This window comes from Aquarana catesbeiana, linkage group LG03, assembly GCF_042186555.1.
Source record: "Aquarana catesbeiana isolate 2022-GZ linkage group LG03, ASM4218655v1, whole genome shotgun sequence".
Taxonomy (NCBI): domain Eukaryota; kingdom Metazoa; phylum Chordata; class Amphibia; order Anura; family Ranidae; genus Aquarana; species Aquarana catesbeiana.
Window position 1 is genome coordinate 324,206,262 of NC_133326.1, and position 72,089 is coordinate 324,278,350.

Genomic DNA, 72,089 nt, shown 5'->3' on the forward strand with positions numbered 1-72,089 from the left:
AGCTTGGCTTTTTTCACCACACCAGTGGCTAATGATCAAGGATGCATGCACTGTCCTGTCACCATTTGAAGAGGCCACGAGTGCATGCATCAGTGATACTGTCCCTCTTGTCTTCCTGTTGGAGCACACGCTTGGTGGAATAATGGACAGGGCACTTGAGGCAGAACAGAGGGAGGAAGAGGAGGACTTCCTTACCTCTCAAGGCCCCCTTTTTCCAGACAGTATTCCTGCAGGCCCATCGATCACACAGGAAGAGGAGGAGGATTGTGTCAGCATGGAGGTGGAGCCTGGCACTCAGCATAAGCAGCAGTCTTCAAGGGATCGTTTTCAGTCCCCAGAAACCCATGGAATTGTAGGTGGCTGCGAGGAGGTGGCTATGGATCATGTCATCCTTAGTGACCCAGAGGACTCTGGATCAAATGCCTCAGCAAACCTTTGCTGCATGGCCTCCGTGATCCTGCAAAGCCGGATTCGTGGTATCAAGAAGAGGGATCATTACTGGCTGGCAACCCTTCTTGATCCTCGTTACAAGGGTAAGGTTGTGGAATTTATCCAGCCTTCGCAGAGGGAGCAGAGGATGAAACATCTTCGGGAGGCCTTGCAGAAAGGTTTGTGCAATGCGTTTCCAGAGCCTGGGAGGTTACATTTTCCTGGTCCTCCTGGACAACATGTTGCTTCGGTCAGTCACAGAAGGAGTGGTGGAGAAGGTGGCCGTCTGACCGATGCATTCAGATAATTCTTTAGTCCGCAGCCCCGAGGTCTGATCGGTTCCAGCAACCATCACCAGCATCTGATTTACATGGTGCAGGAATACCTAGGGGCAAGATCAAACTTGGAGACCTTTCCAACCGAAAATCCACTGGGTTACTGGGTCTTGAGGATGGATCAGAGCTTGTACAATATGCAATTGAGCTACTGGCCTGTCCTGCATCCAGCGTTTTTCCTGAACGCACATTCAGTGCTGCTGGAGGCTTTGTAACCGATCACAGAGTGCACCTGTCCACAGACTCAGTTGATCAGCTCACCTTCATAAAAATGAATCAGTCTTGGATCACCAGCTACCAAGCACCTGATGCTGATGTAACCGATTAATTTTTCTATGAATGTGAGATCCCTTGAAGACTGCCTATGCTGAGTGATTATCCTGTTATGCTGAGTGACTATCCTATTCCTCCTCAATGTTCATGTTGATTGCTTCTAAGAACATTTTTGTTTCAGGGCACCAGCACCAGTGCCCTAAGGCCCAATTTTTCTGCCCCTGTTTAACAGGGGCATGTAATTACAATTTTTGCTGTAATATTTCACAGCAGGGCTCGTTCTTGCGCTCAACTAAAGTATCTGTGAGGGGTTGCAGTGTTGTGGCACCACCACCAGTGCCTAAGGCCCAATTTTTCTGCCCCTGTTTAACAGGGGTGTGTAATTACAATTTTTGCTGTAATATTTCACAGCAGGGCTCGTTCTTGCGCTCAACTAGACTATCTGTGAGGGGTTGCAGTGTTGTGGCACCACCACCAGTGCCTAAGGCCCAATTTTTCTGCCCCTGTTTAACAGGGGCATGTAATTACAATTTTTGCTGTAATATTTCACAGCAGGGCTCGTTCCTGCACTCAACTAGACTATCTGTGAGGGGTTGCAGTGTTGTGGCACCACCACCAGTGCCTAAGGCCCAATTTTTCTGCCCCTGTTTAACAGGGGCATGTAATTACGATATTTGCTCTAATATTTCACAGCAGGGCTCGTTCCTGCGCTCAACAGAATCTGTGAGGGGTTACAGTGTTGTGGCACCACCACCACTGCCTAAGACTCAATTTTTCTGCCCCTGTATAACAGGGGCATGTAATTACAATTTTTTATCTAATATTTCAAAGCAGGGCCCGTCCCTGCGCCCACCAAGAGTGACTGTGAGGGCTTACAGTGTTGTGGCACCACCACCACCAAAGACCCAATTTTTCTGCCCCTGTTCAACAGGGGCATGTATTTACAATTCTTGATATAATATCTCACAGCAGGGCCCGTTCCAGCGCCCACCAAGAGTAACTGTGAGGGCTTACAGTGTTCTGGTACCACCAACACCTAAAGCCCAATTTTCTGCAGAGTATATAGGGCAGGCTGTATAGTATATACAGGCGGTGACCTACTTTCAAACATCCGACTTACAAACGACTCCTACTTACAAACAGAGGGAGACAACAGGAAGTGAGAGGAAATCTACCCCTAGGAAGGTAAATTCTCTCCTGTAAGAGTTAATATGGGAAAAAGGTGTCTCAGCTGATGCTTTATCACCAATCCTTGTTTCCCTAATAACCCCAAATTTTCAAAATCCAGTTGTCATTGGGACAGAAAGTGAGGTGAAATCTTCTGAACAGGGGCACAGACAGCAAAACAAATGTTACAGGGGTGATAACCCTTCCCTATGTTATCCAAAAAGCTTAACATTTTTTTGGCTGGAGCTACACTTACAAAATGTACCTGTTCCAAATTGCAAACAGATTCAACTTAAGAGCAAACCTACAGTCCCTGTCTTGTTTGGACCGCCTGTATACTGCTGTTCAGAGTATATAGGGCCTGGGGGGCCCCACGCCTTTTCTTTTTTCAATTTGGGTGCGGGGTTCCCCTTAATATCCATACAAGACCCAAAGGGCATGGTAATGGGCTGGGGGGGTACCCATGCCGTTTTTCTCAATAATTTTCATCCATATTGCCGGGACCCGACATTACATTACAGCCACAAGCAGTTTTAAATGACTTTTATTCCCTTAGAAATGTCATTTTGTGCAGGGACTGTTCTAAACACGGGAAACACGCGCCACTTTACAGGCATACTATAGACACCCCCCAGGTACGATATTTAAAGGAATATTTCACTTCTATTTTTTCACTTTAAGCGTTATTAAAATCACTGCTTTCTGAAAAAAAGGCAGTTTTAAAAAAAATAAATTTGCATTGATACATGTCCCCTGGGGCAGGACCCGGGTCCCCAAACACTTTTTAGAATAATAACTTGCAAATTAGCCTTTAAAATTTACACTTTTGATTTTTCACGTTCGGGTTCCATAGACTTTAACAGTGTTCGAATGTTCGTGCAAACTTTAGGTCCTTTTGCATGTTCTGCCGCAAAGCGAACCGGGGGGTGTTCGGCTCATCCCTACTCACTATCTATCACAGTTTTGAAGGCCCTGAAATATCAAGATAGCACAAAACTCCCACAAATGACCCCATTTTGGAAAGAAGACTCTTTAAGCTTTTTGCTGAGAGGCATGTTGTGTCCATGGAATATTTGATATTTTGCCACAAGTTTCAGGAAAATTACAATTTTTTTTATTTTTATTTATTTATTTACAATTTGTCACTAAATGATATATTGTTCAAACATGGCATAGTTATATGTGGAATTTCACCCCAATGCGTTTCCAGAGCCTGGGAGGTTACATTTTCCTGGTCCTCCTGGACAACGTGTTGCTGAGGTTTCGGTCAGTCACAGAAGGAGTGGTGGAGAAGGTGGCCGTCTGACCGATGCATTCAGATAATTCTTTAGTCCGCAGCCCCGAGGTCTGATCGGTTCCAACAACTATCGCCAGCATCTGATTTACATGGTGCAGGAATACCTAGGGGCAAGATCAAACTTGGAGACCTTTCCAACCGAAAATCCACTGGGTTACTGGGTCTTGAGGATGGATCAGAGCTTGCACAATACGCAATTGAGCTACTGGCCTGTCCTGCATCCAGCTTTCTTCCTGAACGCACATTCAGTGCTGCTGGAGGCTTTGTAACCGATCACAGAGTGCGCCTGTCCACAGACTCAGTTGATCGGCTCACCTTCATAAAAATGAATCAGTCTTGGATCACCAGCTACCAAGCACCTGATGCTGATGTAACCGATTAATTTTTCTATGAATGTGAGATCCCTTGAAGACTGCCTATGCTGAGTGATTATCCTGTTATGCTGAGTGACTATCCTATTCCTCCTCAATGTTCATGTTGATTGCTTCTAAGAACATTTTTGTTTCAGGGCACCAGCACCAGTGCCCTAAGGCCCAATTTTTCTGCCACTGTTTAACAGGGGCGTGTAATTACAATTTTTGCTGTAATATTTCACAGCAGGGCTCGTTCTTGCGCTTAACTAAAGTATCTGTGAGGGGTTGCAGTGTTGTGGCACCACCACCAGTGCCTAAGGCCCAGTTTTTCTGCCCCTGTTTAACAGGGGCATGTAATTACAATATTTGCTCTAATATTTCACAGCAGGGCTCGTTCCTGCGCTCAACAGAATCTGTGAGGGGTTACAGTGTTGTGGCACCACCACCACTGCCTAAGACCCAATTTTTCTGCCCCTGTATAAAAGGGGCATGTAATTACAATTTTTTATCTAATATTTCAAAGCAGGGCCCCTCCCTGCGCCCACCAAGAGTGACTGTGAGGGCTTACAGTGTTGTGGCACCACCACCACCAAAGGCCCAATTTTTCTACCCCTGTTCAACAGGGGCATGTAATTACAATTCTTGATATAATATTTCACAGCAGGGCCAGTTCCAGCGCCCAGCAAGAGTAACTGTGAGAGCTTACAGTGTTGTGGCACCACCACCACACCACCAAAGACCCAATTTTTCTGCCCCTGTACAACAGGGGCATGTATTTACAATTCTTGATATAATATCTCACAGCAGGGCCCGTTCCAGCGCCCACCAAGAGTAACTGTGAGGGCTTACAGTGTTCTGGTACCACCAACACCTAAAGCCCAATTTTCTGCAGAGTATATAGGGCAGGCTGTATAGTATATACAGGCGGTGACCTACTTTCAAACATCTGACTTACAAACGACTCCTACTTACAAACAGAGGGAGACAACAGGAAGTGAGAGGAAATCTACCCCTAGGAAGGTAAATTCTCTCCTGTGAGAGTTAATATGGGAAAAAGGTGTCTCAACTGATGCTTTATCACCAATCCTTGTTTCCCTAATAACCCCAAATTTTCAAAATCCAGTTGTCATTGGGACAGAAAGTGAGGTGAAATCTTCTGAACAGGGGCACAGACAGCAAAACAAATGTTACAGGGGTGATAACCCTTCCCTATGTTATCCAAAAAGCTTAACATTTTTTTGGCTGGAGCTACACTTACAAAATGTACCTGTTCCAAATTGCAAACAGATTCAACTTAAGAGCAAACCTACAGTCCCTGTCTTGTTTGGACCGCCTGTATACTGCTGTTCAGAGTATATAGGGCCTGGGGGCCCCACACCTTTTCTTTTTTTAATTTGGGTGCGGGGTTCCCCTTAATATCCATACAAGACCCAAAGGGCCTGGTAATGGGCTGGGGGGGGTACCCATGCCGTTTTTCTCAATAGTTTTCATCCATATTGCCGGGACCCGACATTACATTACAGCCGCAAGCAGTTTTAAATGACTTTTATTCCCTTAGAAATGTCATTTTGTGCAGGGACTGTTCTAAACACGGGAAACACGCGCCACTTTACAGGCATACTATAGACACCCCCCACACTCCTCAATACCTATCACAGTTATGGAGGCCCTGAAATTTCCAGAAAGCACAACGTAGGAACGTAGACACCCCAAGGTATTTGCTAAGAGGCATGGTGAGTATTTTGCAGATCTCATTTATTTTTTTAAATGAAGAAAGAAAAGTAAAATGTATTATTCTTTCTTTTTTTACATTTTCAAAACTTTGTGACAAAAAATGAGATCTGCAAAATACTCAACATGCCTCTCAGCAAATAGCTTGGGGTATCTACTTTCCAAAATGGGGTCATTTGGGGGGGGGGGGGGGTTGTGCTCTCTGAACATTTCATGGCCTCCAAAACTGTGATAGGCAGTGAGGAGTGAAATCTAAAATGTACGCCCTTAGAAAGCCAGAAGGTGGTGATTGGTTTTCAGGGTCCTGTATGCGGTTAGACTGCCAAAAAGTCCCGCACGTGTGGTATCCCCATACTCAGGAGAAGTCGCAGAATGTATTTTGGGGTGTAATTCCACATTTAACCATGCTACGTTTGAACAATATATCATTTAGTGCCAACTTTGTGTAAAAAAATAAATAAATTGTAATTTTCCTGAAACTTGTGGCAAAACATAAAATATTCCATGGACACAACATGCCTCTCAGCAAATAGCTTGAGGTGTCTACTTTCCAAAATGGGGTTATTTTGGGGGAAGGGGGGTTGTGCTATCTTGTCATTTCATGGCCTCCGCAACTGTGATAGGTAGTGAGGAAGGGAAATCACCATTTTACGCCCTTAAAAAGCCTGAAGGCGGTGCTTGGTTTTCAGGGTCCTGTACACAGCTAGGCTCCCAAAAAGTCTCACACATGTGGTATCCCCGTACTCAGGAGAAGCAGCAGAATGTATTTTGGGGTGTAATTTTACATATGCCCATGGAAAATTGTACTGCCCTGCCATTTTAGCACCTCAAGAAATGAGATATTCATAAACTAAAATGAGGTAGTCATAAACTAAAAGCTGCGTAAATTCCAGAAAATGTACCCTAGTTTATAGACGCTATAACTTTTGCGCAAACCAATAAATATATGCTTATTGACTTTTTTTTACCAAAGACATGTGGCTGAATACATTTTGGCCTAAATGTAGGACTAAAATTGAGTTTATTGAATTTTTTTTTTTTTAAAAGTATAAAATATCTTTTTATTGTTCAAAATGGTGGGTCTTTTTCTATTTATATCGCAAAAAATAAAAATCGCAGAGGCAATCAAATACCATCAAAAGAAAGCTCTATTTGTGGGGGAAAAAAGGATGCAAATTTCGTTTGGGTACAACATTGCATGATCGCGCAATTACCAGTTAAAACAGCGCAGTGCCAAATTGTAAAAAGTGCTCTGGTCATTGAGCAGCCAAATCCTCCGTGGCTGAAGTGGTTAAAGGGTTTGTAAAGGTATTTTTTTTTTTTTAAATAACAAACATGTTATAATTACCTCCACTGTGCAGCTCGTTTTGCACAGAGTGGCCCCGAACCTGGTCTTCTGGGGTCCCTTGTCAGCTGTCTCAGCTCCTCCCCGCAAGAACTAACACCTGCATGCGAGCTCTCCCGCATGGTGTTTAGTTCTTGCGGGCACGCTCCCGTGATACAGCCAGCGGCTATAACCGCTGACTGTATCACTCGGCCCCGCCCCCCGGTGCGCCGCGTCATTAGAAGTGATTGACAGCAGCGTGAGCCAATGGCTGCGCTGCTTTTAATCCATCCATTCTAGCCAATCAACGGCCAGGCTGAGCGGCGAAGAGGATGTCGGGAGCGAGCGCGGGACTTTCAAGGGGTCAGGTAAGTAAAACGGGGGGCTGGGGAGGGGCGGCGTTGTCGGATGTTTTTTCACCTTAATGCATAGGATGCATTAAGGTGAAAAAACGTGTACCTTTACAACCCCTTTAAGGAATGTAAAAATATAATAGACAATTTGGAGTAGTCTCCAACTTTTTTAATCAGTTTCTCAACAGTAATGCATAGAAATTTAAATATGGAAAAACACAGACTCATTGGGACTGATTTACTCAAAATATAACTAAAGGCAATTTTTTTTTTTTTTTAGTTTTGGATGGAGTGGAGATGGATTAGACCCCCTGTCAGGTTTTTATTGCTGTCTGTGTCCCTGTTATCGTTATCATTAAAAGTGAAAGAAAATACCCAAATTTGGGTTGTCCCCAGAAAAGTAATAGAGGGGAAATCTTCCAATGGGGACACTGGTTCTGGTGACCTGGGGTTCCCCAAGGGATTTTTTTAATTTGTAGGGATTTCATCTACCTTCCTGTTTTGTCTATGGGACAGAAGTGAAGGGAAATCTCCCCAATGACAAAGTTGCCTTTTTCTATTGGTGGAAGAAGGATATTTATATATGTGTTTGATTTTTTATACTATTTTCATTTAGTATTTGACATTTTTAAAGATATTTAGTATTTACTTAATAAAACTTAGTTGTTTTTGATACACCACATGTGTCCTGTGAAAGCAGCTTCCCTTTCAGCAGTCACCTTTTTTCTTTTGTAATAATACATATGCCTTGTACGTGATCTGGCACTTCTGGGTAGGGGGCACATGCGGATGCCGCTTCGGTCATGATTAGTCACAGCAGATGTCAATCAGTGGGTGACAGCCAATGGATATCTGCTGGCACCCCCTGATCGGCGAGGAGAATGACAGCACAGAGCTCTGTCCTGTCAGCTGGGATATGCTGGATTTTATTTCCCTGCAAAGTAGGAAAGAAAATGCAGCACATCCCTTAGTTAAAGCACCACATAGTAAACACAAAAACACTGGTTAGGCACACATTTAAAGGAGAAGTCCAGCCAAAGCTCGTTTGGCTGTACTTCTATCGATCACAGGAGTGCAATTAGTTTTGCACTCCTGTAACCTGTTTTCAGTGAGCTGAAGTCCGCTCTCTGCTGATGTCACGGATCTCAGTCCAGGCACCACATCATAACGACAATAAAGTCTGGATCCGCCAGGTGCCTGGACTGACACCCAGCTCAGCCTCTCAGCAAGCCGCTGAGAGCCTGAGCCGGCCGCTCCACCCCTTCCACAGCTTAGCACTCCAATGAACAAGGAGGAGCAGAGCAGAGAGCTGTGACTGACTGTCTGCAGATCTCTGCTCACAGAGCTCTGAAAAACGAGCGATCGGTGGTGTTCAATTGCTCAGTTCTCAGTGTAGAGGCACCAGGGGACAGATGCAGCATCTGACCCATGCTGCATCCACCGAACTAATTATGATTCCTAAAAAAAGGCTCAAGGCCTTGAGAAAGTCACGTGTCAGTGATGCAACGCGTGGGAGGAGCCTAGGACACAGTCTGCTGAATACATTGTATCAAGCAGCAGCAGCTTGCGTAGCAAGCCTTGTCCTTACAAGCCAGCTGAGATCTGCCTATCTGCTTATCTGCATGCCTAAAACAAGTCAGGCACACGTGAGTGTATCACTGTGCTGTTTTGCCTGTGAACTTTTATTGTAACAATATTGCGCAATGTTTTCTCTCTTTGTTTATTTTACATAAAACCACTTGATACTGAGAAAATTACCATTCATTGTGGCTGTGGAAGAAATAGCTCAGAGGGTGAACAAATAAGTACTGCAGGAATCCAGATATCCCAGATTACTGAGGATTGAACTGTCGCCTGTTACTTATCCTATCTCATGAATTTAATCATCTATATTTAATCAGATTCTATTGGCACTATTTATCTATTTATACTCATCAATTGTATATATATTGCACCTTTATAAGCATATCATTTATTTATTTTTTACTACGGAGGATTCAACACTTATCACAGGGAATATATCTAATTTATTTATTTATTGCCACTAATTTGGATTGATTACTATTTGCAAACGCATTTTTAGTATATCTATACACAATTGTTGTTTAGTTTACTTTGGAGATATCGCACCACTTCCAGTGGATTTGTATAACTGGAGGAACACAGTTTTTAAATATTTGCGATTTTTTCATATATTTGCGATTTTATATATATGCGAATTTTTAGCGATTTGGTAGCAATTTTTTTCACATTGGTTTTTTAGCACAAAAAATTATTTTCTCACATTGATTGAACTTTGTATCAGAGCGCATCAATCTATGTTATATGTTTTAATTTTTAGGGGATTCTGACCACTATATAATTGATAGCAGCTTGATATCATTGTCAATCCAACAATTTTTTTTATTTAATTAATTGCACGTGCATTCACATACATTTGATTTACACTTATTTGATTGTATATGTCACGCTAGAACATTATTGCGCTTGGTGTTTTTGTTTATTTACTTTATTTATGGACTCTTAACAGCAATGTCTCTGTCGCTCAGTCGGGGTATAATGTGGCTGCATAGCATAATCTCTTTGAGATTAAAATAACACAGAAACTAACAAAGAATCACTTCTTACGTAAAACAGTTCAGAAGACAAAAAGCTACTTGAAATTATTTTCATAAACAGCATCCCTTCCAAGGGCCAATGTAACTTTAATAACAGGGACAAACAGCTGAAGGGATCCGAAGCCGAAGGACAGTTGGCTACCCCATTGGAACTGGCACAATGTTGTAGCAATTTGTCAGGGACTCCCCACAGCAGTTGGGTCTTCTGCAGAAGCTGTGGGCTACTTGGCTCCTAACTGGCTGGCTGTATGTCTGCTCTTACAGTAGTGCGTCATTCATCTGGCTGCATAGCCCGGTTACCTCTGGCTCATCATATGTTGCCTCCCTGAGGTGCTGGGGGAGGGAAGTTGAGGAACCTATCCTTCCTAGGCATGCACAGGAACCCAAGAAGTTGTGGTAAATAGAGCTAAAGAATCCTGAGCCTGCATCTGGTGAAAAATAGGAACTCAGCTACAACAGTCCCTACCACCTCTGCAGTCCTGCTGCATCTACCATTATCAATTCCCGCCACTCCAGGTGTGACACTGTTATCAGCTCCTGTCACTTCAGCTGACCTGCCATTAATAGCTGTTTCTGCCTCCTCTCCTGGGCTGTCACAATTGCCAGTTTTGCCATCTCTATTGGCCTGCCACCATTACCAGTCCCTGCTATCTTTCTTGACCCACGGCCACTGCCATTAGCAGCTCCTGCCACCTCTGATGGCCTGCCACCATTACCAGTTCCTGAAACCTCTGCAGGCCTGTCACCACTGCTAGTTTCTGCCACCTCTGTTGGCCTGCCACCAATACCAGCCCTTGTCACCAATGCTGGTCTGTCGCCATTCCAGGACTATCACACTTACCAGTTTCTGCTACCTCCAATGGCCTCCTATCAGTACCAGCTCCAGCCACCTTTACTGGCCTCATGTCACCTCGGCTGGTCTGCCGACATTACCATCCTCTGCAACCTCTGCTGGTGGGCCACCAATAACAGCTCCTGTAGCCTCTGCTGTCCTGCCTCCAATACCAGCTTGTGCCACCTCTCCTGACCTGCAGATACCACCATTGCCAACTCCTGCTACCTCTCCTGGCCTGCTGCCATTCCCATTACAGCTCCTTCCACATCTGCTGGCCTGCCACAATATCCAGCTTCTGCCACTAATCCTGGCCTGTTACTGCCACCATTTCCAGTCCCTTTCACCTCTCCTGGCCAGCTGCTGCCACAATTATCAGCTTCTACTGCCTCTGCTAGACTGCCACCATTAACAGCTCCTACCACCTCTCTTGGCCTGCCCCCATTATAAGCTCCTGTCACCTCTCCTGGCCTGCCACCATTATCAGCTCTTTCTACTTCACCTGGCCTGCCACTGCCACCATTACCAGCTTCTGCTACGTCTCCTTGTCTACTGCCATTACCCGCTTCTCCTACCCCACCTAGCTTACCAATATTACCAGCTCTTTGCAATTCTGCTGGCACTGTCATCATTATCGGCTCCTTTCATCTCTTCTGGCCAGCTACTGCCACAATTATCAGCTTCTACCACCTCTGCTAGACTGCCACCATTACCAGCTCCTACCACCTCTCCTGGCCTGCCACCATTATCAGCTCTTGCTACTTCACCTGGCCTGCCACTGCCACCATTAGCAGCTTCTGCTACGTCTCCTTGTCTACTGCCATTACCCACTTCTCCTACCTCACCTGGCCTACCAGTATTACCAGCTTTTTGCAATTCTGCTGGCACTCCAGAGATCAACAAACAGCAGCTACAGGCCTGATATTCCTCCATTCCTCCTCCCCTTCCCGCCATCTGTCTTTCTCGAGACCCCAAATTTTCCCTACCTCACCAAAAATCTCACACACCACCACTGGAACAGGAAGGACTGTCTGCCGAAGGGATACCTGACACAGTGCACTCCAGGTGTAATATCGGACTACTAAGCTGACTAGAAAAAGAGTGTCCAAATCAAATCCGTTGCGATTCTGCAATGCTCTATACACCCACTCAGCATAAAACATGCTAGGTAAGAAAGGAATATGCAGAGCCCTCCCCACCATTTTATAGACTTCTACATTGAAAGGGCACTGAAGCAAGAAGTAGTCCATGGTTTCCACTTCACCCTGACACTCCGCGCTTGGTGTTCTGTCCACCAGATGTCTTGCTGATTATTTGTACCTTATTTGTACCCGTGTTGTTAAATTTACATGCAAATGTGTAATTTACTTAAGACAATGATATGTTGTGTGCAGGCTTCATCTAGCGTTCCTTTTTGGTATGCTGCAGTTCTGTTCTTAATTGTTTATTGTATGTGTAAATAAGGAAGTTGTCAGCAAGTAGGGAATTCTGGGTAGAATCTTAGCAGGAAGTGAAACAGCCACTATTTTGTGAGAAGACATTTAGGAAACAACACATGTATTTCTCTATCTATTGCCATCACCCCTTAGAGAACTTAAAAAGTAAGTTTTTATTATCTCATCTTGTACTGTATATCGTTGTTTATGCAATGTATGCTGTATTGTATGCAATATTATACTTATTGAAGTCTATTTCTTTTGTAGTTTCACCTGGCTTGTTCTAATAAAACTGAGATCAAAGAAATATGGTATCTACAGTTAAGGTTTAGCTATCTGCTCCTTGAGACAGAACAGTGAAATTTTTAAGCTGACCTCTGAAGGAAGATAAGCTGACTTCGGAAGTCTGTACATTCCTGGGCTACGCAGTACCCATACAGTCAGAAGCCTTAAAGATACAGGCCTGCGGCAGGCGAAGCAAGCAGCCACGCTACATAGAGACGCGCTCTGTCAAGCAGCAACGACACTAGAACGGTCTCTATACAGCAAGACAGCTTCTTCCCCGCAGCCATGTCTCACAGTGGGACATCTTCTTACAAAACACGTTCTAAGTCATCTGTCCCAAATGCAGCAGCTATCGCCCTTTCAAAAGCTGAAGCAGCAAAAGTCAGGGCCGCATTCGCAGACCAAGAGTTGCAAATGAGAAAAGAAAAGGCCCGCCTTGATGCAGAAAAGATGAGACAGGAACAAGAGAGAGAGAAGGAAAGAGTACGCTTGGAGCAAGAGAGAGAGAAGGAAAAAATACGCCTGGAAGAAGAGCTAGCCCAGCAGGAAGCATCACTGAAATTGCAGCAAGCCATCTTAGAAGCTAACATGGAGAAGCTAGCAGTGGAGCGAGATGCTGCCGCCGCCATTGCAGAAGCAGAAGCTTTAGAAGCAGCCGTCTATGATGAGCCAAGAGTAGGCAGCAGCATCCCACAACAAGAAATTAAATATGACGTCAGTGAGTCACATCAAATAAAGCAGCAACAAGATGACCTGGGACCCCAGTGCTACAAGCAAGAAAAATCTGACAGAGTTCCAGACTTTCCAGTTCCAACCAAACCTTCTACTCCACAAGGTACCCAGCCTTCATACAAGCATCAAACACCAGTCTTCACTCCAAAGGTGTATGCAACGAACAGGTACGAACTGCCAACCTTATGTAAGTTTGAACCCAGCGACGCCTAAAGAAGAGACTTTTACCAGGTATGCCTTTACACCACACCGCAATACACCAGCAGCCTACCCCAATGCCAATCAGGCTACTGTAGACTTTGCCAAGTTCCTGGCCAAAAGAGAGTTAGTTACCCAAGGACTTGTCAAATTCAGTGATCGCCCTTAACACTACAGAGTGTGGCGATCCGCTTTCCAGAGTGTCATTCAAGGTCTAGATCTATCCTGCAGGGAACAGATAGAACTCCTCGTAAAGTGGTTTGGCAATGATTCTGCTGAACATGCCAAAAGGATCAGAGACATTAATATAAACCACCCTGAGATAGGCCTTACAAACATCTGGAACAGACTGGATAGATGTTATGGCTCACCAGAGGCTATAGAGAGTACACTGTTTAAAAGGATAGAAGACTTCCCAAAAATACCTAGCAGAGGTTACCAAAGACTCAGAGAATTCAGTGACCTGTGTATGGAGTTACAAGTTGCTAAAGCAGAAGGAGACTTACCCGGCCTTTCTTATCTTGACTCTGCTAGAGGTATTAACTCCTTAGCACAAAATCTTCCTTATGAGTTACACGAAAGATGGATCACTCATGGCTGTAACTACAAACGAAAACACAATGTGCCTTTTCCACCCTTTAGTGAGTTTGTGGACTTTGTAGACAGACAAACAGGAATGAAAGATGACCCCAGCTTCATTTTTCCAGTGTCTTATACCACTTCTTCTGGCCCTAAACAACTCAGAGCTCCAGTAGCAGTGTACAAAACTAACATTTTTTCCCACAGATTTGCAGAGTCTCAGCCAGAGGATCAAGACAGCGACCCTACTAAGTTCTGCCCTCTACATAAGATGCCACATCCTCTTCTGAAATGCAGAGCCTTCAGGACAAAGACCATCCAGGATCGCAAAGCTTTCCTCAAAGAGAACAACATCTGTTACAAGTGCTGCTCTTCGTCGACATATTTTGTCAAGGACTGTAAGGTCAGTGTCAAATGTACAGAATGTGACAGCACAGAGCACAACACAGCTCTACACCCAAGGCCTACTCCAAGAACTTTTTCTCCTGTTCATAGGCACAAGGAGCAAGGCGGGGAGACCAAAGACTCTAGTGCAGACGTCATAGTAATCACTTCACAGTGTACTGAAGTCTGCAAAGGAAGTACAGGTGGCAGATCCTGCTCTAAAATCTGTCTTGTGAGAGTTTATCCAAGAGGAATCAGAGACAAAGCAGTCAAGCTCTACGTCATCTTGGATGATCAGAGTAACAGAGTAACAAGTCACTAGCTAGATCTATGTTTTTTGACATTCTAAGCCTTAAAGGCCCCAGCAGTCCTTACTCCCTTAAGACTTGTGCAGGTACAGTGGAAACGGCGGGAGAAGAGCTGACAGCCTACAAATTGAATCTATGGATGGTAAGACATGCCTACCCTTACCGACCATAATAGAGTGCAACCAGATGCCAGACAACAGATCAGAGATTCCCACACCAGACGCAGCAGCTCACCAGACTCACTTGAAGCACATCTCATACCAGAACTAGATGATCAGGCTCAGATAATCTTACTCCTAGGGAGGGATATCTTGCAAGTCCACAAAGTAAGAAAACCGATCAATGGTCCTAAAAATGCCCCATATGCCCAAAAACTGGATCTCGGGTGGGTCATTATAGGTGATGTTTGCCTGGGAGGTACACACAAACCTGCATCTGTTAATAACCTGCTTACTAGTACCCTAAAGAATGGTCATCCTACTCTTTTCCAACCCTGTCAAAATCACTTACTCATAAAGGAACTACCACACAACAACCCTGTACCTCTTCCCTTCCTAAGTCCCCTCTGTGACAGTAATACCTATGACGACGACCAAAGCGACTTAGGAAGCACAGTGTTCAAGAGAACAAAGGAAGATAACCAGGTAGCAATGTCCATTGAGGATAGGCTCTTTCTAGAGGTTATGGAAAGGAGTATAGAGAAAGACAGGACTAATAGCTGGGTTGCACCTCTTCCCTTTAGACCACAAAGACGACGTTTGCCTAACAACAGAGAACTAGCATATAAACGTCTCACTTCCCTAAGACACAATCTTCAAAGGAAACCAGAGATGAAAGAACATTTATTTTCCTTCATGGAGAAAATATTCCAGAATGGTCATGCTGAGATAGTGCCAAACCTCAAAGACTCAGAGGAATCTGGTACTTACCCATGTTTGGGGTCTATCACCCTAAGAAGCCAGGGCAGATTAGCGTGGTGTTCGATTCCAGCGCCAAACATGAAGGTGTCTCTCTAAATGATGTCCTTCTCTCTGGCTCTGATCTTAACAACAGACTATTAGGAGTACTTCTTTGCTTTCGCAAGGATTCAGTCCCATTTATGGCAGACATACAACAAATGTTCTATTGCTTTCTTGTTAAAGAAGAACACCAAAACTTTCTGAGGTTTCTCTGGTTCAGGGACAACAACCCCTCTGGAGACATCACAGAATACCACATGAGGGTGCACATATTTGGCAACAGTCCTTCCCTGCAGTTGCTATATATGGCCTCAGACATTCTGCTAGAGTGGGAGAGTCAGAGTATGGGTCAGATGTCAGACAGTTTGTGGACAAGGGTTTCTATGTAGACGATTGCTTGAAATCACTACTCACAAATGAAGCCGCAATCAGTCTCCTCAAAAGAACTCAGGCAATGCTTGTGTGTTCCAATTTAAGACTCCACAAGATTGCTTCCAACAGTAGAGAAGTTTTAGAAGCCTTTCCTGTCCAAGATCGTTCTAACGAGTTAAAGGACTTAGATCTAGGCACAGACTCACTTCCCATGCAACGCAGTCTTGGTTTGCTTTGGGACTTAAGATCTGACACATTTACTTTTCAAGTAAACACAGAAGAAAATCCTTTTACCCGTAGAGGTGTCCTGTCTACCATAAACAGCCTGTATGATCCCTTAGGCTTTGCAGCACCTGTCACCATCCAGGGTAAGGCACTACTTAGAGACTTAACCTGTGAGTCGTTAGATTGGGACCACCCTCTCCCCACCAACAAGAAGAACCTATGGCTAGAGTGGAAGGACTCACTAACAGCTCTATCCAACCTTAAAATTCCATGACCATATGCTCCTCTGTCATCTGCTGACGTTCAGATGCAAAGACTTTGTGTGTTTTGGGATGCTTCTGTTAAAGCAATTGCTGCTGTAGCTTACCAGAAAACCATAGACACTAAAGGACAATGCCACACAGGGTTTGTAATGGGGAAAGCAAAACTTGCACCACTTCCTGAACACACCATACCCAGGCTGGAACTTTGTGTCGCAGTATTAGCCACAGAACTAGCTGAACTCATTGCAATCAGAGGCCCAGTGAAACTCCGACAGAGGGTCTAACTTTGTAGGAGCAGTAAAAGAACTTAAAATTCCTTCTAACTTGGACGTTCTCAGAGTAGAAAGATACTTGAGTGAACAAGACTGCACGTGGATCTTCAACCCACCTCACTCTTCTCACATGGGAGGTGTTTGGGAGAGAATGATAGGCATAGCCCGCAGAATTCTTGATTCTATCTTCCTACAAGTAGGAACTGCAAGGCTTACTCACAAATGTTTAGTGACATTTATGGCAGAGGTTACAGCTATCATTAACACCAGACCTTTGACATCCAGTTCAAGTGACTCTGAGGATCCAGTGGTCCTCACACCTGCCATGTTACTCACGCAAAAGGCTAGTATTGTAGGTGCTCCAGCTGGAGAGTTTTGTGAGAAGGCCCTTTACAAATGTCAATGGAGACAAGTACAAACCCTCGCCAATACCTTCTGGAACCGGTGTAAAGAACAATATATATCTACTCTACAAGTAAGGAGAAAGTGGCACACTGAAAAGCCTAATCTTAAACCTGGTGGTGTTGTGCTCATGAAAGATTGCCAGACACTAAGGAATATGTGGCCTTTAGGTTTGATCACCAAAGTACTGCCAAGCAAGGATAATCGTGTCTGTAAGGTCGAGGTCAAGATCTTTCAACAGAATGAGGTTAAAGTATTCTTGAGACCAGTGACCAAACTTATTCTATTGCTTTCTACGAAGGACTCTGTTAGTGACATCACTTGATGTCAGGCGGGGAGTGTTCTGTCCCCCCAATGGCTTGCTGATTATTTGTACCTTATTTGTACCTGTGTTGTTAAATTTACATGCAAATGTGTAATTTACTTAAGACAATGATATGTGGTGTGCAGGCTCCATCTAGCGTTCCTTTTTGGTATTGCTGCAGTTCTGTTCTTAATTGTTTATTGTATGTGTAAATAAGGTAGTTGTCAGCAAGTAGGAAATTCTGGGTAGAATCTTAGGAGGAAGTGAAACAGCCACCATTTTGTGAGAAGACATTCAGGAAACAACACATGTATTTCTCTATCTATCGCCGTCACCCCTTAGAGAACTTAAAAAGTAAGTTTTTATTATCTCATCTTGTACTGTATATCGTTGTTTATGCAATGTATGCTGTATTGTATGCAATATTATACGTATTGAGGTCTATTTCTGTTATTTTGTAGTTTCACCTGGCTTGTTCTAATAAAACTGAGATCAAAGAAATATGGTATCTACAGTTATTGGGATAAGGAGGTTTAGCTATCTGCTCCTTGAGACAGAACACTTGGACAACCACGATTGTGCAAAGAGCTGCACTTCATGTTCCCCCTCACATAGAGCCTACCGTGGAAAGTGAGCCAGGCCTGGTCCCTAAATTTCAAGGGAATCCCCTCAGAATTTATCAAACATAAACCCTCCCTCTTAATATGAGCTGGGTAATACCTTAAGGTCAGTGGCGCATGAAAGACAGTACCCTAGGAAGGAACCTGATAACCTCCGCTGTCACATGCCAACGTCTAAGAATTTTCAGGCACAGGGCAACATAAGCCAGGAGCTTACCATGGTTAACCCGTAGGCTTTTCACTGGCCCGCCACTCTCCCAACAGCCCAGAAAAGGTCTAAACCAGATCTAGAAAATACCTACCCATCCAGGCGGTCTCTCTGCTTGCATATTACCAAAATTATGTTTCAAAAACATCAGAGACACAACCGGGTTGACCATCTCTAGGCCACCCTTCCACCTAGGTAGGTAAGTCACATTCCGCTTCACAAGATTCAGCCTGTTCCTTCATAATAATTGGAAGAAACAACGATAAATCCTGGTATAACAGGACTCTGGCAAGATGCAAACAAAGCTGACATATAGAAAGGTATGAATCAAGTAGGTCTTAATCAAGTCCACCCTTTCCCTCAAGGAGAGCCGCCTCCCTTTCCAGCATTTCACCTTGACATCAGCATCATTCAGCCTGGCTTCCCAATTTGCCTTACTGTAATCATCAGGGCCAAACTCGATGTCTAATACTTTGACTTTCTGCTGAGGCCTCGGGAAGGTGTCCGGAAGTGCAAAGCTCTCACCTCCCTCATTCATCCAAAAAAGTCACTTTTATCACGGTTGACCTTGGAGCCTGATGCCTCGAAATACTGCTCTATCACTGAGACCACCACCTGCGCCTCCTCTGTCCCAGAGATAAAAACAGAAACGTCATCAGCATAGGCTACAACCCTCAAGGGCGGCTCACCAGTAATGCCCACCTCCACCACGCACAATGGTCTGCTCTCTAGCCTTCTGATGAAGGGGTCGATTACGAACATGTATAGCAAAGGACTCAGCAGACACCCCTGGTGCACCCTCGATCCAACCCTGAAGAGCCGTCCAACCCACTTGTTAACAAGCATGAAGCTCTCTGCCTCTCTGTATAAAGTCTTAAGCTATCCAATAAACCAACCCTCCGGGCCATACTTGTCAAGGAGAAGCCAGAGATACTCATGACTGACACGATCAAAAGCCTTCGCCTGATCCAATGCCAGCAAATACTTTCCTCAGCCTTCAGCCCTGCAACGTTCCAGAGCCTCCCGGACAACCAGGGGCGTAACTAGAAATAGCAGGGCCCCATAGCAAAATGTTGTATGGGACCCCCCTGCAAACAGCCTCCCTCCCACAGCTGCCCTAGTTTCAATGCAGCGTGAGCTGTGCCACATACAGCGTGACCTGTGCACAATGCAGTGTGACCTGTGCACAATGCAGTGTGACCTGTGCCCAATACAGCGTGACCTGTGCCCCATACAGCATGGCCTGTGCCCCATGCAGCAAGACCTGTGCCCCATACAGTGGTACCTGTGCCCAATACAGCTTGACCTGTGCCCCATACAGCGGTACCTGTGCCCCATGCAATGTGACCTGTGCCCCATACAGCATGACCTGTGCCCCATACAGTGTGACCTGTGCCCCATACAGCGTGACCTGTGCCCCATACAGCCTACTCTGCCTGTGCCCCATACAGCATGACCTGTGCCCCATACAGCGTGACCTGTGCCCCATACAGCGTGACCTGTGCCCCATACAGCGTGACCTGTGCCCCATACAGCGTGACCTGTGCCCCATACAGCCTGGTCTGCCTGTGCCCCATACAGCCTCACCTATGCAGAGGAAGAGGCAAGCCACCTGGATCAGCAGAGAGCGGGATTGCCCGCTGTAATAGCTTTCATTTGAATTTCCTGTCTTCCCGGGGCTCATCGTCACATAGCCCCACCTCTTGGCCCGACGCCTTTGATGACATCAAATGTCCTGCATTGGATCGGCATTCTGTCTATCAAAGGCGCCGGGCCAAGAGGTGGAGCTATGTGACGTGAGCCCCAGGAACAGTGGAAGTTCTAATGAAAGCTATTACATCGGGCAATTCAGCTCTCTGCTGATACGGACAGCTCGCCTCTTTCTCTCTTACCCTGGCTGGGAGACTGTGCCGGCGGTGCTCTCATCCTCACTGGGCCCCACTCGGCTGCGGGCCCCATAGCGCCCGCATGGGCCGCTATGATGGTAGTTACGCCCCTGCGGACAAACAACACTGCTGAAAAAGTGCTCCTGTCCTGGACCGAACAGTGCTGCTGACAAGAAAGCAATCTGTCTGCTACTGACATCAAGCGCTAGAAAATTATCTTTGCCAGAATCTTTCTATCGACATTGAGAAGACTAATGGGGCGCCAATTCCCATTCATCAAGGGATCCTTGCCTTTTGACAACAGAATCACAGCAAATTGTCTCTTGGAGGGAGCGAACCCTCTTGCAGACAGCCGTTAAATACCTCCACAAGTTTAGTTACCGAGCTGGATTTAAAGTCTTATAAAATTCAACCATCAATCCGTCTGGCTCAGGTGTTTTCAGACTGTCTATAGCTTTGACTACCTCTTCTGCTGTGATTTCCCTTGTCAAACTTGCCAGCAGAATGTTATTTCCCAGACCTGGTGTAGAGTCCAGAAAATGCACCATCCTTGCCCGATCGAGGTACTTCTCCCCCAGAAGATCAACATAAAAAGACCTCGAGACCTCCAGGATCCCTGACCTTGATTTCGTTAAAGAGCCCGTACTATACCTTAGCCCAACAACCGTCTTAACTGCTGTGCTTTGTTTGCAGGTTTGATAAGGGTCAGACGAGTGATATTTCCCATAGTCCCTTTCTCCTAAGGAGACGTTTCACCTCAGAGATTGCCCCTGAATCTCCACCACTCAAGACAAGGCGATCAAGCTTTCTCTGCAGCTGCTGGTAGGCAATGTACTTACCAAGCTGTTTCCTTTTTCCTATGGCTTTCAAAAATCCACTAATCCAGCTTTTGGCAAGCTCCCATCACTCCGACTTGCTGTTGCAGAAATCCAGGATGGTTACCTGAGCCTGAAAAAAATCCTCAAAAGATTGTCTTACCTCCTCGTCATGCAACAGAGCTGAATTCATCCTCTAAATACCCTTTCCTTTAGGTGGCATACCTGAAACATTGAGAATAACAGACAGCATAAGGTGATCAGAGGACTCCACCATACGACACTTAGGAGACGAAAAGATGGAGTCCACCTTAAAAAAAAGCTCTGAAAAAAAAAAAAATCTATCATGCTCTCACAACTGCCTTGCTTAAATGTGTAACCCATGCTTCCTGGGCAACGCTTAATGTGCGCATCTTCCAGACCTGCTTCCCTGGCTATTGTATTAAGAAAGATGCTATCATACTGTATCTCAGGCTGTCAATGGAGCCTTTCCTGTCTTTGGGCCTAGTGATGGTGTTAAAATCGCCTCCAAAGACAACTTGTCGAGATGTAAAGAGGAAAGACTTAATCTTTGTAAAGAGGCATTTCCTGTCCCACCTAGTTTGTGGTCTGTAAATATTTATTAAACGTAGATCATGCCCCTTCGCTAAGATGTCCAGGACCACACACGTTCCAATCTCTACCTCGATAAACCGGAATTCAGATTGGGAAACTGACACCTGGGGAGGCCCCTCAGGACTAGCTGGAGCAGCTCCATCAACCCCTTGCTGCCCCCTATGTTCCGCCTCCTCCATCCTCAACAGTTCTTCCACCACCTCTGGCTGATTATGGAGGGCTTCAGGGCATAGGCTATAGGGGTGACCTAACTTGTTACAGAAATAACAACGAGTACTATTGCAGTCCTTTGCAACATGCCCTGAGCCCTGACAGAGGGAACATTTCTGCACAGAACATGAACTTGAAAAAAAATGCCCCTTTTCACCACACGATGACACAGCTTTGGTTGTCCTGCATAAAAAGTATTAATCCTGTCACGACCTATAAAGGCAGATGAAGGGATGTGCTTAACAACATTATCCATAACATGCAGTTTTACTAACACTGTCCATCCTCCTGTCCATATCCCCCTATCATCTACAACTTTCCTCAAGGGATCTTGGACATCCGCATATCTCCCCAACCACACCACCAGATCCGCAGCAGGAATGGACTCGTTACATACTAAAATGGTGACGTTTTTGTATAATGGCTGGTGAGAGACTACTTTGGGTGACAAACCTGCCCATCTTGGGGACTCCTTCCACCTCTGCTAATACCTCTCCCAAAAGACATCCAATCCTTCCGCCTTGACAAAGAAGAGATCATACTCATATGACCCAAATAGGCTGATAAGGACAAAAATCTCCTCCGCTTTAAAACCCATGCCCAGAATACGGTCCACCACATCTCTCCTATTGGGGGGGGGCCTTCTCCAGTCCACCTCGATTGGACCTTGACTCACACCACTCCTAGTGACCGCAGAATAACTAACCCTACTTACCCTTGGGACAGGTGCAGCCACCACTGCAGCATAGAAAATAAGCGCACTCCTTGCAACATCCTGCAAATCACTTTTAGCTACAGACCCCTCTTTAGAGAAGGTAGAAACAGCATTGTCAGAAACTGATGAAGCAGACACTTCTGACACAGAAATATCATTTACATTACCCTTGGTAATTCTTATTTCATTAACAGTAACTAAAGGGTTACCAACAATGGAGATGTCCTTATCAGCATTCTTCACAGCATAGTTTGCACACCCTTCACTGGCTTTCTGTACACAGGTGGGAGTCTCAGCCAGGAGAGGAGCTTGCTCTCCGCCGCCCTCTACTGCACCATCCATAGGAACTATACCTCCATTATGTTGTATAGGCAAGTTGTGAACGAAAACAGCTTTTTCTGTCACCCGTTTGTTTTAAAGGTTTTGGGGGGACATCAATATCCTCTTCTTCATCCTCAGACAATCCAGACATGGCAAACTTGCAACCATGCAAAGACGATTCCATTTCTGTAATGAACTTTATCATACCTGCTCCTTCACAGGCTCAGATGGATCATCTTGCTCCATAGCCTCCTGCTGCAGTGACAAAGGCACAGAACTTCCTTGGCTTGATGACATACTGCCAGTCAAAACATCTGACTGCTGATCACCCAGATCATCAACCTGTCTGCCAGAGCTTTCTCCACTTTCTGCAGGCATACTGATACTTGGCACGAGATGTGAAGATTTTCCAGAGTGCTGGTCAGAAACACAGTCCAAGTTCACAGAAGCTTTTTTGCATTGCACTGACCTTCACTTTTCGCACTCTGGTGATACCTGTATTCCATTGGCCTCTAAGGCCCCTCTATGCATTGCATGGAAGCAATCATCATTGCCATACTTTTCCTTTTTCTTTCAATGAGGCCATCAGCAGACTCTGCTTTTACACTTTGGCCTCCAAAGCCATTAACTCAGGCCTCATCTGTCTTCTCTTGGAACTGTGAAGCCGATCACTTGCAATTTTTTTATGCTTGAAGTCAAACTTTAACTTCGCCAGTACTTCTTCCTTCTTGGCGACTGTGGCAATCATCACACAAACCTTCTTTCTGTAGGTTGTCAGGCTTTTGCCTTTAGCTGGGCCATTTCCCAGGTCCTCAAACACTGGTATAGGAGGACCAGTACTCTGGCCATCCGAGGGATCCTCCCCTGGGTCCACCCCAGATTCCTGCATCCACTTTGGGTATAGGTAGTAATCAAGTTCCTTGGATCAGTAGGCTTTACCAGAGCTCAAGAGAGCAGCAGTAGTGCAGCCACACCCTTTGCAGCTGTAACAGCTTCAACTCTTCTGGAAGGCTGTCCACAAGGTTTAGGAGTGTGTCTATGGGAATGTTTGACCATTCTTCCAGATGCGCATTTGTGAGGTCAGGCACTGATTTTGGATGAGAAGGCCCGATTCACAGTCTCCCCTCAAATTCATCCCAAAGATATTCTATCGGGTTAAGGTCAGGACTATGTGCAGGCCAGTCAAGTTCCTCCTCCTCAAACTCGCTAATCCATGTCTTTATGGACCTTGCTTTGTGCACTGGTGCACAGTCATTTTGGAACAGGAAGGGGCCAACCCCAAACTATTCCCACAAAGTTGGGAACATGAAATTGTCCAAAATGTCTTGGTGTGCTGACACCTTAAGAGTTCCCTTCACTGGAACTAAGGGGCCAAGCCCAATCCCTGAAAAACAACCCCACACCATAACCCCCCCTCCACCAAATAATTTGGACCAGGGCACAAAGCAAGGTCCATAAAGACATGGATGAGCAAGTCCTGACCTCAACCCAATAGTACACCTTTGGGATGAATTAGAACGGAGACTGCGAGCCAGGCCTTCTCGTCTAACATCAGTCCATGATTTATCCATCATAAAATCAGTGCCTGATTTTAAAAAATGCACATCTGAAGAATTGTCAAACATTCCCATAGACACACTCCTAAACCTTGTGGACAGCTTTCCCAGAAGAGTTGAAGCTGTTATAGCTGCAAAGGGTGGGCCAACTCAATATTGGACCCTACGGACTAAGACTGGGATTTCATTAAAGTTCATGTGCCTGTAAAGGCCTGTCCCAATACTTTTGGTAATATAGTGTATCTCTCCTGGGTTATGCAGAGCCTTGCATATGTGTGTGTGGATCCATATGACACTAGTAGCTTCAGTCCTTTTGAAGAAAAGATAAGGTTTGGTGTCTTCAGCTAGTCACTTTCATTGGTGCACCTAAACTCCTGGATAGCAGGCCCAAACAACACAACTGGCCCAGCTTAATCAATTGAAACAGGCAGGATCCTCCTCAGCAAAGTGAGAGGACAATGATGTCTGTATACAGTGTCCCAGAAATGGATAGCCTTATCCCTTATCCCTCCTTCTATGGTGCAGTGTCTCTGTTCCCTGCAGATGGGCAAAATTCCCTCTCACCAAAACCTGTGGTAAAGGTCCAAGCGAATGTCCTGGAACAGCAGGCTTTCCCAGTGACCCGACTAGTCACCTCACACTGAAAGGCTCATCGTTAGGGTTGCCACCTTTTCTTCAAGCCAAACCCGAACAATTTCACGTTGCACGGCAATTTTTTTGTAGTACACTCTATAGAATTGTAAAATACCTGGAACACCTCTTGGGTTACCCAATGAGAGTAGTAATGAGGTGTACTACGGTGAACAGTGGCTGTGGCCAAATTGCATTAAGAGTTGGGGAGGGGGACTTAAAGGGGCATGGTTAAATAAAACAAAAGCATTTGTGTACTCATAAAATGTGATTTGATTAATAAAAGAATTGTCAGTTAAAATATGAAACCAGCCTACCTTAAAAGTGGACACTGTCAGCCAGTAGAGCAGTGGACGGTGTCAGTAGAGCAGTGGACGGTGTCAGTAGAGCAGTGGACGGTGTCAGTAGAGCAGTGGACGGTGTCAGTAGAGCAGTGGACGGTGTCAGTAGAGCAGTGGACGGTGTCAGTAGGGCAGAGGACGGTGTCAGTAGAGCAGTGGACGGTGTCAGTAGAGCAGTGGACGGTGTCAGTAGGGCAGTGGATGGTGTCAGTAGGGCAGAGGACGGTGTCAGTAGAGCAGTGGACGGTGTCAGTAGAGTAGTGGACGGTGTCAGTAGGGCAGTGGATGGTGTCAATAGGGCAGAGGACGGTGTCAGTAGGGCAGTGGATGGTGTCAGTAGGGCAGAGGACGGTGTCAGTAGGGCAGAGGACGGTGTCAGTAGGGCAGTGGACGGTGTCAGTAGAGCAGTGGACGGTGTCAGTAGAGCAGTGGACGGTGTCAGTAGAGCAGTGGACGGTGTCAGTAGGGCAGTGGATGGTGTCAGTAGAGCAGTGGATGCTGTCAGTAGAGCAGAGGACAGTGTCAGTAGGGCAGTGGAAAGTAACAGATTAAATATCAGACAGTGTCTGTGCCCCCCCAATAGAGAACTCCATTACAGCAAGACAAAAAAACCCCCTTACCTTCCAGGAGCCGTTGCAAAGATATGTGTGTGTGAACCTGTTAGGGGCGGAGTCTGTAATACCATGCTTTCTCCTGCAAAAGTGTCCCTGTTTGCTAGGATACCAGTCCAGTGGCCCTCCATTCACTGTCTCTGGCGGCATCGGCGCCGGCGGCTGGGTGGGAGAGAGAGAGCGCACAGACAGTGCAGTGTGACCCGGCTGCAGGACATTAGCCCCGCTGAAGCTGGGGGAAGTGCGTGCTGTTTGGGGGTAGCTGACAGAGGAGGGGGTGGCTGACAGAGAGGAGGGGGGCAGACAGAGAGGGGGGGCTGACAGAGGAGGGGGCAGACAGAGAGGAGGGGGGCTGACAGAGGAGGGGGGCTGACAGCTGACAGAGAGGAGTGGGGCTGACAGAGGAGGGGGGCTGACAGCTGACAGAGAGGAGGGGGCTGACAGAGGAGGGGGGTGGCTGACAGAGGAGGGGGGCAGACAGAGAGGAGGAGGGGGCTGACAGAGAGGAGGAGGGGGCTGACAGAGAGGAGGAGGGGGCTGACAGAGAGGAGGAGGGGGGGGCTGACAGAAGAGGAGGGGGGCTGACAGAAGAGGAGGGGGGGCTGACAGAGGAGGGGGGGGCTGATAGAGGAGGGGGGGCTGACAGAGAGGAGGGGGGGCTGACAGAGAGGAGGGGGGCAGACAGAGAGGAGGGGGCTGACAGAGGAAGGGGGCTGACAGCTGACAGAGGAGGGGGGGTGGCTGACAGAGGAGGGGGCTGACAGAGGAGGAGGGGGGGCTGACAGAAGAGGAGGGGGGGCTGACAGAAGAGGAGGGGGGGCTGACAGAGGAGGGGGGCTGACAGAGGAGGGGGGGCTCACAGAGAGGAGGGGGGCAGACAAAGAGGAAGGGGGCTGACAGAGGAAGGGGGCTGACAGCTGACAGAGGAGGGGGGTGGCTGACAGAGGAGGGGGGCAGACAGAGAGGAGGAGGGGGCTGACAGAGGAGGAGGGGGGCTGACAGAGAGGAGGAGGGGGCTAAAGAGGAGGAGGGGGGCTGACAGAGGAGGAGAGGGGGCTGACAGAGGAGAGAGGGCTGACAGAGGAGGGGGGCTGACAAAGGAGGGGGCTGACAGAGAGGAGGGGGGCTGACAGAGGAGAGGGGGCTGACAGAGGAGGTGGGGCTGACAGAGAGGAGGGGGGTGCTGACAGAGAGGAGGGGGGTGCTGACAGAGAGGAGGGGGGGCTGACAGAGAGGGGGGCTGACAGAGGATGGGGCTGACAGAGAGGAGGGGGGCTGACAGAGGAGGGGGGGCTGACAGAGAGGAGGGGGGGGGCTGACAGAGAGGAGGGGGTGGCTGACAGAGGAGAGGGGGGCTGACAGAATGGAGGGGGGGCTGACAGAGAGGAGGGGGGGCTGACAGAGAGGAGGGGGGCTGACAGAGAGGAGGGGGCTGACAGAGAGGAGGGGGTGGCTGACAGAGAGGAGGAGGGCTGACAGAGAGGAGGGGGTGGCTGACAGAGAGGAGGAGGGCTGACAGAGAGGAGGGGGGGCTGACAGAGAGGAGGGGGGGCTGACAGAGAGGAGGAGGGCTGACAGAGAGGAGGGGGGGCTGACAGAGAGGAGGGGGGCTGACAGAGAGGAGGAGGGGCTGACAGAGAGGAGGGGGGCTAACAGAGAGGAGGGGGGCTGACAGAGAGGAGGGGGGGCTGACAGAGAGGAGGGGGGCTGACAGAGAGGAGGGGGGGCTGACAGAGAGGGGGGGGTGGCTTGGTGTTGGGGAAGAGAGCACACAATGAGCTGCAGCATTCAGGATTCATTAGCCTAGCACTGCATTGACAGGGGTGAGGGGGACCGGACTGGGACCAACTCACCACTCTCACCATTCACCAGTGAAACTGCCAAAAATCATTAGCCCTGCTGGAGCAGGGGAAGGAGGGGGGCCCGGGGGGAGCGTTGCTGCTGGCGGGAGAGAGCACATTCAGGGCAGGCTGCATTTGCCGATCGGCATTGGCACACTGATGGGGGAGAGGTGGAGGTAGGGGAACTGTCACCACTGAAGCCACACAGGACAGGAGCCATCCGGGGAGCAAGTGCTATTTGAGAGTGTGCATCCAGCGACAGGAGGGGGTCGCGCTGCTGACGGGACACAGCAGGACGGAGCGCAGTCTCAGCTACAGGAGCAGGGGGGTGCTAAACTGCTGGTGGGCTGGAGGTATGAACACTCACTTCCCACACTGGCTGGAGCCTATGCTGCTGTGTCCGGGTTTCAGGAGGAGAGAAACCCGGGCACAGCTGTCAAAACCCGAACTGTCCGGGTCATTCCCGTACAGGTGGCAACCCTACCCCATCGTCGGTGAAGGAGATGCACCTGAAATTTCCCTCTCTCAGGCTGGATGTCCCGACTGGCAGTGAAGGCTTTAATCACACGGGGAGATCATGTGAGAGATAAAGTTCTCTCCTTCAGGTCAGATTTCTTTCACTGACTCTTTCACTGCCTCATGGTCACTGAGAATCTCCTCAGATAAGCAAGATGGAGTCTTTTGTTTCCTGCCTCCAAGAGCATGCTGGCTCTTGTATTTCTGTCCCCATAGAAAGCTATGGGGCCGTTTTAGATAGGGACTACACATTCTAGAATCCTTTGCATTAGCTGCTTGTTAAAGCCCCATTGATTGGTTCCTGTAACTGCTCCTTTAATTTGCTTTCTTCCTCCTGTCAATAGGAACACAGGGAGGAACAGAATAGCCTGTGTGAGTCAGCTCACATTACATTAACAACTCCTGGACTGCCGCACGCTGATATACGTCCTAATATTGACGGGGATATCGTTGTTATGGTGGCAGCTAGCTGCCATAACCCCAGTATCCTCGTGTTTGGCCGGCGGTCCAATTTCTGATAAGAGTGGTCTCTCCGGCAGATTCGCTGTAAGATCATTTTTATCGGCGGCAGGAGAGGGGCCCCCCTCCCGTCACGCTACGGTGCCCTCTACCGCTTACCAGTTCCATCGGCAGCGGCGGAGGCAATCGGATCTTCACCCTGGCTGGGCATGGAAACGAGTGAGGGGAAGATGGCCCCCACCCATCTCCATAACAATGCAGGGCGGACGTCAAAACGTCACTTCCACCTAGGGTTGCCACCTCATCCCTTTAAACCCGAACACATATTAATTACACAGGTTCTGTGGCTGATTAAGGTGGTAATTAAACTCACTTAGTGCCTTATCTTCATTTAATTAGCCTCAGAACCTGTGTAATTCATATGTGTTCGGGTTTAAAGGGATAAGGTGGCAACTCTACTTCCACCCACAGCTCTTAAAAGGCTATTTTTTGTAAAATATTTTTTTTAATCACAATTTTTTTTTTAATTGCATTTAAGTGTAAATATGAGGTCTGAGGTTTTTTTGACCCCAGATCTCATATTTAAGAAGTCCTTTTATGCTTTTTTTTCTATTACAAGGGATGTTTACATTCCTTGTAATAGGAATAAAAGTAACACTTTTTGTTTTTTTTTAAAAACAGTGTAAAAATAAAAAATAAAAGGTAAAATAAATAAGAAAAAAAAATTTTTTTTTAAACGCGCCCTGTCCTGCCAAGCTCACGTGCAGAAGCGAACGCCTATGTGAGTAGCGCCCGCATATGAAAATGGTGTTCAAACCACACACGTGAGGTATTGCTGCGATCGGTAGAGTGAGAACAATAATTCTAGCCCTAGACCTCCTCTATAACTTAAAACATGCAATCTGTATAATTTTTAAAACATCGCCTATGGAGATTTTTACGGATAGAAGTTTGTTGCCATTTCACGAGCGGGCGCAATTTTGAAGCATGACATGTTGGGTATCAATTTACTCGGCATAACATTATCTTTCACAATATAAAAAAAAAAAATTGGCTAACTTTACTGTTGTCTTATTTTTTTAATTCAAAAAAGTGTATTTTTTCCAAAAAAAGTGTGCTTGTAAGACAGCTGCGCAAATACGGTGTGACAGAAAGTATTGCAACAACCACCATTTTATTCTCTAGGGTGTTAGAAAAAAAAACTATAATGTTTGGGGGTTCTAAGTAATTTTCTAGCAAAAACTGTTTTTAACTTGTAACAACACATCTCAAAAAGAGTCTCGGTCCTTAAGTGGTTAAACTTGTGAGTCAGTGAAACGGAGAAGGATGGGGGTGAAAAAGCCCATGCAGACATGACAGGCAGCTCTCTCCCTCTTTCAGTCTGGAAAGCCTATATACATTGCGGTGGCTAGCTTGGCGGGGTTGCAGGAGAACCAAGACACCTGCTACACAGTCTTTGCATGAAAACCTTCCACTAGCTGTCCCCCCCGAACACTTACCTGAGTCCTCTCTCGACCCACTTCTGTGCCCGTCTACAGCCCCACTCTCCTTTCTTTCCCTTCTCACAGGACACACAAGAAACCGTGGGAGCCATTGGCTCCTGCTGCTGTCAGTTAAATCCTGTGAGGAGCAGGGGCATGGCTGAGTCACACTATGGGGCCAATTTACTAAGACGAATGCACTGCGCCGGTTTATACTTTAATTGGTGCGCCGGATAAATCATTAATTGAGCGTGTGAAACGGCGCACGCAGACGCGCAACACGATAATAAATATGCAAACGGCAACTGGTGGCAGTGTAACTGCTGTTTTCTCATTGATAATAGCGCACGCCCATCTCATTGGATGTGTCTTGTTAGGCAATTAATAGTTGTTCTCACTTAATTAACCCTCGTGATGCTAATCTCATTCCTATTACTTCTAATATATCTTTGAAATGTTTTTTTTTTTTTTCGATTTTCACACAAATATTTCAGTACATTACAAAAAACAGAAAAGTGTTTCTAAACCCAATAAATTAATATTTTCAGATCTTGATCTTTAAAGGTGACCATACACTGCAATCAGTTAGATCCTTAAAAAAATTAGATTTTAGGCAAGAGCCTAATAGAGTCCTAATAAGCACGGTCTTTGTGGAAATGTATGTGCACAAGGTTATTGACATGGAAAGTTTTTTTTTTTTTCTCCCGTTAATTGCGACCCTCACCTGTGCACACATAGATACACAAATATATAAACATTGGTTTGTGCATGCAAGTGCCTAGTTTATAGGTTTTTTATGCACACACTGAAAAATATGGAGCTGTTTCTGTTACAAGCATGATTTTCATGCTCATTATAATAATTTTTATCATGATAGTATTTATAATATGTTATTTACGGTACTAATATATGTCTTCACATGTCAATTAATGAAGGTTTCTTCCTCCTTTTCGTTTCTTTAGGAAAGGTGCTTCATTTTCACAATTTACAGAAAATTGATATTACGCACTAGAATTATTCACATGTGGACACAAATGTATTCAATTTGGATATATTAGTATTGTTTTTATTGGGAACAAAGGAAGTGTGCATGTATGTGTTTTCCCCCTCCCTTTTTCCTATATGACCATGTATTTTATAAACAGAATTAAAACATACGTTTATTATATTTACACACATTCTGGTCATAGAGCTCATCCATACACATGAAACACATACACATTTATCGTCTTTTGACACATTAAGCACACATTCCTTATGGGACTGCCACGTTCCACAATACAAGATCACCCTTTTACTATTACTATTAGATAATCACTGATATACATATATACATATAATAATTCCTTCCTCTTGGTTTCACAATACCCATATACAGTATAAATACCACATTATCGTGATATTGTTTGCACACACAGAAACCCTATTTATTATTTTTCTTTTTCCTTCACTCCCCAAACGCACTTTACACGCACTGATCCTTTTTCCTTTCTGGTGTAATTTATATATATTTATTTTTATTTTTATTTTTACACTAGTATTCACCACCCATTAAGATTTTTCAATCTTTTTACTCACTTTACATTATCTATTTCTCACGTTATTCCAAAAATAGCCCCTTTCTTCACTTTTTTATCATTCTTTATATTTAGTTTACGTGTCTTACATGCTTATATAGCATTTTTTATAATTGGTCCCCTTTTTGCTACATTTTGCCATTGCTTACACATATACACCCTGCACTCACAGGGATTTTTTACCCCTGTGCTCATCAATCACAGACCAATGTTCACACCCTTCACAATCGGATCTCAGCTGTTCTGCATTTTAGATTTACCACTTGGTCACATGATTCATGATAAATGGTATATATGTGGTTTTATTTTTATTACTGTTAGCTATGAGTAAGTGCTCCGTAAGAGCGTGAAACGCGTTAGCTGATTGCCTGTACATTCTATCTATGGTACTTTGTACATGATTTGTTCCTGATTTTACAATAAAGAAATCTCGTTGGATTATATTCTCCTGGTGTGCGGCTGTCTGGACTTTTTTCTCTACTTACAACATGGATTAGCATTAGCCAGCACCTGGGGCTTTTTCAAATCCGGAGAGCAACATTCAGTTTATACCTGGTTTGGATACAACCTGGTGCTGGGAAAACGCTTGTGCTGTTGTTAGGCAAGAGCCTGTTTGATTTCCTATAATTTGAATTAATTGTTCAAGTGCGTCTTCCTATTTTGCCGAAATATCCAGTTGTACAGAGATTGGCCAATCGGATTGCATAGTGCATGACCATCTTAAGTGCCAAATTTGGAATGTAGAGACATGACCCACTTGTATTTTCACAAGTGGACACAAGAACCTACATCTATAGTTACATATTTGTGTAGCACAGTGGTGTAGTGGTTAGCACTTTCACCTAGCAGCAAAAAGGGTAATTGGTTCAAATCCCGCCTGTGACACCATCTGCCTGGAGTTTGCATGTTCTCCCTGTGCCTGCGTGAGTTTCCTTCCACAATCTAAAAACATGCTGTAAATCGGATCCTGTCTAAATTGGCAATAATATGTATGAATGTGTGTTAGGGACCCACACAAACATCACTCCGTATTAAAAAAAAATTTTTTTTTTCTTAATTTGCCAATAAGGATCACCTCTTCCTCATAGAACTTAGCAGCAGTACAAGCAACTTCCTGTAGGGGTGTGATGTCATTCCTGTGTGCTGGCCACCGCTTTCCGAGAACCACATATGCGCATACCTGTGCGCACACAGCAGTTACACACAGGGGCAGCTCTAGGCTTTGTGAGGCCTTAGGCAAAAATTAGACATGAGGCCCTCGTATGCCCATAATGGAAAGAGTAATTAAAGCAATAAAAATGTAATACTACATTGCAATGTACAGTGTAAAATGAACTGATGGCAATCCATCTGTCAGGTCTCTCACTTACTAGACCGGAGAGTCCACTTGGGCAGAGGGTAGGCTCCCTTACGTATCCGACTGGTAGAGCAGACAGGAGGCACACGAGTGCGGAGTGGTATGAGAGCCTGTGCAGGAGTCCGTATTCCGGAAGCTAGATGTCTTCAAACAGCAGATATTAGTCAGAGGCACAGGCAACGGATGCTGAGCAGGAGCTAAAGACAGGTCAAGCACAGGCTGGGTTCGGCAACAGGCGGGCAGCGGAGGTACAGGAGGAGCAGGCAGAAGCGAGGTCAAACAAGCCGGGGTCAGATGCAGGCGGAGGTCAGAAGGGTCCAAGAGGCAAGCCGGGTCGTCAACAAATCAGGAACACAGGAACTAGGAACAGGAAACAGGAACTAGGCATGGAGCTGTTGATCAGGCTGCACTGATCAGAGGGAGAGGAAAGCCTAAATAGGCTGATTGGCGCTAAACGCCACGGCTGTGCGTGCGCCGTTATGCACAGGCACCCGTGCACCCGCCCGAGCATGCCCCCGGACAGCGGCGCGCACACCCGCACCACCAGACCAACGCATAGTAGCGCCCACAGGTGAATGCGCGCTAACGCGAACGCGCGTACGCGCCCGGGCACCACCGTGTCTGCCACGGCCAGCCGGAATGCCAACACCAGTGCCCATAGAGGCAGGCGCTCATGCACCCACAGGAGCGCACGCACCAACGTGCCCCGACGCGCGACGACGCCCAATCAGGTAACCTCTCTGACAGTGCCCCCTCCTCAAGGGCAGACACCGGATGCCCAATTGGGCTAACTTGGAAGCATGTGAGTCCTTGAAGGCCTTCAAGAGTTCTCCAACATGCAAATTGTCTTCTGGTTCCCATGAGTTGTCCTCAGGGCCATATCCCTTCCACTTAATGAGGTATTGGGTTTGATTACGTCTCCTTCTGCAGTCTAATATTGCTTCCACTTCAAACTCCTCCTCATTGTGTACAAGAATGGGTTTGGGTGGACCGACACTATGGTCAACAAAAGAATTGGGGATAACTGGTTTCAAGAGAGATACATGGAAGACCGGGTGCACCTTCAGAGAATTTGGCAGATCAAGCTCATAGGCGACATTGTTAATCTTCCTCCTTACCAGGAAGGGCCCCAGGAACTTAGGGCCTAGTTTTTTAGATGGACATGCCAGCTTCAGATTGGCGGTTGATAACCATACTGGGTTGCCAGGTTCCAACACAAGTTCTCCACGCCTCTTTTTATCAATCATCTTCTTATATCCTTCTTGGGCCTTGGCCATGGTATATTGTAATAGTTTGTTGTTCACTGAGAAGAAATTCAGGGTCTCAGATACTGCAGGAACAGAACACTGAGGTATTGATCCAGGCAAAAAGGTCGGATGAAAGCCATAGTTGGCATAGAATGGAGTCTGGTTGGTGGCTGAATGCAAGGAATTATTGTAAGAGAACTCCGCAATAGGGAGTAGGGGAGCCCAAGCATCCTGGGAGAAGGCGGAAAAGCAGCGGAGATACAGCTCCAGAGTCTGATTCGTCCTCTCAGTTTGCCCATTAGACTGCGGATGGTAGGCTGAGGAGAACGCCAACTCAATTTCCAAGGAACCACAAAGGGCTTTCCAGAATCTGGAGGTGAACTGGACACCACGGTCAGAAACTATACTCTTCGAAACTCCATGTAGCCTGACAATTTCCTTAATAAAAATATCAGCTGTCTCCGTGGCTGATGGAGTACCCTTCATTGGGAGGAAATGAGCCATTTTAGACAATCTGTCTACCACGACAAAGATGGAGGAAAAGCCTTCTGATGGGGGGAGTTCGACGACAAAGTTCATTGAGATCATACTCCATGGTCTCTCTGGGACTGGGAGAGGTTTCAATAGTCCCCAAGCTCTAGCCCGGCTGGTTTTGCTTCTAGCGTATTGCGGGAATCAACGAACCTTCTACAATCCCTAATGAGATGAGGCCACCAGAAGGCACGTAGTACCAGATCGCTCGTTTTTCGTGAGCCGAAATGTCCAGCTAATTTGTGATCATGACACAGTTCTAGTACCTGTACCCTTAATTCTTCGGGGAGCACAATCTTGTTTTCATGCCAAAACAGGCCATCCTTGGTACAGGCTCCAGCGGGTGGCGTCGCCCCCATAGAAGCCCGTCTGATCTGAGAAATTATATTTTCTTGTAGAAGCAAGAAATTCCCATGGGGAAGGATGGTATCTGGAGGTAAGGTTTATTCCGAATCATGGAACATACGTGAGAGTGCGTCAGATTTAATATTTTTGGATCCAGGTCTGAAGGTGACGTGGAACTCAAATCGAGAAAAAAAAAGTGCCCATCTGGCCTGCCGGGGTTTTAGCCTCTTAGCCATTCGCAGGTATTCTAGGTTTTTATGGTCTGTGTAGACCAAGATGGGATAAGCAGCACCCTCCAGAAGATAACGCCATTCCTCTAAGGCCGCCTTAATAGCCAGGAGTTCACGATCTCCCACATCGTAATTTCTCTCGGAAGATGAGAGTTTTTGTGAGAAAAACCCCACAGGGTACAGAAGAGCTTTGGTGCCTTGTCGTTGTGAGAGTACAGCTCCTACCGCAATTTCGGAAGCGTCAACTTCTAACACGAATGGTAGAGCTGGGTTGGGGTGTTTTAAAATGGTGGCTGAGGTAAATAGGGCTTGAGTTCCTCAAAGGCTGACTGTGCCTTAAGAGTCCAGCAAAACCGACTTCCTTGTCTGGTGAGTTCCGTAATGGGAGCGATTATCGAGGAGAATCCTTTTATGAATTTTCTATAGACGTTGGCAAAGCCAATAAAGCGTTGTGCCCCTTTCTTATCAATAGGTGCAGGCCAGTCCAGGATAGCAGATACTTTTTGGGGATCCATCTTGATGCCCTCAGGGGAGATGATCAGGCCCAGGAACTGAATGCATTGAAGCTTGAATTCACATTTTTCAAGTTTTGCATAGAGCCCATGTTGCCTAAGTCAGGTGAGAACATTTCGCACATGCCTGCGGTGGTCGGCCAGAGAGGCGGAGAAAATCAGGATATCATCCAGATAGATTATGACATAGAGGTCTAGGAAGTCACAGAATACGTCATTGACAAAGTGTTGGAAGGCGTGTTACACAGGCCAAAGGGCATGACAAGGTACTCGAAGTGCCCAAATCGAGTACAGAAAGCCGTTTTCCACTCATCCCCTTCTCTTATGCGGATTAAGTTGTACGCCCCGCGGAGATCCAGCTTGGTGAAAACTTTTGCGGTTCCCAGTCTTTGGAATAACTCTGGTACTAAAGGTAACGGGTATCTGTTCTTTACAGTGATTTTGTTTAATTCCCGGTAGTCGATACAGGGGCGTAGGGTGTGATCCTTCTTCTCCACGAAGAAGATGTATGCACCAGCTGGAGACATAGAAGGGCGGATAAACCCTTTCTTTAGGTTCTCGTCAATATAATTTTTTAAGGTGCCTAGCTCCTGCTCAGTTAGTGGCAAAATCCTCCCAAAGGGAACTTCGATTCCAGGTAAGAGTTCTATTGGGCAGTCATAAGGCCTGTGAACTGGAAGGGTCTCTGCCCCTTTCTTACTAAAGACATCCTGGAAATCCCGGTAGGCCTCGGAAGGGATTGGCAAAGCTTGGTATCAGAATCCAAACAAAGACACTGAGTCGGTGTCACGGGTGTCCCATGTAAGCAATGTTGCCTGCAGTAGTCAGATAGGAATTGGATTTTTCCCGTGGACCAGTCAATGCTGGGGTTATGTGCCTGTAGCCAGGGCATTCCGAGGATGATTGGGAAGAGAGGAGAGGAGATGACATCCAAGCGTAAAAGTACCTGGTGTTCCGGGCCTATGGTAGCCAGTAGTGGGACAGTCTCGCAGGTGACTGGGCCGGAACTAAGGGTAGAGCCATCAGCTAGGAATACTGCAAGACCCTGGGTCTTAGGTTGAAGAGGAATGCCATGGTTATTAACAAAGGTCTGATCGATGAAGCCACTGCATGTTCCAGAGTGAATAATGACCAACACCGGGATGTTCTTTCCGGGAAGCTGTAATACAACAGAGATTGTCAGATGGTTACCAGATTTGGGCAAAACAGATGCACAAGAGGAAGAGGACGTCAGATACTTACGTATCTTATTGGGGCAGGTCCTCACAAAATGTCCTTGTTCCCCACAGTACAGGCATAAGTTGTGAGTACGTCTGCGCATCTTCTCTTCCGGGGTAAGGGATGGTCGGAGCAGACCAAGTTGCATGGGTTCGGGTGCTTCCGTGGCTGGAGTAGAGGAGAGAGGGAATTGGTTGGGAGAACTGGGAACCCTAGGGAGCATCCAAATAGGACGAGGATGACTAGAGGATCTCTCAGAGCGTCTTTCTCTCAGATGACGGTCAATTTGAATAGACAGGTTTATAAGTTCATCCAGAGTCTGGGGTATCTCAACACGTGCCAGCTCATCCTTAAGGGGATCAGTTAACCCCATCCAAAATTGATGATGCAAGGCAGCGTCGTTCCACTCCGTATCAGAGCTCCAACGTTGGAACTCAACTGCGTAGTCTTCGGCCGCTCTGCGGCCTTGCTGCAGGGAATGCAAGGCTGCCTCAACAGTAGTGGTACGTTGAGGATCCTCGTATAACTGCGACATTGCCAGGAAAAAAGCATCCAGGGTATCCAAGGATCTAGACTTCTGCTCCAGTAGATGATGGGCCCAGGTCTGGGGCTCGCTGGACAGCAGTGCAATGACAAATCCCACCTTAGTGGCGTCCAGAGAGAATGTGCGAGGCTGTAACGCAAAATAGAGCTCGCAGGCGTTACGGAAGGCCCGGTATTTGCGACGATCTCCAGTAAATTTTTCGGGTGCGGGTACCCTGGGTTCCGGAGGAAGCATTACTACGGAGGGTGCTGGGGATAGTCCGGCAGATGATGCCCCTTGAGGGTGAGGAGCTGCTGAGAGGGCTTGGACCTGACCCTCTAATCTGGTGTAGCCTTCTTGTAGGCTCTTGACTGCTTGGGTAAGGCCCGCGAGGTGCCTACAAAGTTCATCTATGGGGGAGGCCCCCTGCCCAGACTCGGTGGCTGCCTGATACTGTCAGGTCTCTCACTTACCAGACCGGAGAGTCCACTTGGGCAGAGGGTCCCTTACGTATCCGGCTCACGGCCCCTGGTAGAGCAGACAGGAGGCACACGAGTGCGGAGTGGTATGAGAGCCTGTGCAGGAGTCTGTATTCCGGAAGCTAGCAGTCTTCAAACAGCAGATATTAGTCAGAGGCACAGGCAACGGATGCTGAGCAGGAGCTAAAGACAGGTCAAGCACAGGCTGGGTTTGGCAACAGGCGGGCAGCGGAGGTACAGGAGGAGCAGGCAGAAGCGAGGTCAAACAAGCCGGGGTCAGATGCAGGCGGAGGTCAGAAGGGTCCAAGAGGCAAGCCGGGTCATCAACAGATCAGGAACACAGGAACTAGGAACAGGAAACAGGAACTAGGCACGGAGCTGTTGATCAGGCTGCACTGATCAGGGGGAGAGGAAAGCCTAAATAGGCTGATTGGCACTAAACGCAGTGCCCGTGCGCGCGCCGTAATGCACAGGCGCCTACGCACGCGCCCAAGCGCGCCGCTGTCTGACAGCGGCGCGCACACCGGCACCTCCAGACCAACGCATAGTAGCGCCCGCAGGCAAACGTGCGCTAATGCGAACACGCGTACGCGCCCGGGCACCACCGCGTCCGCCACGGCCAGCCGGAATGCCAACACCAGTGCCCATAGAGGCAGGCGCCCATGCACCCGCAGGAACACGCGCACCAACGCGCCCCGACGCGTGACGACGCCCAATCAGGTAACCTCTCTGACACCATCCATGGCCAGTCCTCAAGGATTCCAGTATGGTATTGGATCATATCACACCAGCGAGCTCATCCAGACCGTCCCTCCCTTTCCCAGGCTGTGCTCTGCTCTCCGCTGGGTGTGTCTTGTCAGCAGATCGCCATTTGTGAGCGGCACAAAGAGATAACATTGACAGCGCCATCCTTCTTCCCAATGCTGGGCTCTCCCCACCAGTGGCATAGCAAGGGTTGTCAGCGCCTGGGGCAAGGCAAGTAATTTGCGCCCCCTAACCTGTGGACTTTTAGCTCTGGTCTGGTCACATGATCCCCTGTGTCAGTCATTGGTGGCTGCAGGGGAGGGGAGAGGAGAGAGCGTTTGGCAATGGATGGTAAAGCCTGGAGCGGTGACATCACCCACAGGTTCCCATGTCCCATCTGTTGTTGGCAGTTTTAAGGTCACATACCTCTGAACCCCTAAACCTTGGGCGCTCCATTATGCAAATCTTTATCAGCCACTGTTGTAGAATGCTTGGGCCTGTCCTCTCCAACCTACTGGTAAAGGAGGCCATCCATCAAAGTTATAAGCCAATAACAACCATTGGAGCCTTGCCACTTTCTCTGGCTGGCCTAGATCTGTATATGATAGACTCAGGTCTCCTGAATGTTCCTATCAGGTAGGTAAGAGGAATGCAGCACCTATAGGGTCTCTTTTATGCCCTGAGATAGTTTGGAAGGCTTAAAGGGTAAGTTCAGGTTTTCACAAAAAACTAACTCCAAGTATCCTGGCCACCCCTCTGGACTTCGCTGTTCATAGTGCTCATGAGACCCCATGCTTCCGGTGTAGAGATCTGTGGTCTTTACACAATTCATGACCCTGGAGGCGGAGGAGGAGGGAGGGGGAGAGGACAGTGGAAGGGGAGTAGAGAGGATATGGTAAGGGACAAGAAGACAGAAGGAGGGAGAGAGAGAACATAGAGAGGGAATGGGGAGAAAGGACGGGGGAGAGAGCAGGGGGGGCAGAGAAGGGAGGGAGAGAGGACAGAGAGGGAGGGGGAGAGAATGGGGGGGCAGAGATAGAAAAAGAGAGGACAGAGAGAGGGAGGGGGAGAGAAGAGAGGGAGGGGGAGAGGAGAGAGTGGATAGAGGGAGGGGGGGGAGAGGGAGGGGGAGAGAAAGGAGGGGGAGGGAGGAGAGAAGAGAAAGGGAGGGGTGATGGAAATAATGGGGGGGGAGGAGGGTTAGAGGTCAGAGGGAGGGGGGATAAAGGGTAGGTAGAAGGAGAAGAGGGGCTGATGTGATAATTAGGATAGGTGGGCAGTGTTGTACCACTGTAGGATCGTAGACAGTGGCAGTCCGTTCATTAGGGGCTCACGGGCGCCGCCCCCTCATCTATGTGCCCGGCCCCCTGATCTACATACAGGGCGCTGAATGCATGGATTCCAATGGGGGTGTTCTTTTTTGAAGCACATGATTAGAGCTGGAGGCTCTAATAGGCTTCAAGAAAAGGTGGTCTTGGGGCGCAGAGCATTGCGCTCCAAGCCCACCCATTTGTGTGAGAATAGTGAATGAATATTCGCTATTCTCATACTGATCCTCCTCCTGGCCAATCAGGAAGCGGGTCATGAGACCCGTCACTCGATTGGCCAAACGGAGATGAGATCCGATTGGCTGCCAGGAAGAGGAGGGAGGAGACACTGGGGAACAGAGGGATGAGATGCTTGCTAGATGGGGTAAGTGCGGGCCCTGACTGACTAACATGACCGATGGGGGGGTGCCGCCATGACCTGGGGGGGCCTCTGTGCCGTCCGCGACCTGACAGGGGGTTGGCGGGGGGTGGGTTGTTTGCCGTGCCCCCCCAAAGAAAACACCAGTCACCAGTGATTGCAGATAAATATCAGGGTGTTCTGAGCTCCTCCTCCTGCCATCCAGACACATGTGATCTCACCTACACTGCAAGTGGGACTGATATACCATGCTTTCACCTCCAGCCTCACAATAAGTGCTCCTCCTCAATAGACATGCTGAAGATTGTAGTCCTATAGTCCCTCCCATAGTCCCGCCCAGCCTCCGCCTCTATCATACACAGCCCTCTACTCACCGTGGTACGTGTACTTCTTCCAGGGGTCCTGAGTCCCGCTACCTCCACCCACAGGTCCTGTTCACTGTATCAGCACAAGCACTTGATGTGATGTGTCGGGCAATGAAGAAAACTCCGCCTGACACGAGGCTTTGACCAAGACGAGGCTGTCGGGGAGCAATTCAGGAACCATGGTGCCTTGTCTTGTATCTGTGTCCAACCAGCGTTCAGCGGTGAAGGGGGGTGGGTCCTAGAGCTTTCAGCTGCTGGACGGACACAGATACGGGGCATGGTTCCTGTAATTGTTCCCCGCTGCAGCAATCCCCCTCACTGTTCAGTGCAGACAGGCAGCGCTGCCAGTAGTGTCCAAACACCCGCAGCTGGCTATTGCATCGGACCCAGGGACAGCGCGGGTCCACCGGCATCCCACGTTATGCCAGTGCTCTCCTTCCCTCAGTAGGTAAATTGGGCGGTCGCGAGGCCCCTGTAAGCGCGAGGCCTTAAGCAATCGCCTAATTTGCCTAATTAAAGAGCCGCCTCTGGTTACGCATCTAGATGCATTTGGCGCATCTAGCTGCAGAAACTCAATTTTTATGAAAATTAATAGTAAAGCAAATGCAGATTTCCAGGACTGGACTAACTAAAAATTTCTAGCAAAAGGCAACTGGTGTTTTCTATTAAACAATGTCTAAATGGACCATTTACATGCATCACAGTTGTACTTAGGAACTAGGGATGAGCCGAACACCCCCCCAGTTCGGTTCGCACCAGAACCTGCGAACGGACCGAAAATTTGCACGAACTTTAGAATCCCATTGAAGTCTATGGGACTCGAACGTTCAAAATCAAAAGTGCTAATTTTAAAGGCTAATTTTCATGGTATTGTCCTAAAAAGGGTGTGGGGACCCGGGTCCTGCCCCAGGGGACATGTATCAATGCAAAAAAAGTTTTAAAATTTTTTTTCGGGAGCAGTGATTTTAGTGATGCTTAAAGTGAAAAAAAAGTGAAATATTCCTTTAAATATCGTACCTGGGGGGTGTCTATAGTATGCCTGTAAAGTGGTGGATGTTTCCCGTGCTTAGAACAGTCCCTGCACAAAATTACATTTTTAAAGGAATAAAAGTAATTTAAAACTGCTTACATGTAATGTCCGGTCCCGGTAATATGGATGAAAATCAGTGAGACAAATGGCATGGGTACCCCCCCAGTCCATTACTAGGCCCTTTGGGTCTTGTATGGATATTAAGGGGAACCCCGCACCCAAATTAAAAAAGGAAAGGCGTGGGGCCCCAGGCCCTCTGAACAGCAGTATACAGGCAGTGCAAACAAGACAGGGACTGTAGGTTTGTTGTTAAGTAGAATCTGTTTGTAATTTTGAACTGGTACATTTTGAAAGTGTAGCTCCAGCCAAAAAATCTATTTTTAAGCTTTTTGGAAAACATAGGGAAGGGTCATCACCCCTGTGACATTTGTTTTGCTGTCTGTGTACCTCTTTAGAAGATTTTACCTCACTTTCTGTCCCAATGACAAATGTTTTTTGACAATATGGGGTTTTTAGTGAAACAAGGATTGGTGATAAAGCATCAGTGGAAAGAAGAAACGTTTTTCCCATATTAACTCTTACAGGAGAGAATTTCCCTTCCTTGGGGTAGATTTCAACTCACTTCCTGTTGTCTCCTTCCGTTTGCAAGCAGGAGTCGTTTGCCCTATATACTCTGCAGAAATTGGGGCCTTAGGTGTTGGTGTTGCCACAACACTGTAAGCCCTCACAGTTACTCACAGTTGGTGGGCGCAGGAACGGGCTCTGCTGTGAAATATTAGATCAAGAATTGTAATTACATGCCCCTGTTGAACAGGGTCAGAAAAATTGGGCCTTTGGTGGTGGTGGTGCTGGTGCCACAACACTGTAAGTCCTCACAGTTACTCTTGGTGGGTGCAGAAACGGGCCCTGCTGTGAAATATTAGATCAAGAATTGTAATTACATGTCCCTGTTGAACAGGGGCAGAAAAATTGGGTCTTAGGCACTGGTGCCACAACACTGCAACCCCTCACAGATACTCTAGTTGGAGCACAGAAATGAGCCCTCCTGTAGAATATTGCATCAAAAATTGTAATTACACGCTCCTGCTAAACAGGGGCTGAAAAATTGGGCCTTAGGCACTGGTGCTGGTGCCACAACACTGTAACCCCTCACAGATACTCTAGTTGGAGTGCAGGAACGAGCCCTGCTGCAAAGTATTGCATCAAAAATTGTAATTACATGCCCCTGTTAAACAGGGCCTGAAAAATTGGGCCTTAAGGCGCATGCACGGTGGCTCCATGAGCGGTCGCTCGTTCTGAGAGCTCCGCTCCACTCCAGCCTGCATCCACCGCCACAGCTACCATAAGCGGCAGAATCAGCCAATTGGATCCTCTCCTCACCTCCTGGAGTTCTGAGGGACCCCCTCGCATGACTGGGGGCTCAGCCAGACGGGACTTATCCCGATTTCTCGATCCCGGCCCTTGGATTGTGGTCTCCTCGAAAATGGTGGCTGCCGGCGCAACACGAGGCCTCACACAAAATCCAGTGGAATCCCTGGAAGATTTCCCTCCTCTGCCCTCACACAAAGACAAGCTGCAGCTCCAAACAGTGAGTAACCCTCCGGATGGGATTTTAACTACATCTTCCTCAGACTCTATAGGCTGCAGTCCCATGGATGTCCCCCCCCCCTCAGATGGGTGAGAGCTGTTATACATCAGGTCCTCAGAACGTCTCCCCTGCTCCCATTCCCACAGATTTCTCAGCCCTAATGGAAACTTTCTCCAATATGCTTTCAAGGGGTTTAGCCCACACTGCCTCACAAATCACCACCACTATACAGGCCGACCTGCAGCAGCTGGGTGCAAGAATCGAAGCAATCGAATCTAAGACTGATCAAATTGCTGCAGTTGCCAATCAGAACACTGACAGGATCCATGATTTACATGAACAACTGGATTTGGCGTACTCAAAACTCGATGACCTCGAAAATAGGTCACGCAGATATAACTTCAGATCGAGAGGCCTATCTGAATCGTTCAAGGACACAGATAAAACCGTTCGCTCTTTTATCAAAAATCTAATACCTGACATACCAGACTATAGGCTGGAACTAGACCGAGCGCACAGGGCCCTGCAACCTCCTCGCCAAGACGGCCTGCCCAGAGACATAGTGGTGAAACCCCACTTCTTCACAGTCAAAGAAGAAGTCATGCACAAAGCAAGGGAATCAGAAAACCTCTCCATCCAAGGACACCCAATCCAAATTTTTGCAGATCTCTCCCCCTTCACGATACAACGACGGAGATCCTTAAAACCACTTCTGCTCATCCTATCGCAAAAATTGATCGCTTACAGATGGTCGTTTCCCTTTCGCCTCAACTTTGCCTATTGAAATAAATCCTACAGCTTCACGAACTTTGCTGATGGGGAACGATTGCTGCTACAACTGGGTCTTATTTCCCACTCCCCTGCATCAACCACTGCTATGGATCCCAGGACACCTCAATCTGCAAAAAGACCACCCCCAACGAGTCCCATCCAACCTTTATGGCATAAACAACAAGCCAAGAGATCCAAAGATGGACGCCCTCCTTAATGAAAAGTCTGCAATCAACATTGCTTCCTTCTCCCCAGGTTCTCCTGCGGTTGTCTTCTGGCATTGGGACACTGACTCTACAAGCCCCCGTTCACTTCTGGCAGGGTTTGAGCCAGAGCTTCAATTGAATCTGAGACGTTTTTCGTTCTGCCTCAATTTTTCTCAGGACTCCTTCAATTTTGTTTTTATGATTCTATTTTTGGTTTTATTTTTTGGCGGTATGGCTGGAGTGGCTGCACTTCGCCCCCACGAGTTTCGGAGTGGTATTTTCCCCCACTCGGAGACACCTCCATAACCCACTTATTTGGGGTTTTGCTCCTTGGGAAAACCTTGCGGGGGGTGGCGTAGTGCCCCCTCCTCCTGTAAGGGTTCTTAGATTGTTCTTAGGATATAACACGAATGTTTGCTTGGTTACGGAATTTTTTTTACATTGCTCTTGACATGTCCTGTCTCTCCCTCTCAGGGTCGACCTTCCCCAAATGTCTCCCTTCCTCCTCTCGCCTCTTCTCAGAGTCACTCAGATGCCCGACAACGCGCCTACAACCCAGATTCCAAAACTCTCAGGCTGCGAAGGCTTGGACACATACACAAATCTTGAAGTCTCAGGTAAGCACTTATTGTAAGATGCGCACATCCCCCCCTCTGATCCATGCATTCTGACGCACCCAATCCTCCCCCCCCCCCATGTATAGCCTAGCACAATGTGCAGGGGATGAATTCTCCGGTCAAAAGACGTAAACTATTTAATTACTACAAGTCACAAAAAATCGCAGTCCTTTTATTACAAGAAACTCACTTCCCATCCTCCTACAACCCCTCCTTCTTACATGGGAATTACCCTCAGTTTTTTCTCTCCAAAGCTGATAATGAGACTAAGGGGGTGGCCATTTGTTTTGTAAAAACCTTAATTTTTCCCCCTCCGAAGTCATTAAAGACCAAGCGGGCAGGTATCTTTTAGTAAAAGGTACGATTGAGGGATCATTGATCTCCTTTATTTCTTATTATGCCCCAAACAAGGGTCAGGCTTCCTTTTTCTCCACTATGATTTCTACACTAGGTCCGCAACTGGAAGGGAAAATAATAATGGGAGGAGACACAAATCTCCCTTTTGATATTTCTCTAAACAAATAGGGGTCTGGCCCCCCTCGTTCTAGGAAAATTCCAAAACAAAGTACTAAGATAGCCTCCACACTGTGTTCCCTAGGTCTTGTGGACATCTGGAGAGAAATGAATCCCAGATCCAAAGGCTACACTCATTATTCAGCCCCGCATCACCTCCACACCAGAATTGATCATATCTTTATTCAATCTCATAACATCCCCTGGGCTACTAAAGCGGTCATTAGGGACACCTCCATTTCAGATCACTCTTTGGTCCTCTTATATATGCAACAATCTCCCAACCCAGGCAACAAATTCATATGGCGCCTCAACGAAGGGCTCCTAAGTGACCCAATCCAATGCTCGATCCTAGCAAAGGAAATACAGGAATACTTCCGTTTAAATAATACTGGAGAGGTTCCTCCGGAAACATTATGGGCAGCCCATAAAGCAGTCCTCAGAGGAAAGATCATTCAAATCACCGCTAACCTTAAAAAGAACGCACAGTAGAAATCAATAACCTCCAGTTAAAATTCCAATCTCTGAGTGGAGCCCATAAAAGGAATCCCACCAGGGACTCTCTGGAGGCTCTGGAATCCGTACGGACTTCTTTAAACCTAGCCCTCACCACCAAGGCTGAGAAACAGCTTCGATGGTCAGGAGCCCGCTTCTCCTATCAAACTGATAAAATAGGAGCTAAATTAGCAGCCAAATTGTCTCCAAGACCGCGATCCGTTACTTTCCCAAAATTCGCACTCGATCGGGTGAACTATCTCAAAACCCAAAACGCATAATGGAAACATTTCACGATTTTTATACTTCACTATATAAAAAAGAGCAAACAACACCTAGCCACTCCATTTCGGACTTCCTAAACAACCTCACCCTTCCCAAATTATCCCCTGAACATTCGGACCTCCTAGATGAACCAATTTCTGAATCAGAAGTTCTCGGGGTGATTAAGCACCTGAAACAAAACTCAGCCCCGTGACCAGACGGCTTTTCCGTTGGATATTACAAAAAATTTGGCCCTATATTAACCCCATACTTAGTCAAATTCTTCAATTCTCTCAGGTCTGGTTCTCCCCTGGATAAAGCCCTAAACCTTGCTTTCATATCGGTCATTCCGAAACCTGGTAAAGATACCTCTCTGGTCTCCAATTACCGTCCTATCTCCCTAATCAACAATGATCTAAAAATTTTAACAAAAGTACTATCCAACAGGCTAGCATCCTGCATAGCTTTTTACATTCATAAGGACCAGGTGGGCTTCATCTGGGGAGACAAGGACCTGACCAGATCAGAAGAGCAGTTGACATCATCTCCCTTCTCAATTCTCAATGGGATGGGGGTCCCCCACAAAACGGTTATTTGCTATCAATCGACTTGCAAAAAGCTTTTGACACAGTTACCTGGCCATATCTATTCAGCGTATTAGAGCGCTGGGGTTTTGGTCCACGTTTCCTGGGCACACTTCGCGCCCTGTACTCTGACCCAAGTGCACAGGTCAGACTGCAGGGCTACTATTCTGAATCCCGACTTCCCGCCGAAATTGAACATTTTAGCCTTTAGCTGGTGGCTGAATAAGGGATTACTTAGAATAGGAAATTATTTCACATCCACAGACCCGCTTTCTCTGGCGTTCTGTACTAGTAAGCTCGAGATGCCTCCAGTTGAACGTTTCCATTTTATGCAAATACAGCATTTCCTTCATTCCATTTGGCCAAATAAATCTGACCCCCCCAAAGTCACTAAATATGAATCATGGTGCGCGGGTGCAATGGATCAGAGAGGGGGGATCTCCATCATTTATGCATCGCTTGCTTCGGTGATGTCCAAGCCTCCATACGCCTTATCCTGGGAAAAAGACCTTGATATTTCTTGGGAAAGGGATCAATGGTTCTCCTGCTTTTATCGCTCTTTTAAAGGAATCTTAAATGTCTCACTAATGGAGGCTAGCATTAAGGTGCTCATAAGGTGGTACAGGGTACCCTCTCTCCTTGCAAAGATATATCCAGATGCTTCCCCGCTGTGTTTCCGCATGTGTAACCATATAGGGACACTGTACCACGTATGGTGGTCCTGCCCACGAATAAGGAGCTTATGGAACAAAGTTTTCTCAGTGATCCGCAAAGTAACCACCGTTCAGATTCCTCAAAATCCAGAGATTGCTCTACTGAATCTGAAAGTGGAAAAGGTTGATAAATATACCCAACAACTGATCTTTTTTATCTTGCTGGGCACCAAAATTACAATAGCTTCTTGTTGGAAAAAATGCAGGGTCCCTTTCGCAGCGGTGAATCATAAAATATCCTGGATTATGGTGCAAGAGAAGATAGTTAGCATTATACAAGACAAAGTTCGCATGTTCGAACTCACCTGGGAGCCCTGGGCTAATTTCTGCCATATTCCCTTATACCCTGGCGTCACCCAACCAGGACAACAGGTGCTCTGAGTGACTCTACTGTTAATCCTTATCACATGCGAATCTCTTCTTTCTTCCCCCTCTGGTCTCCCTTCCTTATCCTCATATTCTCTCATTTTCTCTTGCTGATTCCCCTGAAAGCTGGTTCACCCTGACACTCTTATAATTATTTATCTTAGAGATGTAGGGAGTTACCTCTACAATTCCTGGGCTCTTCGAGTCTAGGGCTATTTAGTTGTAAAAGCTAGCTTTTATCTAGCTAAGTTGGTTAGGTCACTTGACCATAGACAGTAGTTGGGTAGGGTTTTCAAGTTTCTGTATTAGCATAATGTTATAGGGTTCGCCCGTTTAGGGCGGACTCGCCTGGGATCGGGGGCTCGGGGGGGGGGGGCAGTGTGTTCCCCTATGGGGCGGGTGTGGACGCCTCCCCTGATCCCTGAACCCGCGCAGATCCAAGAGTTTTCTTTTCTATCTTTATAGTCACACTACCACCCCCAACAAAGTGCTACCTCTGCCTCTTCTTGTCGTTTGATCTTGCAGAATATATATCTTAATTCATTCTTGCTAATGAGACACGATATTCCTAGCTATAATTCTTGACTTGAATAATGGTATAGTACAAAATGTTGTTCAATGCATACTATTTTGCGAGGCTTCGCTCCGGAATTATTTGTACTTTCTGTTCCCTTACATCTTATCTCTTTGAATTGTATGCTACAATTGTTAAGACTAAACTTCTATTAATAAAAATTTATTGAAAGAAAAATTGGGCCTTAGGCACTGGTGCCACAACACTGCAACCCCTCACAGATACTCTAGTTGGAGCGCAGGAACAAGCCCTGCTGCAAAGTATTGCATCAAAAATTGTGATTACACGCCCCTGTTAAACAGGGGCTGAAAAATTGGGCCTTAGGCACTGGTGCTGGTATCACAACACTGCAACCCCTCACAAATACTCTAGTTGAGTGCAGCAACGAACCCTCCTTGCAAAATATTGCATCATAAATTGTAATTATACGCCCCTGTTAAACAGGGGCTGAAAAATTGGGCCTTAGCCACTGGTGGCGGCGCCCAGAACCAAAAATATTCTTACAAGCTATCAGCATGATCATTGAGGAGGAAGAGGATAGTCACTCAGCATAACAGGATAGTCATTCAGCATCAGCATAGGCAGTCTTGAAGGGATCTGACATTTCAAAAAAAAATATTTGGTTACATCAGCATCAGGTGCTTGGTAGCTGGTGGTGATCCAAGACTGATTCATTTTTATGAAGGTCAGTCGATCGACCAAGTCGGTGGACAGGCGCACCCTGTGATCGGTTACAAAACCTCCAGCAGCACTGAATGTGCATTCCGAAAGAACGCTGGATGCAGGACAGGCCAGTAGCTCAATTGCATACTATGCAAGCTCTGGCCAGTGATCCATCCTCAAGACCCAGTAACCCAGAGGATTTTCGGTGGGAAAGGTGTCCAAGTCAGATCTTGCCCCTAGGTATTCCTGCACCATGTAAAACAGACGCTGGCGATGGTTGCTGGAACCAATCATACCTTGGGGCTGCGGACTAAAAAATTGTCTGAACGCATCGGTCAGACGGCCACCTTCTCCACCGCTCCTTCTTTGACTGACCGATGCCTCAGCAACACATTGCCCAGGAACAGGAGTTTGCAACCTCCCAGTCTCTGGGAACGCGATGCACAGACCTTTCTGCAAGGCCTCCCGAAGATGTTTCATCCTCTGCTCTCTCTGCAACGGCAAGATAAGGTCCGCAACCTTACCCTTGTAACGTGGATCAAGGAGGGTTGCCAGCCAGTATTGATCCCTCTCCTTGATACCACGAATACGAGGATCCTTCCACAGGCTTTGCAGGATCAGGGAGGCCATGCAGCATAGGTTTGCTGAGGCATTCGGTCCGGAGTCCTCTGGGTCACTAAGGACGACATGATCCGCAGCCACCTCCTCCCAGCCACATACAAGTCCATGGGTTTCTTGGGACTGTAAATGATCCCTTAAAGACTGCTGCTGATGCTGAGTGCCAGGCTCCACCTCCATGCTGACACAATCCTCCTCTTCCTCCTCCTCCTCCTCGTCCTCTTCCTGTGTGATCGGCAGGCACGCAGGAACACTATCTGGATAAAGGGGGCCTTGAGAGCTAAGGAAGTCTTCCTCTTCCTGCCTCTGTTCTGCCTCAAGTGCCCTGTCCATTATTCCACGCAGTGTGTACTCCAACAGGTGGACAAGGGGGACAGTGTCACTGATGCATGCACTGTCACTGCTCACCATCCTCGTGGCCTCCTCAAATGGTGACAGGATAGTGCATGCATCCCTGATCATGGCCCACTGGCGTGGGGAAAAAAAACAAGCTCTCCTGACCCTGTCCTGGTGCCATAGTTGCACAGGTACTCATTGATGGCCCTCTGCTGCGTGTGCAGCCTCTGCAGCATGGCCAACGTTGAGTTCCACCTGGTGGGCATGTCACAGATTAGGCGGTTCTTGTGGACAAGTGCACTCTGTGATCGGTTACAAAATCTCCAGCAGCACTGAATGTGCATTCTGAAAGAACGCTGGATGCAGGACAGGCCAGTAGCTCAATTGCATACTATGCAAGCTCTGGCCAGTGATCCATCCTCAAGACCCAGTAATCCAGAGGATTTTCGGTGGGAAAGGTGTCCAAGTCAGATCTTTCCCCTAGGTATTCCTGCACCATGTAAAACAGACGCTGGCGATGGTTGCTGGAACCGATCATACCTTGGGGCTGCGGACTAAAAAATTGTCTGAACGCATCAGTCAGACGGCCACCTTCTCCACCGCTCCTTCTTTGACTGACTGATGCCTCAGCAACACGTTGTCCAGGAACAGGAGTTTGCAACCTCCCAGTCTCTGGGAAGGTGATGCACAGACCTTTCTGCAAGGCCTCCCGAAGATGTTTCATCCTCTGCTCTCTCTGCGACGGCAAGATAAGGTCCACAACCTTACCCTTGTAACGTGGATCAAGGAGGGTTGCCAGCCAGTATTGAGCCCTCTCCTTGATACCACGAATACGAGGATCCTTCCACAGGCTTTGCAGGATCAGGGAGGCCATGCAGCATAGGTTTGCTGAGGCATTCGGTCCGGAGTCCTCTGGGTCACTAAGCACGACATGATCCGCAGCCACCTCCTCCCAGCCACATACAAGTCCATGGGTTTCTTGGGACTGTAAATGATCCCTTAAAGACTGCTGCTGTTGCTGAGTGCCAGGCTCCACCTCCATACTGACACAATCCTCCTCCTCCTCCTCTTCCTGTGTGATCGGCGGACACGCAGGAACACTGTCTGGATAAAGGTGGCCTTGAGAGCTAAGGAAGTCCTCCTCTTCCTGCCTCTGTTCTGCCTCAAGTGCCCTGTCCATTATTCCACGCAGCGTGTGCTCCAACAGGTGGACAAGGGGGACAGTGTCACTGATGCATGCACTGTCACTGCTCACCATCCTCGTGGCCTCCTCAAATGGTGACAGGACAGTGCATGCATCCCTGATCATAGCCCACTGGCGTCGGGAAAAAAAAACAAGCTCTCCTGACCCTATCCTGGTGCCATAGTCGCACAGGTACTCATTGATGGCCCTCTGCTGCGTGTGCAGCCGCTGCAGCATGGCCAACGTTGAGTTCCACCTGGTGGGCATGTCACAGATTAGGTGGTTCTTGGGCAGGTTAAATTTCTTTTGGAGGTCCGTCAGCTGAGCACTGGTATTATATGACCGGCGGAAATGCACACAGACGTTCCTGGCCTGCCTCAGGACATCCTGTAAGCCCGGGTACCTGCCCAAGAACCGCTGCACCACCAAGTTAAGGACGTGAGCCAAACAGGGCACATGGGCAGAGAGGAGGTTGGTGCCATTGTCGCAAACCACCATTCCTGCCTTAAGTTGGCGTGGCATCAACCACCTCTGAACCTGCCCCTGCAGAGCTGACAGAACCTCTGCCCCAGTGTGGCTCCTGTCCCCCAAGCACACCAGCTCAAGCACCGCATGGCATCTTTTGGCCTGCGTAGTTGCGTAGCCCCTTCAACGCCTACGGAGCACCGCTGGTTCTGAGGACAAAGCACAGGAAGAGGCCATGGAGGAAGAAGAAGAGGAGGGGGTGGAGGAGAGAGGTGTGTCAGAATCACCAGTAGTAGCATTTTGGAGGCGTGGTGGCGGAACAACCTCCAACACTACTGCACCTTGTCCTGCATCCTTCCCAGCTGCCAGCAGAGTCACTCAATGCACCGTGAAACTTAGGTAACGTCCCTGTCCATGCCTGCTGGACCATGAGTCAGCGGTAATATGCACCTTATCGCTGACCGCCCTGTCCAGCGAGGCATGGACATTGCCTTCCACATGCCGGTAGAGAGTGGAATCGCCTTCCGTGAGAAAAAGTGGCATTTGGGTACCTGCCACTGAGGAACCGCACATTCCACAAACTCACGGAAGGGGGCAGAGTCTACCAACTGAAAAGGTAGCAGTTAAAGTGCTAGCAATTTTGCCAAGCTAGCATTCAACCGCTGGGCATGTGGATGGCTGGGAGCGAACTTCTTTTGGCGGTGCAGCAGCTGGGGCAGGGAAATTTGCCTGGTACAATCTGACGTCGGTGTACCGAAAGCAGATTGCCCACAAGTACTTGGCTGTGACACACTTAATTCTACACCTTCATTTCTCTCAGTGCAGGTCTCAGAGAGGACTGAAGGTATAATGGGGTTGGAGATCTCAGCTGATGAGGAGCAAGGAGAGGCCCTCTTTGTTCTTTGGTGTGGGTCTTTTAGGTACGCTTGCCAAAGAACTGCATGGCAGGTCAAAATATGTCTGGTCAAGCATGTGGTACCCAAGCGGGAGATGTTTTGGCCATGCGAGATACGTTTGAGACATATATTGCAAATAGCAGCGGTGCGATCTAATGCACTCATCTCAAAAAAGGCCCACACCAAAGAACTTTTGGAATAACGCGCAGAGACAGCAGCGCCGCGCACATGTGGAGCTTTGCGGTGTGATGCATTCAGTGTGTTGCCCTTAAGCTGGCCCCTGGAGGGCATCCTGCCTCGTTGGTGATGTGCCTCCTCCTCCTCTCTCCTATCTCTGTCTGGGCTCACGTTACTGCCTTCCTCTAGCTGAGTACCATCATCGGAGCCTTCAAAACGCTGGGCATCCTCCTGGAGCATGTACCCAACACTGTGGTCAAACAGTTCGGGGGACTCCTCAGGAGGACATGGTGGGGCTAGGGAAGGAGTGACTGATTCCATTGAGATGAGGGAAGAGGCCGGGTTGGCAGCTGCTTTGCCAAAGTACTCTGAGCATGGGTGAGAGAGGATGAGGAGGATGAGGACGGCTTGGTCATCCACTCGACCAAGTCTTCCGCATGTTGCGGCTCAACACGGCCAGCTGCCGAAAAAAAGGCCAAGCGTGTCCCACGGCCATGTGCTGATGAGGATGCACCGTGTCCACGACCAGCACTGTTGCCTCTAGACACAGAGCCTGCTTGCCCTATTTTATTGGCTTGTGACTATCTGCCTCTCCTTGTTGGCCTTCCAGACATACTAATGGCCTGCAGTGAGATGTAGCTGCACTAAGCTGGCATATATATATATATATATATATATATATATATATATATATATTGATACTGCAGCTAGCAAAATCAACTGCCTGCCTGTAGTATTATTAGTATGAGAACACCACCAATCTTCTACAGGTAGATTTAGCTGAACACTGTGCAGAGGTCGCACAACACTAACTTGTAGCTTTAGCTGAACACTGTGCAGAGGACGCACTACGCTAACGTTTAAATAATGTAGCTGCCTGCGGTAGTGATAGGATCAGAAAAACACCACCAATCTTCTACAGGTAGTTTTAGCTGAACACTGTGCAGAGGTCGCACTACACTAACTTGTAGCTTTAGCTGAACACTGTGCAGAGGTCGCACTACACTTACTTGTAGCTTTAGCTGAACACTGTGCAGAGGACGCACTACACTAACGTTTAAATAATGTAGCTGCCTGCGGTAGTGATAGGATCAGGAAAACACCACCAACCTTCTACATGTAGCGTTAGCTGAACACTGTGCAGAGGTCGCACTACACTAACTTGTAGCTTTAGCTGAACACTGTGGAGAGGACGCATTACACTAACTTGTAAATAATGTAGCTGCCTGCGGTAGTGATAGGACCAGAAAAACACCACCAATATTCTACAGGTAGCTTTAGCTGAACACTGTGCAGAGGTCGCACTACACTAACTTGTAGCTTTAGCTGAACACTGTGCAGAGGTCGCACTACACTAACTTGTAGCTTTAGCTGAACACTGTGCAGAGGTCGCACTACACTAACTTGTAGCTTTAGCTGAACACTGTGCAGAGGTCGCACTACACTAACTTGTAGCTTTAGCTGAACACTGTGCAGAGGTCGCACTACACTAACTTGTAGCCTTACCTGAACACTGTGCAGAGGTCACACTACACTAACTTGTAGCTTTAGCTGTACACTGTGCAGAGGTCGCACTACACTAACTTGTAAATAATGTAGTTGCCTGCGGTAGTGATAGGATCAGAAAAACACCACCAATCTTCTACAGGTAGCTTTAGCTGAACACTGTGCAGAGGACGCACTACACTAACTGTAAATACTGTAGCTGCCTGACTGTGGTACTAGTAGGATAGTAGGATCAGAAGAACACCAGCAATTTTCTTCAGATAGCTGCAAAAACTGTAACAACACCTGCCTGCCTGTCAGTAGGAAGAGAATAACAAGAACAGATCTAGCTAAACTGAATACAGTGTATATATATATATATATATATATATATATATATATATATATATATATATATATACACAACACCTGGGATGCATCATACATATACACAATACACTGTAAGTGCAGCTAACTGACTGACTGTCCTGCCTAATCTATCTAACTTAAATCAAATGACACTGTCTCTCTGTCTCTGTCTCTCAACGCCGGAACACACTACACAGGGCCGCCGTGCAGGCGGCCTTATATAGTGTGGGGCGTGTACTAAGCCCCCTGACCCATAATTGGCCAAAGCCACCCTGGCTTTGGCCAATTACAGCTCTCTGTACAGACAGTGCTGTGATTGGCCAAGCATGCGAGTCATAGTGCATGCTTGGCCAATCATCAGCCAGAAATGCACTGCGATGCCGCAGTGAATTATGGGACGTGACGCACCACTTGAATTTGGCGCGAACGGCCCATATCGTTCGCAATTCGGTGAACAACCGAACAGACGATGTTCAAGTCGAACATGAGTTTGACTCGAACACGAAGCTCATCCCTATTAGGAACATGTCTTTGCAAAGTTCAACTAAATGAAATCCTTTCTTATTTTTGCTTGGGGATAGAGTGCAGAGGGATTGGAAGTCTTGTCAGTTTTTGGGGATGTCTGCACCCCTGATAGGGTGAAGACACCTCCCAAATGTTGCCACTTTCTTCTTCAAATTTATTCACTTCCTGTCACATAGCCAAACAGGAAGTGAGGGTAAAACCCTACCAATGTCTTTCCTAGGGGACACACAGGTCAATCTAAATAGCTTCCCCATTAGGTAAATTGCACTATAGCATGTTGCTTTGTACACCCCAAATTATTAGGTATCTTGGACTTTGGGGTTTATTTACTAAAGGCAAATCCACTTTGCAATACAAGTGCACTTGGAAGTGCACTTGCTGGAGATCCGAGGGGGATATGCAAGGAAAAGAAAAAACACCAGCTTTGCTTCTACATGATTGGATGTTAAAATCACCAGTGCTTCCTCTCAGATTCAGCGACTACACTTGTACTGCAGAGTAGATTTTCCTTTACTAAACCCCAAACTACCTAATCATTTGGGGTGTGCACAACAAAGTGCTAGAGTGCAATTTGCTTAATGGGGACACTAGTTAGATTGATCTGTGTGTACGCGAGAAAAGATATTGGTAGACATATGACCCTCACTTCCTGTTTGTCTATGTGACAGGAAGTGAAGCCAATTTTAAGAAAAGGGACACAAAGCCCAACCTAAAAAAAAGCAGGGGTTCTAACACTCACTTGGTTTCTCTCAAATGCCCACAATTAAAATAGGATTGCCTTGAGCTAGAGTTTAGCGCAGTGCTCTAAATCAGCCTGTCCTCAAGTACCCCCAACAGGCCATGTTTGCAGGTTTTCCTTTATCTTGCACAGATGCTTTAAATCACAGTCAGGCTTGGTATTTCGGACAGCTTTCTAGAGAAGATAAATTCACAAAACATGTCCTGTCGGGGGTATTTGGAAAATTGAATACTTACCGCTCTATAATATTCCTTTCCTGGTGCCTATCCATGGCAGCACACACACAATCCATGCATATGCTACCATGAAGGCACCAGGAAAGTAACTTAGACAAATCACACCTGTTTTGTTTTGACATGCCAATCAGCCTAGTTAGGCTGCAGCTGTGAAATCTGCTGCACAAAAATAAAAACATCAAAATTTGCATCAAATTTTATTGGTCAACAAAACAGGAAAAGAGCAAGGAAAGCAAAAAAAAAATAATAATACAAAAAAACAAAAAAAACACACATGTATGTTTATTTGGGACACTAACAGAAAATGGTTTTTGAGGTCTGATCATTTTGCATTGGAAATTAACAGGAGATAAAAGGACATCTATTAATGATTTAAATAGTCATAACATCTTGAAAATAATTCAGCACAGACAATTAAATCAAAGTGAACAACGTAAAAACGACACATTGACATCAAATATAACTGCAAGCTTCATATAACATAGGTTTGTGTGCTAATGAGGCAATTGAAAACACACGCACAGTCCATGAAACCTACAAAATGCACGTTCACTTAGGCTTGGTTCACACAGGGGCAACACGACTTGCAGGCCGACTCTGTGAGGCGACCTGCACACGACTTCATCTGTGACTTGCAAAACTACTTCTGTATAGAAGTCAAAGCAAGTCGCCTGAAGTCGCCCCAAAAGTAGTACAGGAACCTTTTTCTAAGTCGGAGCGACTTAGTCATAGTCGCTCCTATTAGAACGGTTCCATAGTACAGAACGGGACGCGACTTGTCAGGCGGCTAAGTCGCATGGCAAGTCGCCCCTGTGTGAACCGGGGCCCAATGTAGAGACAGAACTTCAAAGTGGGTACACCTGTTAAGAATGTCCTTAAATTACTAACCCAAAAAACACACTCTCTGAGCATGCCCAGAAACATCCAAGAAACACACAAAAAGCACCCCAAAAAAAAACAAAGTCCATGAGCATGCCCAGACCAACCCAAATGCAGCTAGCACAAAATAAGCCACCCCCTGTCTAAAATGAACCACATCATCCAGCATGCTACAGAATTAGAGATGGGACAAACACCCCCCGGTCCGGGGGGGGGGGTGGGAGCCAACAAAGAACCTAACATGTACAAAAGTTATACAACAAATACCATTGCAGTTTATGGGAACTGACTTGTTAATTTTGCTAGTCCCCACTTGGCTGGCTTATCTTCTAGTTATTGGCCTTAAAATGGGTATGGGGGCCCAGGTCCCACCCTATGGAACATATATCAATTGTCAACAATTTGGAGAACCCCAAAAACGTAACAAGGAGAAATGCCTTTAAATATGCAAAATTGCTTAAGGGCCAGTTCACACCACATGCAGTCCAGTGCGTTTTTTTTGCATCAAAAACGCATGGAAAGTAGGTTATATGTTTTTCAATGGCATAGTTCACACCATTGCTTGCAGTTCCAGTGTGTTCCAGTTCCAGAAAATAAAGTAGAACATGCTGCATTTTTCCTGCACTGTACTGTACTGCATCAGCAAAAAAAAACGCATCAGGAACGCATCAAAAATGCGCATGCAGAAAAGCATCTGGACTGCGTTTCTATAGAGTGAACTTGCCCTAAAGCTATTAACTTGGGGGGGGGGTTACTCTGCCTGTAAAGTGGTGCATCTGTAGCATGTATCCAAATTGCTGCAATGCTGCTTCAAAGATGTACGGTTTTAGAGCAAACATACAAATCGACATTGCAGCTGCAAGATTTTAACATAAAAAAAATTAGCCTGCCCCCCCCTCCCAATACGTACAAGGCCATTTGGGTCTGGAAAGGCTTAAAATGAGAACCCCCACGTGAAAAATACCACCCCAAAATCAAAAAATATTGTGCCCCTCCCACACACTAACAAACCCCTAGCCAAACACAGCAAGCCAGATAATGAAAGGAGGTGGATGTTTGGGGGCAGGAGGGGCTCGAGCACCCCAAAAGTGGTTTGGATTGGTGAAGGCAGCTCACAGCCTTTGGAGTATGAAGTGGAGTGTAGAGTTCCCCTTTAAAGGCAAAAGCTAGCCCAAATAAAACATATGCATTAGAAGTGGAGACAAGAGCATTTGAGTGTAGAGTTCCTCTTTAAAAGCTAGCCCAAAGAAATCATTTATGCATTAGAGGGGGAAGTTTAAATGTCCTTTTAGGAGGAGAGTCTTTTTGCATAATTTTAACAAGGGACATGTCACATGTTGGCAACGTAACACGCTAACATGACCTGTGTGCAAATATCCTTAAAAAAACACATAAACATGAACCAGCGTTAAAAAAAAAAAAAAAAAAAAAAAAAGTTTAGAGGTGCACCCGTTCAACCCACACAAATGCATTTACGTTGCTTGACATTTATTAAGATTTTGCCGGCGCACTGAACCAACGCATTTGAACGTGCGCAAATGCCGTTTGCGCATGCACAGTGCATAAATTGACCTCACGCAGTTCTAAACGTACTTGCAGGAGCAGCAGGCTTGTTCAGAAAAAGTTATTTTTTCATTCTATTTTGGGCATATTTGTTACTTGGGCAGTTATTACTATACTTCCTCACATCACCCCACATCACCCCCATAATATTGGCACTTCCAGCTTCTTTTAATTTTTAGGTGAAGATGCTGAGCTCCAGGTCCATAGTGGCGCACTGATCGCCTCCTCCCGTGCGCTGAGATTACTTTAGTAAATGGGGAATAACGCTGTGTTACCGGCGCAACTGTTTTGTAAATACCAAAATGTACTTTGCGCATCGGCGTGCGCCTCAACTCATGGCGCAAACGGTTCGTAAATCAGCCCCTGTGTGTCTATGGATGCTTGGCTTGGGAGCATAAGGTCAAACGCAGGAGAGAAGTGGGCAGCGCTGATAGGGAAGAAGTAAGGGGCTGATGGGGAAGTGGTAGGGGCCACTCTGTGCAATATCCTTGCACAGAGCAGGTAAATATAACTAAGCCTTTAGTTTCACTTTAAGCCAAGCAAATACATAAAAGTAAAAAAAAATTCTTGCACATGCAAAATATATGATGCCAGAATAAAGTGTTGCTGACACTTTCCACAAGAATCATAGTGTTCCATATAACCAGTTACAGCCTAAAGTGAATGTAAAGTCTCGTTTTTTTTTTTTTTAAATAACAAACATATTATACTTACCTCCTCTGTGCGGTTGGTTTTGAAGAGAAAAGTCTAGATCCTACTCTTCTCGGTTTCCTATTCGCTGCTCCTGCCCCCTCCCTCCTGTTGCGTGACCCCACAGCCAGCAGCTTGCTATGGGGGCACCAGAGCCGAGTCACAGCTCTGTGTGTCCATTCAGACACAGAGCCCTGACCTGGCCACACCCCCTCTCCTCCCTGATTGGTGAACTGACTTTGATTGACAGCCGCAGGAGCCAATGGCGCCGCTGCTGTGTCTCAGTCAATCAGGAGGAGAGTCCCAGGTGGCTAATACATTTGTGGACATCGCTGGAGAGAGTTGGGGTTCGGGTAAGTAATTAGGGGGTGCTGGGGAGGCTGCTACACGCAGAAGTTTTTTCTTATCTTAATGCATAGAATGCATTAGGTTAAAAAAACCTTCTGCCTCTACAACTCTTTTAAAGGCATCTCCCAAGCATGTAATTTAACGGACTGGTGTTTTTCCCATGTCATTCTCAAAGTCACATTAAAGGAGAACCCTATTGTTTTCATTTTTCTTTGCTCTGGAGAGGGGTAAGTCCCCCATTGCAGTGCCCAGCTTCTTGATTGACAATCCCTTGCCTATAAATTGATGTAAAATTGGGCAGAATGGGCTTTTAACCACTTCAATACCGGGCTAAAGTCATATGACGTCCGCAGATGGAATCTCCAATCCTGGGCGGGCGTCATATGACGTCCTCGGCTTCTCAACGCTCCTGCAGGCCCCGGGGGGCCCGCAGCAGGGCGATCGTGGATGAGGTGTGTCCCTTGGACACAGCCCAGCCCAGATCCGTGTAAAGAGCCAATAAAAAATGTCTCTTTACCACGTGACCGGCTGTGTCCAATCACAGCCGGTCACATGTACTGTCTACATGCACGATGCTCGTGCACGCCCCTAGGGCGCGTGCAGAGCGGCGATCGGGGACGAGGCTTGTCACCCTGACACAGCCCAACCCAACACAGTAAAGAGCCAATGAAATCGTGTGTGAGAAGGAGATTGCGGTAACATCTTGTTACCGCTTAGTGTACATCAACCACACTGATTACCCCCCACCTGTCATCAGCCATCAAAGTACCTGTCACAGCCCATCTGAGTACCTGTCACCACCCATCAGAGTATCCGAGTACCAGTCACCAGCCCATCAGAGTACCCGAGTACCTATCTGTAGCCCATCAGAGTACCTGAGTACCTGTTACCAGGCCATCAGAGTACCTGAGTACCTGTCACCAGGCCATCAGAGTACCCAAGTACCTGTCACCAGGCCATCAGAGTACCTGAGTACCTGTCACCAGGCCATCAGAGTACCCAAGTACCTGTCACCAGTCCATTGGAGTACCCGAGTACCTGTCACCAGCCCATCAGAGTAGCCGAGTACCTGTCTCCAGCCCATCAGAGTACCCGAGTACCTATCTGCAGCCCATCAGAGTACCCGAGTACCTATCCGCAGCCCATGCCTCATAGAATATACATTGGGGTGTTTGCTTTCCAAAATGGGGTAATTTCGTGGGTAATTCCATTGTTCTGGTGCTCAAGAACCTTCAAAAGTGTGATAGGTAGGAATGAAATAAGATGTGTAATTTATGCTCCTAGAACGCCTGAAGGTACTTCAATGTTGGGCCTCTGTATGTGGCCAGGCTGTGTAAAAGTCTCACACATGTGGTATCACCATACTCAGGAGGAGTAGCAGAATGTGTTTTGGGGTGTAATTTTTGCTATATACATGCTATGTGTTAGAAATATCCTATAAATTGACAACTTTGTGTATAAAAAAAAAGATTTTCATTTTCTTTCCATGTTTTCTGAAGACTTGTGTAAAAAAATTAACTGTTCAAAAGACTCATAATGCTTCATAGAATATACGTTGGGGTGTTTGTTTTCCAAAACTGGGTCATTTTGTGGGTAATTCCATTGTCCCGGTGCTCCAGGGCCTTCAAAAGTGTAATAGGTTGTTAGGAAATTAGAGGTGTAATTTATGCTCCTAGAATGCCTGACGGTGCTCCCTGTATGTTGGGCCTCTGTATGTGGCCAGGCTGTGTAAAAGTCTCACACATGCGGTATCACCATACTCAGGAAAAGTAGCAGAATGTGTTTTGGGGTGTAATTTTTGCTATATACATGCTTTAAGTTAGAAATATCTTATAAACTGACCACTTTGTGTAAAAAAATATGTTTTAATTTTCTTTCCACGTTTTCCGAAGACTTGTGGAAAAAAATGAATCGTTCAAAAGACTCCTTATGCATCATAGAATAGACGTTGGGGTGTTTGTTGTCAAAAATGGGGTAATTTTGTGGGTAATTCCACTGTCCTGGTGCTCCAGGGCCTTCACAAATAAAATAGGTCATTAGGAAATTAGAGGTGTAATTTATGCTCCTAGAACCCCTGACGGTGCTCCCTGCATGTTGGACCTCTCTGTGTGGCCATGCTGTGTAAAAGTCCCACAGATGTGGTATAGCCATACTTGGGCGGAATAGCAGAATGTATTTTGGGGTGTATTTGGGAGTATGCATAACTTGTTATTATGACAATTTTGTGAAAAAAAAAAAAATCTTCATTTTCCCAAGAATTATGGGAAAAAATTACAACATCAAAAAACTCACCATACCTCTTACTAAATACCTTTGACTGTCTACTTTTCAAAAAGGGGTCATTTAGGGGGTATTTTTACTTTCCTGACATTTCAGAGCCTCAAGAAATGAGATAGGCCAACAGTGCAGCAGGTGTGATCAGATGTGATCAATTTTCAATGATTTGCACCATAGCTTGTAGACTCTATAACTTTCACAGAGACTAAATAATATCCATTAATTTGGGTTATTTTTACCAAAAGAGATGTAGCAGTATAAATGTTGGCCCAAATTTATGAACAAAAATGACTTATTTGCAAAATTTTAAAAACGTGTTTTGTTTTCAAAATTTTTGCTCTTTTTTCACTTATGTCGCAAACATTAAAAAACCCAGTGGTGATTAAATACCACCAAAAGAAAGTTCTATTTGTATGACAAAAATGATAAAAATTTTGTTTGGGTACAGCGTTGCATGACTGAGTAATTGGCATTCAAAGTGTGAGAGCACTGAAAGCTAAAAAGTGGTATGGGAATTTTCAGACTTCACAATGGGTTCAGCGAACGACTCACAAATTGAACCCAGACACATTCACTCATCCCTACTAGGTAGTAACAGTTGCAAACCACATTTGATACTAACAATCTGCATCACTGTGATCCCTGTAGTCACTCAAAACTTCAGTGACACCACCTATAAATCCAAGGATTTATATCAATCCTAGATTCTAAAAAATAATTATCTCATCATTTCTTTCTTAATATACAATTGTATTATGATTTCACATGGTAAAACAGACAATGCATTCAGTCTATTTATGGCTACATTACCTATTGGGAGTTAACATGATAAAATATCACAAGCCAAACACACTCATTTCAAGATAATATGAAAGGCAAATGACTGTGAGCAGTTAATTGGGCAATGTGAATTTGAATGTTAGCTATTTTTTTTCTCCTCATCACAAAAGACTGATTGATCAAATGCTTTTTGTGCTGAATCCAACTGTCTGCTTTACATGTATAAATTGTCACACCTGGCTCATTAGCCAAATGGCAAATCTCAGTAAATGCTTTAGATAGATATAATGGAGAAAAGACACTTTTTGTAATAATTGTCCCCTCCTAACTTTATCCTAGGTGGAGACCCTGCTGCAAGCCTTCTGATGCTCTCAGCATACGGTCAACCTACTTTATTGTCCATTGTCCCAACTTGAATTTTACATTTTTAGTACAGCCATTCAGGAAGTCTTTGTCAAACAGAGAACTTCATGTACCGAACAGTGTGGCAGGCAGTATAGGAAATTCAGGCATAAAGAAAATTAATACTAATTAAGGATCTTTATCAACAACAGAGCAGAGTCAGATATTGTAAGTGCTAATTCATGTATAGTAGTTACACCAATTAGCAGCCTAAAGTGAACTACTCTCCTCATACTTTAAGGTTTTTTTTCTATTGTCATTTCTAATTCCTTAATCATGCTTTATTAATTCCTTAAGTAAGTTAATACTTTTAAAAAAAGCTACCTTTCAAAGTTATTTATAGTGTTAGAAAAGAAGGCTGTCAGGATGGAAATATGGCAGTTGCCTCTGTTATCAAAGGGTTTCAGAAACTGTATGCATGTGACAAATTAAATTGTATTTGCTATAAAATGTGTTTATTTTTATAGTAAGTACCTATGAGCCTACAGTCATGGGCATACAATCATGGCCAACATATTGGCACTATTCTGTCAGATAATGGGTGCCAATATTTTTGTCCAAGACCGTATATACCTTGTTCATTGCATAGAGACTGTACTTTCTGCTTGGAAGTGCAACACGCTTTACTGCTCCACAAGCTACAAATCTATACTATCTGGGTCCTTTGATTTATTTGAGCTTCTCAGTGAAGATGCTGATTGCACTGTTTAACACAGCCTTTTTCAACCAGGGTGCCTTGAGGTTTCTTCATGGATGCCTTGGCAAAATTCCTAAAAATCTATCAAAAATTGTATACAAGCCAGCGGGTGGATCAAGCCCGCCCTTTCGTTACACAAAGCCACGGGTTTTCATTATGCACCATTACAACTAGACACTGGCATCCTAACAAACAATGACGTCATCAGTTGATAAGGAGAATGTCTGTTGCCTCCACAGCATCCTTGTTTGACCCTCCTCTGCTCCTCTCCCTCAGCACTGGGGTCACATAAACTGACTGAGGTAGATAAATTGAGGGAAAAGAGAAACATTGTACCACAAGGCTCAGTACTGGGTCCTGTTCTATTTAATCTATATGTAAGTGATATAACTAAAGGTTTGTTGGATAAGTTATCTCTTTTTGCTGATGACACAAAGGTAAATATTAGGTTGATATCACTGGAGGTGTCTGTAATATGCAACATGATTTGGCATTGCTGGAAGATTGGTCAAAACAGTGGAAACTGCAGTTCAATGTTTCTAAATGTAAAATAATGCACCAAGGGAAAAATAATCCCCTGAGAGAGTACAACATTGAAGATACGGTGTTAGCCAGCACTACAGAAGAAAAATATTTGGGGGTACTTATTTCAGATGATTGCAGAATGAGCAAACAGTGTGACCAGGCAGTGGGAAAAGTGAATAGAATTGTAGGATGCATCACTAGAGGGATCACCAGCAGGAGGAAGGAGGTTCTGATTCCCTATATATATCTTTAGTGAGAACTCATTTAGAATACTGTGTCCAGTTCTGGAGACCTCACTTAAAAAAAGATATTGATAAGATAGAATGAGTCCAGAGACGAGTAATAAAAATGGTGAAAGGTTTGGGGGATAAAACCTTCAGGAACTTAATATGTACAGTCTGGAGGAAATGAAGGGAAAGTGGAGACATGATTGAAACCTTTAAATACATCAAGGGGGTGAATAACGTACAGGAAGGCAGTTTTTTCAATATTAAACCAAAATCAAGGACACGTGGACACGACCTCAAACTAACTGGAGGGAAGTTTAAAACTAATCTTAGAAAGTATTACTTTTCTGAAAGGGTAGTTAATGCTTGGAATAAACTACCAGCAGAGGCAGACAGTCAACAGTAAATAGCTTTAAACATGCTTGGGATAAACATATATTTATAGTCAGTCATAATATTAACGAAAAAAAAAAAAACAATAAAAAATTTATAAAAAAAGAAAAAAAAAAAAAAAAAGAAAAAATGGGCAGACTCGATGGACTACTTGGTCTTTTTCTGCCATCAGTACTAGTGTACAAAAGTGTACTTGCTTTGGAAGAATAAATCAGCTCTAACGTTGGGTGGCCTACGTGTGTATGTTGCTGCTTTATGTAAAACTATTAGAATAGTTTTTTACATTTTAGAATTGGGTGACTGTCCATAATTTTAAACGGTGCCTTGAGATTATCTATGATTTTAAAGGGAGCCTTGACTGAAAAAAGGTTGAGAAACACTGGTCTAACATACAGAAAGTCACTAATGAACGAGCGCACTAATACTGATTTGAAACACAATGAAAACGAGGCAAAGCAAGCAAGTAAATGTGAGAGTTGTGTTAAAAAATGCATTTCAGGTAAACTTTATTCAGGTAAACGTTATTCCTATTTCTTTATAGACTTTACAAATAATAATCAACAAAAAAATTTATATTTTTTCCTCAAAATATTAAAACATTGAACTGTAAAATTTCTGGCCTTCAGAATTATTATGTTTACACTGTACTTAAACAAGATATATGGTAACAGTATACATACACTTTCATTTTATAACATCAGCATTGTAATAACAATACAAACAATTATTATTTTTGACAATCCAATATAAGAGTTGAAAATTATCCTTTCATTTTTGTGAGTGCTGCCTGTCTGTTGGCCATCTCTTTCCACAACTTCCTGGATTCCCTGCATGCTTTGCAGCTTTCCCTCTGCTCTTTCCCAGATAGCAGGGATAACTTGCCACAAATTTGTGCCAGTGTTGAATTGTAATGCCCCGTACACATGGTCAGATTTTCCGACAGAAAATGTTCGATGGGAGCTTTTTGTCGGAAATTCCGACCGTGTGTAGGCTGCATCAGACATTTTCCATCGGAATTTCCGTAGCACAAAATTTGAGATCTGGATCTCAAATTTTCCGACAACAAAATCCGTTGTCGTAAATTCTGATCATGTGTACACAATTCTGATGCACAAAATGCTACGCATGCTCAAAATAAGTTATGAGACGGAAGCGCTCGGTCTGGTAGAACTACCGTTCGTAATGGAGATAGCACATTCGTCACGCTGCAATTTTTAAAATAGTTTAATGCAGCGCATTCTCTTCTTCTTTATAATGCTAGAATAATTAAGTTCTTTTGCTGCTCATATTCACACAGAATTCTCACAAACTGATTTCTTTATTATTTCTTGTGATCTCATGAATATTATTATTTTTTTTTTCCTCAGATCGCCATAATACTGTTTCTAATTTTTGTTTATATATTTTTTTCTTTTTTTTTATCAAGATCTCCTATTTTAATTTATTTTTTATAGTGATCTCCATAATATTATTTCTTGTTTTGTGTGTCAAGTTACCACAACACCATTATGATCTTGTATTTTTTAATCTCAAGGAGGGTGGTTTGTGTTGGTGTCCCTTGTTAATTTGTCATTGTATTTTGGAAATGTACCTGCCTACTCACAAACAAACTGTCCTTTTTTAAGAAAAACACATAGGCAAATATTTCAGAAAAAAAAATATCCATTTATTCTGTGTCATAACAAAATAAAGAGGAAGGGAATGCTGGACAAACTGCTGAAATTTGCGAAGCCTTTGTACCCCAGGGCACACATCAATAATTTTACAGTCAAAATTGGTGGCCTGAGGAGTCCTTATAATAGTGAGCACAATCTGGTCCAGGACTCCAAGAGATCAGGAACAGAAGCAGATGACATATATGTTCCCAGGCTGTGGTCATACAACAGCCTGCATCTTTTGTCAGACCAGACTGAACCCAGGCCATCACACTCTGGTCTTCCTTACACTCTTCTTTCCAGGCTTCCTTTCAGGCTGTGGCTCTGGTGTTGTAGTTGTGGCAGGAGATGGAGGAGGAGGAGGACCATGGTTGAACTCACAAACGTGGCTTTGGTTTGTGAGTTCGCCCCTCAACCCCTTATTTAGGCCTTGTAAGATCAGATACTCACATAAGAGGCGTTGGCCCTCCTCCATTTCCTGCATTTTTTAGGCTGTCATGTAGGCATATTCCTCTTCATTATTGGGGGGGGGAGTTGGGTTCTGAAGGCCGCAGTAGCCTTCTGAAAGAGGCCAATTGCAGCCTCCTCCAGGTTACTCCTCTTCCTGGGACTTTTTGTTGGAATGCGGAGGGGAGGGACCTGGGATTCAGGCAGGCTACTGGGCCCGACCACCTCCTGGCTGCTACTTTCCACTGCCTGGCTGAGACTTTCCTGTGTATGAAAAAGGGACATAGTTTTCGTTTTTTGTTCAGCAATTACACACAATTTTCAGCTCATGACTGTTGCAAATTGAATGTTAATAAATAGAAACGACTATCATTTTGACCCCAGCATTTTTCATTCTTGTCCCAATCATTTGTGGCCACTACTGTTTATTGATATGTAAAGCACTTTGTGAAATCCTAAATTAGTGATCAAAACTAACATCTAGTTAACATCATTTATTTGACAACCAAAAATATTTTTAAGAATGCTATAACTGACTCAACCTGGGCTCTTCCACATGTTGCTGCCTGGAAGGCCCAGGTTGGACATTGGAAGCCTCAGCTGGGGGGGGGAGGAAGCCTTGAAGGAAGAGTGGAGAGTGCTGGCCTGGGTTCCCTCTGGCCTGTCAGAAAATGCAGTCTGTCATAGTACCACAGCCTGGGTACATAAATGTCATCTGCTGCTCCTGATCTCAGGGAATCCTGGACCTTCTTGCGCTCCCTATTATAAGTGCTCCTCAGGCCACCAATTTTGGACTTTAAATACTTGATGTCTGCCGTGGGGATCACCGGCTTCACAAATTCAAGCAGTTTCTCCAGCGCTCCCTGCCTCTTTGTTTGATTATTAAAAAACGTGTGGTTCACATGCCACAGACAGGGCAGCTCCCTGAACATATCGATGAATGTTCCTAGAAATTCCTTATCATTGAAGGGATCCATTTGCTCTGCAAGACACAACACAAGACAAACCCTAATGTCAGGCGAAACTCTCCTAATCTTGACACAATTTAGGCCTCAATCTATAAGTAGTATAGGCCACTGATGCACCAAGTTAAAATTGTACCTTCGTTATAACGATTGTCGCTTCCGCTACTCCGTCCTCCACTCAGTATATTGAGCGGAGGACGGAATATTCCTCCGGAATAGTATATTCCCCGCCCCTTCTCTTTTGGTGCAGTGGGGAGAGTACATGGCGGAGAAAGAGCAGGTGCATGCAGAGGAGAGCAGCAACGTCCCGATTCTGGAGGAGATTTAAGGCCTCAAATATGTCCTTTGTAGAAATGGTGGAGATGGTGGACATCTTGAAGAGGGCCGACTATGACGGGAAGCATGGACCTTACCCAAACCCAAATGTGAGAAAGGCCAAGATCATGACTAAACTTGTGAAGAGTCTGCACAGGAATTTTGGGGTACGGCGATCCAAGGATCAATTGAGGAAATGCTGGTCAGACCTGAAATTGAGGGAGCAGGATCAGTACAGAAAGATCAAGAGAGTTCTTCAAAAAAGTAAGTAGTTGTCGTGTGTTCCTATTATTAATCTTATTTGCATGCTGCTCCATGTGCCTTTCTTTACTGTTATACATTTTAAAATGGCAACTTTCATGTTCATGGGAACAGTAATCGATCATAGGAAACATCGTTCGTTCGCCCACTTCTAAGATTTTTTTGCAGATACAGGTTAACTACATTTGTTCAGGCCTATTTGCATTAAAAGAAGTTTGTTGTCTAGATGTGTTTGTAACTAGAATGAAATTGAAAATTGATTCAGTGTAAGGAGAGGACACTCAGCAGCTGTTTACATATTTGGACGCAGGAGCACTAGTGTGGGACACCAGAACAAACTTTTTAGGGTGTCCCACACAGGTGCTCCATTAGATACTAGGGGTGTCTCCATGTGTGAAACTTTAACAAAAAAGGTAAGTATTCCAGCTTTAGAAAGGAAAAAAAAATTCTTCAGCTTGCAACTCTGCAAAAACAGACAACTGTACGACACTTCCAAGCAGTGTTTCATATTCCTATTTATGCCCTCAAATATCTGTGTGCTAAGTATACCTAATTTTTATTCACATAGGGGAGAAAAGACTCGGGACATCTGAGGACACCACGAACCCCACATTCCTGAAGAAGGGGAATTACCAAAACCACAAGCAGAGGATGAGGAGGGAGAGGTTTATGAAGTGGCCGAAATAGTCACCACAACAGGTGAATGTCTGAGACCACAGCTTCAGGTAATAGATGTATGCCTGCATATTTATAATACATGGTGTGTTTTTTGAATTTAGGTGATGTGGATGTGGTGGAAGAAGAATCTCTTTTCACAAGTGAAAGTGCCCAGATCCTCATCGAGGAGATAATGGGGTGCAATCGTGATTTAGAAAATATAAAGGAAAACATCAATGATGTTCAACAAAAAGTGAAGAACATCATTGATGTTTTAGGCAGAATATAAAACACACAAAAATTTTACCGTTTTATCGTGTATTTTTGCTTTTAAAAACAAGTTTTAAAGTATTTTAAAAGCCAAATTTTGAAGCTGCACACAGTGTGTCAACATGTGCTATCTGCCATCACAGGATATCCATGTGCATGTTTTGTGGGTGCAACCCCTTCCTCGCAACTCAAGTAGGTGAGAGGAAGGGGTTGCACCCCCAAAACACGTCAAATGATCATCCATGATGGGAGCTAGCACATGTTGACATTAGGCATGGGATCAGGAGGGAAATCCCCATTTTGACTCTCAATTTGTGTGCATCTTCAAAATTTGGCTTTTACAGGGGTGACATCACCCCATCTAATGAAGGCAAGATCAACACAGTTTGGACATACTAATGTCTGATATTGCCTTCACTTTATCAAAGTTGAACTTTGTAAGTTCCTGAGTTGTGTATGTTATGGTTTGAAACATGCCTGTTTAACCAAAAAAAGGCTATTTCTAATGTGAAAAAAAACTTATACACTAAAGATTCTGGTTTGTTCAAAAACCCTTTTCTAACACACATGTGAATGTGCTTTGAGTAAAATGTTTTCTACTCAACAATGTGTGGCTACTTATTTCAATGCTCAATAGCAATTTTTGTAGTAAGTTGGTGTGTCAGGAAGATCCTGCCAGTAGTCGGTGCCCCAAGCTCACTGGTGCGCGTTTGCGGGCGCCATTGCGCATGCATGCGCACACACGGACACGCGCACATGCATCCCTGTTGGCGCCAGGCGGGCTATTTAAGCCTGTCTGTCACACACAGTCTCCGCTGTCTGCTCTACAGCATTCCATGTGCCTTATCTGATCTGACCTGAGACTACCTGTTAGAGACCCGGCTATCTGCTTGTGACCAATCCAGCTGTCTGCCTGCATCTGACCTCTGGCTTGCCTAGACCATTCTTCTGCTTGATCCCTGGTACCTCTGTTGTCCGCCTGATACTTGACCACTGGCCTGCCTGACGATTCTTATACCTTCTCCCTGGTACCTCCTCTGCCTGCCTGATATCTGACCCAGCCTGCCTGACCTCTCTGTGTTTACTTGCCTGCTGTTGTTCCTGGTTCCAGTCCAGCACTCCAGTCTCCAGTCTACTTGCCTGCTGTTGTTCCTGGTTCCAGTCCAGCACTCCAGTCTCCTTGCCTGCTGTTGTTCCTGGTTCCAGTCCAGCACTCCAGTCTCCAGTCTACTTGCCTGCTGTTGTTCCTGGTTCCAGTCCAGCACTCCAGTCTCCAGTCTACTCTCTAGTTTCTGTTGATCCTGCCAGGCACTCATACCACTCCTCACTCCTGTGCCCTCTGTCTCCATTCCAGGGGGCCATGAGTGGGAGCCGTAGGGGAAGCCTCTCTTTGCAATTCGGGCTCAAAACCACCAGGCGGTGTTTACAGCGACAATGGGGGTTATTTACTAAAGGCAAATCCACTTTGCACTACAAGTGCACTTTCAGTGCCGTTTCAAGTGCACTTTTGCAGTGCACTTGGAGTGCAAAGTGGAATTTCCTTTAGTAAATAACACCCACAGTGCTTTATAATTTGCCACAATCAGGGTATTTTCGTGACTCCACAAATTTCAGTCATGGTGCTGAAAATGATGAATATTTTTATCAGTAATGCATTACATACATTAACAACACAAAAAGGTGTGTGTATGTGTAGCAGACCCACAACATAATAGTTCGCTGAAGAAGAGATTGTCACCTCATGTATCCAAAAAATTACTATTACTATTACTAAGCACTATTGAACAAAAAGGCAAAAAAGAAAAGCCGTATCACTAATTCTCAATTAGTGATACAAGAATATACCAGGCAAGTGTCTCATTTTCTACACAAAGCGTTAAAGCATTACAAATGAGGCTTCTCATTTTTTCTCCACATACCATCTGAGAGAAAATCCACTTCAAGTTCATGTGAGAGGCCTCGCTTCTTTTGATCCTGTGCCTTGGCTATCTTCTGTGAGAATCTTCCTGGCGAACCCGGGATATCCATGCAGAGTTGGACCCAGAAGGTTTCAGAGTCGGGATATCCGTTCCACAGCCCCGAGGGGCACCCTGCTTTAGTGATTTCCTGTCGCTGACAAAGGAATCCAATCCATCCGGTAAGAGTTTTCTACACACTACTTTTATCAGGATTCATACAGCTGATGAATGTGTCTTTGCTGGGAGATACAAAGAGTTGCCTGTGTTTGAACATCTGCCGTTTGATATATTCACTCA